The 61,645-nt window shown below is 37.3% G+C and overlaps 2 protein-coding genes across 2 annotated transcripts; both read right to left on the reverse strand.

The window, feature by feature from the left end:
- Positions 1 to 12,618: 12,618 nt before the first annotated feature.
- On the reverse strand, positions 12,619 to 41,281 carry LOC105447449 (transient receptor potential cation channel subfamily A member 1-like). Its single transcript, XM_011685516.2, has 17 exons — positions 41,090 to 41,281; positions 39,840 to 39,940; positions 37,158 to 37,307; positions 35,818 to 35,932; positions 30,926 to 31,080; positions 30,044 to 30,171; positions 29,495 to 29,620; positions 26,160 to 26,260; positions 25,200 to 25,301; positions 24,253 to 24,573; positions 21,894 to 22,049; positions 20,173 to 20,281; positions 18,618 to 18,709; positions 17,226 to 17,438; positions 16,580 to 16,648; positions 15,168 to 15,353; positions 12,619 to 13,054 (listed from the first exon to the last, which is right to left on the reverse strand). The coding sequence occupies exons 1-17, from the start codon at positions 41,258 to 41,260 to the stop codon at positions 12,836 to 12,838; spliced, it is 2,514 nt and encodes an 837-aa protein (XP_011683818.2). The 5' UTR covers positions 41,261 to 41,281; the 3' UTR covers positions 12,619 to 12,835.
- A 1,569-nt stretch (positions 41,282 to 42,850) lies between these two features.
- LOC578582 (poly [ADP-ribose] polymerase tankyrase-2) lies at positions 42,851 to 57,770 on the reverse strand. The gene is made up of 8 exons (XM_030993904.1): positions 57,517 to 57,770; positions 49,797 to 50,083; positions 47,949 to 48,126; positions 47,065 to 47,141; positions 46,223 to 46,378; positions 44,990 to 45,214; positions 44,499 to 44,592; positions 42,851 to 43,086 (listed from the first exon to the last, which is right to left on the reverse strand). The coding sequence occupies exons 2-8, from the start codon at positions 50,064 to 50,066 to the stop codon at positions 42,851 to 42,853; spliced, it is 1,236 nt and encodes a 411-aa protein (XP_030849764.1). The 5' UTR covers positions 50,067 to 50,083; positions 57,517 to 57,770.
- Between the last annotated feature and the right edge of the window lie 3,875 nt (positions 57,771 to 61,645).

Below are 61,645 nucleotides of genomic sequence, written 5' to 3' on the forward strand. Positions count from 1 at the left end.
TTTGTACTGCCCAGACTACAGCAAGACACTCTCGCTCGATGGTAGAGTATCTCGTTTCTCGATCCAACAACTTTCTACTTGCAAACGCCACCGGAAACTTTTCATCGTCGAACTCCTGTAATAAGACTGCACCTATACCAGTCTCGGAGGCGTCAGTTCGAAGTATGAATGGGCGGTCGACATCAGGCAGATGCAAGATTGGAGCATTCGAGATCTTGCTCTTGAGACATCGAAAAGCTCTCTCTTCATTCTCTCCCCACTCTACGGTGTTTGATTTGCCTTTCTTTGTCAGATTCGTCAGGGGTACGGCTATTTCTGCGAAACAAGGTACAAACTTCCGATAGTAACTCGCTAGGCCGAGAAATGACCTCAGCTGTCGTTTCGTTTTGGGCCTTGGTGCTTCTTGTACCGCCTGAATCTTATTCGTCATCGGTTGGAGCTTTCCACCACCAACCCTATGTCCCAAGAAATCTAGAGACTCCTGAGCAAGACTACACTTGCTCGGCTTTGCCTTCATATTGGCTGTGCGTAAGCGACTTAGGAGTTCTTTCAGAACCTCAAGATGTTTCTCCCAAGAAACTGTGTGTACCAAGATATCATCAATGAAGTTATGAACTCCATCCAGATCACGAAGTAAAGTTCGCATAACTCTACTAAAGGTGGCCGGGGCATTAATCAAACCAAATGGCATTGTCTTGAATTGGAAAAGGCCATTAGGGGTGATAAAGGCTGTACGGGGTTTGGCATTCTCAGTAAGGGGAATTTGCCAGTATCCTTTAGTGAGATCCAGTTTGCTGAAGTAGTGATCCTTCGCTAACGCAGTGAAGATTTCCTCTTGGTCAGGTATGGGCTCTGCGTCTGATACTGTGTTCATATTCAGCTTACGGTAATCACAGCAAAATCGGTTAGACCCGTCCGGCTTCTTGACTAAAACCACCGGAGAGGCATATGGGGATGATGATGGCTCAATCACCCCAAGCTCGAGCATCTCTTTGACTTCGTCACCAACCACCTGTCGGAGAGCGTGAGGAAGAGGATAGGGCTTGGACTTTACCGGTCGAGGATCTGTCAACTTGATGTCGTGGTGACCCAAACTGGTCACGCTAGGAACATCTGTAAAAACGTCCGAATAATTACCGATAAGTCGCCTCAGCTGATTATTCTGCTCCTCAGAAAGTGTGTCTCCAATGCAGACATCAGCAACTGTCTGAGTCTGTCTCAGGCTGGGAACTTCGATGAGTTGCTCGTTTACCCTCATCTTGGTTGTCGTCTGTGCATCTTCGTCATCATTGACCTCGTCAATTTCTTCAATGACAGATACACCTGCTACTGCTGGATATTGTATTCCAGCATCTGAATTATTATCGTCTCGACGATAATAAGCCTTGAGAAGATTCGCATGGAAAGTAGTTATCCTTGACCCAAGGTCAACTCTGTAGTCGAGTTTACCAACTCTACCTACTACCTTGAAAGGGCCTTTCCAGTGCATCAGTAACTTATTCCTGTCTGTAGGAAGTAGTAGTAACACCTCATCTCCAACCTTGAAAGACCTAGCCTTGGCTTTCTTGTTGTACTGCGCTCGATATGCAGACTGCGATTTCGTCAGTTGCTCTTTCACCAGCTGGACTGTATTTTCCAACTTCTCACGCAGATCCATCACATACTGGTATGTGGTTTTTGTCTCAGCATCCGTGCTTTCATCATTTGCCCAAAGTTCCCGCAGGATCATCAAGGGGCCCCTCACCTCTCGTCCATAGAGAAGTTCGAATGGAGAGAATCCTGTGCTGTCGTGAGGTGCTTCGCGATATGCGAAGAGGAGTGCATCTATATATCGATCCCAGTCAGTGGGTCTCTCCTCCGCCATCTTCTTAAGCATCTGTTTAAGCGTCCCGTTAAACTTCTCAACGAGACCATTACAGGCCGGATGATAGGGAGTTGTAGTAAGGTGGCGTACTGACATTAGCCTATTCACTTCTTGCATCACATCTGACACGAACTGTGTCCCACGGTCGGTTAACATCTCACGGGGAAATCCAACTCTAGTGAAGAAGCTGAAAAGAGCTTCCGCTACGGACACTGTATCTATGTTCTTAAGTGGAACAGCTTCAGGATACCTTGTCGCGTAGTCCATGAGCGTCAGTATATACCGACAACCTCGTGACGTCATAGGAGCGATAGGGCCAACAATGTCAACAGCCACACGGTGAAATGGCTCATCAATTAAGGGAGTAACCCCCAATGGTACTTTCCTTACCGTACCCTTGTACACTGAGCGCTGGCAGACATCACACGACCTACAAAATCGAGATGTGTCCGCTCTTACACCACCCAGAAGAAATTCTGTAAGATTCTTTCTGCGGTTTTATGTGATCCTAGGTGCCCACCCAATAGACACTCATGCGCAAGCCGCAGAATCTGTCCCCTGAATTTACAAGGAACAACTAGCTGATGGGTGACATCACCTGACGCGGATTGGAACTCGCGATATAACAATCCTTGTTTTCTTCGAAAGAGTGACCGGTTCCCATTTCTAGTCGTCTTGACTACTCCCGATTCGGCTTGCTCTCGTATACGCCCCAACGTTGCGTCATTAGCTTGCTCTTTTCGGAATTCTTCAGCGGTAGCAACGTCAGTCTGCTTTGGTACCTTCAACTTTTGGATAGGTTTGCTTTCTTTCTTCCGCTGATTTCTTGTCTCTACAGCTAGACATGTATCACCATTCCAGTCTTCGTCCGGATCCTTCGGTTCTCGAACACCTGGAATATTCCCAAGAACTACATCATAGATAGGATTATCCACACACAATGCTTCCACCTCACCAATGAAGAAGGGTGAGTCAAGCGTTACCTTAGCAACGGGGAACGTCCTCATAGTTCGATCTATCATGAGGCACCTCCTTTCTTCCCCAGCAAATTGGTCTGGCTTGATAAGTCCCATCTTCACAAATGTTGTGGAACATCCGCTATCCCTCAAGACTTTGACACGCGTGCCGTTGATGATCCCTTCTTTGACGGGCATAAGCTGGAGGGGTTTAGCTCCAGCAGCAACACTAACTATCGGCAATGCCAACTCCGATTGTATCTCAGTGACTTCTCCTTCTACATCTGTACATGAGAAACAAGACATTATTACCAAACATGCATTAACATCGTACATTTCCGACTCATGACGATTCACCCTTCTTTTATCCCGACCAGTCGACTCCGGGAGTGAATCTGTATCTCTGTCATGGACCTCTCTCTGAGGTTGCTTTGGCATGCTCGATGTCCTGTCCGATTCACTCTGCATCTCAGCTCCCGCAGCTGCAACCTCTTTCCTCTTCCGTTGCGTGCAATGCCTTGCCTGATGCCCTAGTTTCCCACAGATATAACAACCACCAGGACGGCTTTGCGACCTGTCTGATGGTTTCGAGCCTGCTGGTTTCGAGCCTGCTTGCAGAGGTGGAGAAGTGGGTTTAATGGTGTGTGACCTACCAGTCCCACCCTGCCATCCCGATCTTGCTTCTACAAAGCAGTCGGCACTCTCTATGACCTCCTTGAGTCCCTTCGGCTTTCGTTCCTTTATGAAAGTCTCCATATCTTTCGAGCAGGTAGTGTAAAACTGCTCTATAAGGAACAGCTCCACTACATCGGTGAACGTCTTCTGGCGTCCCGACATCTCAATCCATTTATCAACATAACTCCTGAGCCTAATGATAAATTGCTCGGCTGTCTCACCCGAATCAGGTTTCGAACTCCGAAATTTCTTTCTGAAACCGTCACTAGTAAGCGAGTACCGCTGCAATATCGCTGTCTTCACTACATTATAATCTTGAGCATCGTCTTCACTCAACCGGGAGTAAGTGTCCAAGGCTTTTCCCGTTAACAGAGCACTTAAATTTACAGCCCAAACATTTGACGGCCACTTTTGTGCAACCGCATAACGTTCAAATCTAAGTAAATAAACATCTAATTTGTCTTTACCACAAACAAATGAGGGAAGTTTAGGGGGACGAATATTATGAGTACTGTTACTACTTTCCTGGTTACCTCGTTGCTCAAGCTTTACACTTTCTATTTTCAACCTAATTTCTGCCAATTCTTTTTCCTCCTTCAATCGCTCACGCTCTTCTGCTCTCTTATCCCTCTCTCTGTCCTGTTCTACCTTTAAGAAATCCCTTAATTCTACACCTGTGAGACCCAAAGATTCCCCAATCGTTACTAACTTTTCGACATCCATGTCAAACACTCACAGTCATTCAAATGAGAACTTACCACCAGAGCCAGAAACAATTTAGCAGCGCGTGGAGAGCGACGATGTGGAAGGCGAACGTGCACCAGTCACCAGGTATCCTGCATGTACCTCCAGTTGATTAACTCTAACCTGTTATACAGTAGGTAACATACAAAGACAATATTATACATAAGCATATGCACACTATAAATATTAAATGCAAGTTCCAGAAATATTCTATAGTCGTTCAAATATTAAAAATCCCAGCTATAATATCACATCCTATTGTAATCCTAACAATTTTAATTTTTTTTCGCCAGTTTTGGCAAGGTCGCCAATTATTGTCAAGATATACAAAATAGCCACAACGACTCTCATAAATGAGTTTTACAGACTTTTATTTGACAACTACACCAACATCTAAATTCATAGACATCTGCTGTTACAGAAATATTACATATACGTACGGTCATTTAATTACTCCAATACCCAAAAGTGTAATTCCGTCTAAAGTTAATTCCCCAATTCATATAAATCTGCTGTTACACAATATTACAAATACGTACAGTCATTTAATTATTCCAATACCCACGAGTGTAATTCGTACAAGTTAACTTCCCAGTTTTAAAGTGTCCGAAATTAAGACAAGTGTCCGAAATTAAGACAAGTGTCCGAAATAAGGCGAAAGCCTTTTGCTTGGTATTTGCTATATCAAAAGATCAAATACCGACATAGTTCCTACGACGATTCGATGCTTGAAGACTCGTGAAGGTTGATATCCCGTAATCGCTTGTTACGGCAATCGGTCACGTGCTTCAAGATCCCGGATATACTGACTCGGCGGTTCTCGGATGCTAATTCGACGATTCGATGCTTGGATGCTAATTCGACGATTCAATGCTTGGATGCTAATTCGACGATTCGATGCTTGGATGCTAATTCGACGATTCTCAGCGTGCTACTAGTTAGTAGTGAAGAACGTTCTTGTCCGCTCTTACGGCTATAAATGAAATTATCAATATATCCTTCAAAATACATGATATTTAATTTCTACGGTTTCAACACTTATTTCTAATACTCATTTTCGAATAAAGCAAACGATGAAATAATAAAGGTTATTTCACCAGACTTTCTTTATCCGGTTATAACAAAACCAACATGGTTTCCTTCCACTACACTTTCATTTCATTATTAACTAGGGTCACCAATCTAACTGACCCGGGCAAAAATAGATTTAATTGCTATATCAGAAGATCCAAAACCGACATGGTTTCTACGAGGAATAGATCCCTGGAGACTTGTGTCGGAAGGATGATGACCCACAAACTTAATCAAGCATTATAAGAATTTCGTTATGTCAATAAAAATTCGTTAGAGAAATTAAGTCATTTCTAGCACAATAATTTCAATAATAACTTGTTTCTCATCATTCCTACTAGGTTGTACTGCGTTAATTCATTAACACAAAATAAAATGTTCTTTTACATATAATTTCAAAATGTATGCATGAAGCGTTAAAGCATTTATATCAATAAACGTATATAATTATCCCTATCGAACGACGCTCAGGAGAACGATAGTTCATGAACGGCTCTTTCGTCACGTGTTCGTGAATAATTACTTTTGATACACATACGAGCTAATTTGCTCTAACGTGGTGCTTCTTGCACACTGTAAATATGTAAATTATCTGAATCTCATTATCACACATAGGTTATGTATAGAAAGCTACTTACAGTTATGTTGACAAAATTGTGCCAATGGCAGGAAAATCGAGGTTCTGGGCTACATGGAGGATACCTCTCGTACCGGTGTCGCCTAAGGAAAAGGACTGCTTGCGCCGAATACAAAATCAAGGCTCTGGTAGCAACTTCCACAACACACATAAGGGTACATGTTCAAGACCTCTCACACGTCCAGCTCCAACCTCGTCTTCTAGTCAACTGCCCTGATTTAAGTCCACACGTACACACCTTTAAGCATTCTCGGCACCACACCCTAATTTGCATATATTCAGACAAGCGAAATATTTTCTATCACTAACGCCCTCTAATGTCTAGATGACCTTGAAAATAGGAAAACAAATAAAATAAGAACAAATTTCCCATTTTACTCTGACAATAATGATAAATAACAAATAAATAAAAATACGAATACAAATATTGATATATTGATCAACACTCCGAGTACTCAACTCCAAAACTAATAAATGTCCCTTCAGTAACAATTTAAAATCATTAAAATTATTAATTTCATTGATATTTAGAGGTAGTTCTTCCAGACCGTTGCATCATCTTTACATATTGAACTATTTTTAATATGTTAATGCCTTAGACAATTATAAGATTACAATAAGTACATTGATGGGCGTAATGTACCGTTGAGAAACATTATATTTAATAGTTGATGTTCATTCGAGATGCAGATCTTTCGTAATAACATGCTATCGGAACCGGTTCAAACTGCTCCGCATATCTATACAAAGACAATGAAAATGTACAACCCGGTTTAAACTGGTATTCACACATATCATGAATAAATAAATTGATTACGATTGCTGCAACATATGCTGTAAGTAATAACAATGAATCCCTGCTTTTTAGTGAAGGGATATGGATAAAGTCTCTTGGCGACATCTTAAAGAGTGCAGCGCTTTTGATATTACAAGGAAAAGGCGCCATTTTAACTATAACATAATCTACCTTGGGGGAGGGAGGGGTGGATACAGTCTATCTAGAAAAGGATTAAAGGAGAATATGGTTTTCTATTCGATGGCTAAAATATTACCTAATGTCAGGAAAAGTTTCCCCAACAAACAAGCGTGTCCCCTTTTTACTCACTAACTGGTTCAATTTTGCGCAATTTTTTTGGCGTATATATACTATTAGTTTTTGTCAGAATAGGAGGACCAATAAACGCACTCATTTCTTTTTACATAATCGAAAATCTCTTGTTAGTCTATATGCAGTGAGTAATTCATCAAATAAAAACACACACAAGTATCTGTCAACTTATAATAGACATAGTGCAAAATGGCCACTATTTGGGGGCTAAAAATACAACAGCGATATCCTACGTTAACAAATTGAATGACCTTGGACGCCGTCGATGCACTCCCCGATGCGTCTCAACACAGGATGATTAAGAATCACAGGACGACAAAGATATCGATTGGATGGAAAAAACACCTAACTCGGGGTCAACACACTCTTGGCATTCACATTGCACGAATATGATGTCTCTAGGATACCTGGAGAAGGGTCAAAGGTCAGAAGCTCCAATGTCATTGCCTTTAAGACTGCCAAAGACAAATGATTATATTTATTTACTTAACAACAGTATGTGTCAATGATGGGATGTGTGTGTGTGTGTGACCTTTTACAGACGTGTGTCAATCAGATATGACTACATCTGAGACCAACTTCAACAAATCACCTTGACCACTATATGGAAAACAGGAGAAAAAAAAGGGGGGAGGCACAGCTATGGAGGAGAGAGAGGGAGAAAGAAGAAAAAAGAGAAAGAGTAAGATAGGCAGGTAAAACGAGAAGAGAGAAACGAAGCAGAGGAAAAGGGAGGAAAAAAAACAGAAAAATCGGGTGAAGTATGGAATACATTAATTATACAAATTACACAAAATAATCTACAAAAAGCCAATTGATAATATTGTAACTTGCTTCAAAGTAAAATTATACATGGCATAAGACAAATTACTTATTTACATTCAAGACTGCAGTTCATTTTACAAAAGATTTTTAATTCTTGAATTTTCGACTCTGTTTTATTATTAAGTCGTGTTCGGATACCGTGATGGTGACGTAATAAATGGATAGTTGAGTTCTATTTTCAGACCGCAAATGCCTTCAAACTGCAAGGTTACTGCTCTTATTCTTATCTATGACATTTCAAGTGCCCTTTTAGAACCTAAAATTGCTATGAAGGTAATTTTAGACCCCAGAATGTGTGAAATTTTAGCCAATACGAGCAGACCAATTCAGCTCCACTTTAAAAAAAAACATCGTGACCGTTAATTAATTATTTAATTAAAAATAACAATACATGGGCCGGCTGGTTGTGCGTAATATAAGGAACACGAAAATGCCAACAAAAAACAACATCGGCATTAGCTGAAATACGACATAAAAGGCGTTATTTCGTTTTTTTTTTTTTCTTCAAATTTGACACTCAGTTTTTCATTATCTCACAACGAAATTATTTTTTGTAGCGCCCTCTGCAACAGAACTCAACTATCCCTTTAACAAAAAGGACACAAGCTTCGCATTTCTCTATGTTACAACACAGAGCTCTGTGAATACGCGTAGGCCTGACATTTCTTGCGCGCAGTTGCTACAAGTTTTTGTTTTGTTACGCTTTGGATTTTATAATTTTGAAGAGGTACCTTTAATTAAAAAAAGAAAAAAAGCCAATTAGTAATAACATGACCTTCTCTTTGAATTATATTTGGAGAGGTACCGTTATTTTCAAAGACAGAACAGGCTTTCAACATTCGCATTACCAGCTAAAACTTGTTCAAAGGAAAATACGTCATCACATCATGTCCCCAAAGATTTTTATTTCATTTTCATGAACCCTTCTAAAAACCAGATCCCCTTGTGATAAACCAAAAAGTACATATAACTTCCTAGACAGAAATAATCGTCTGGTATGGAGAATTCTTTCATCTAAATGATATTTGTATACCTTCCCCAGGTTGGTGGAGCCAAACGTAGTCTCAGCTGAACAACCGTCGATATCAGAGACTGAAGCCTTCGGTCAACACGTTACGTTTATAAAGAAACAATATACACAATAAAATTAAGACAATATACAATAACACTTTTTTGTACTTATTATTTATTAATTTATCATCAACAACAATAACGTGTATATCTTGATTTGTCCATGTTGACAATAATGCAGGGGTAAATTAGTAGTTCGGTTTTAATAAACACAGTCTATATAGAAACATTACGTTTAAACAAAAGTAACGTGCATTCACATGTAAAGTCTGAATGTTTACCACCCGTCTTCTTTCCCTTGAATACAATTCAGTGTATACAATATCAATGTCTTAGCGATTACTTACATTATGTACTCATTTTTTTTTAAACAGTTGAAGGTCATATACAGTTTTTTGGCAAATAGAACATTTAAAAAAACATGTTTAACATAGTCTCATGCTGTTTGCCTTGTATTAAAACTTATATGTACGAGATCTCTTTTGTCAACTTGAGTCTACAAACGTTAAATTAATTACAAAAGGCATGAAGTAAAATCCTGTAAAATCAAAAAAATATTTACATCTCTTTGTCCTTCATTTCGTTTTTCATGTCATGTTTTTTGTTTGTTTAAATTTCAAAGCACATAAAAAACAAGGTTAACAAAGTTAACATGATATATACAAAAATACAAAAATTCAAACGAATATACAAAGTTTAGGGAGAGAAGCAAAACTAATAATGAGAGTTTTGCAAGTAAATGATTCTTTTAAATGCATTCTTGTTTGAACAATAACCCCTCCCCCTGCCCCCTTCCATTACCCCATGTCCCAATCAGGAGGCAAGCGTCACCGTCTACGCCACACAGCATAACCAAGAAAACAAACACACACATATATATATATATATATATATATACAAACACACCCGTACATACACGCACACACACACACCCGTAAACATACCGTGTGAGTCAAAAAAAAGTTTACACCTAGAAAATCGCTAATTATTTTTAAAATCATCTATAAACAGTAAATCATTATGCATCTTATGAAAGAGTGTTTTATCCCAAATCATTTGGTACCATTTTTGTGTGGTATGTGTTCACGCTTGGATAAACAGGTGGCATTTTTTGCGAGAGTGCACAAATCAACATGCGCCAAAGTGATGCCTACAGTATTATATTGGGATTAGCGGAGTGAGAGAATGAATTGAATGTATCATATGAAATGCATTGCATATGCTTTTTGCAAAGGGCACAGTCACACACACCCACACGCTCGCACAAATGTTCATTGATATTTGATATTCGATATTTGATATGTCTGGCATGATGATTTTTTTAGGGATGTTATTTGGATCTGCAAAGACCGAATTAATACCCAAATCCCAATTGTTTTATTCAAACATCACATAAGCAACTTTGGCGCAGGTCGATTTTTGCACTTTCGCAGACAATGTCTCCTGTTCATTCAAGCGTGAACACATACCACACAACAATATTACCAAATGATTTGGGATAAAACACTTTTTCATAAGACATTTAACACTATAATGTTCATCGATGATTTTTTAAATAATTAGCAAACTGTGTAAACTGTTTTTTTTTTACTCACACTGTAAAAGCACCCACGCGATTAATAAAACTAATTAATCGGGATAATAATAATAATAATAACAACAATAATAATAAACAAAGATGACAATAGCAATATTTCTTATGCGCTCATATTCATCCCATGCTATGCTCAATACGCCGAACAAAATATGTACAGTTTACAGAATTACAAAAAGCAAACGTAATTCATCACTTATAACATCTTAAAGTTAATCTTGAGCTCTGGTGTGCTATTCGTATTTTGAGAGAAAATTGCTATGATTTATTTTGGATTGTTTGTCCTGCAGTAGGTTGGTTGTTTGCACCAATGACAGAAAAATAAACGCACAACACTTACTGGGAAGCATCATCTTCGGTAAAAAAAACCACAGCTCCCATTTGTACATAGTGATCTGTGTTTAGGACATGATTTCCTTATCTTTCTATGCTCATTACTCAGCCACTAGACATTTTTTACCAAAATTGTTTGGCACATGTCATTTATTTGTAATCTTAAACATTCAGTGTGAGTTGGATTCTGAGTTAGATTCTGAGTTGGATTCTGAAAGAATTTATTTTCTATATTTACCACAACTCAAATTAATCTTTAAATTCAATGTACATAAAATAATAATAATACAATATTTGATGTACTTGCAGTTTCGAATCATTACATTCCTTTAAATTTAAAGTTAAACAGTTCTAACAAATATTCAAATTTCTTTCTCTATCCATAGAAACTATATTTCTTTATGTATAAAATACTCAACATAATTTGATAATATTACAGTCTAAAAACATAAATCCATTTCAAAAGCAATAGTATAAATTTTGTAATTATTTACAGTTTCTACATACTCTTTACACTACAATTCGATGTTCATAAAATGACATTCTGATGATAATTTCACGTACGCGCAGTATGATTTATCAAATTCTGTAAAATGAAAAGTGTAATATTCTTAACAAATATTTACAATTTCCCCTCTTTTCCTTTAAACTATATTTCAATCTATATAAAATGCAGTCTTAACAGAATTTGATGTACTTGAAGTGTAGAATCTTAACTCGATTTAAGTAAACAAAGTATATGTACATTCTTAAACAATTATTTACAGTTTACACATACTCTTTGAACTATAATTCAATATACATGAAATTACAGTGTGGCAATCATTTGATTTACTTCCACTGTTGAATCATTACAGTTTGTAATAAGTATACAAGTCTTAACAAATATTTACAATACTTCCTCTATTCCTTTAAGCTATATTTTAATCTATATAAAAATGCAGTCTTAACATAATTGTATGTACTTGCAGTGTAGAACCTTGAATCTATCTAAGAAAGCAAAGTATATGTATATTCTTATACAATTATTTACAGTTTTCCGCCTTCACACGACCCCCTTGTTTAAACCACAACATTACCCTCAAATCTCGGAAATATATTAGTTCAGACTGTAGCTTTGACTGCCCTTTTAAATAACACAAATACGTATATTCTTATCTAACAAGACAGTCAAATCATGTTTTTACCTACTAAGTATGAAATCCCAGATTCCACATGCTCGAGATAGTCTCAACAAACATTCAAAAATATTATTCTACCTCTTTAAACTCTATATCAATATAAGGAAAAACAATAGTTTTGGCATAATTTGATGTACAATAAAGTAATATTGTTTTCAAAAACATGGTATTTTATTAGTATTATGGACTAGCAGTACAAAATATAATTGTTGCCAATTTCAAGAAGAAAAAAAAAATTGAGCCCTTATCCAAAGAAATTCCTGATATGAGTAAATGGGTAATTAAGACCAATTACATTTTTGATCTGTTGATCTATAGTATTATTTGGATCTATTGTTACAACAAAGTGTTTTTTCCAATTTATCTGATTTTGTATACACAAGTAGATGGGCGTGTTGCCAGATTCTAAGTAATATTTTGTCCTTGAGTAATTCAAAATATAAAGAACCCACGCAAAATGTTTTTTTTTTAATTAAGGCAACTCTGCTAGAGACGCTATAATACTAATGAAGATGGTGATAATAATACCATTATTACTACTACTACTGATGATAATGGTAATAATAATACAAATAATAATGATGACGATGATTATGATAATGATAACAATGTTGGTTGTTATAGTGAAAACAAGAAGAAGCAGGAGAAGATGGAAAGTGAAAATAAGATGATAATGATGAAAATGAAGAAAGTTTTGTGGTTTTTAAGGACATAAATTACAAGTGGGATGAGGTCAAATCCACGACATTTTCGTCTAATTCACTCAAGTCAAGTGTTTAAACTACTCTACTACGACACATCTTATCCAGTTTATCCTGTATAACCTGCATTTGCTGTTTAAGTTGCTCGACACCGCTGATTGCTTCCACATGTAGTGTACAAGCATCAAGGGTACTGTCAGACAGATTATTGAGTTCATTGCTGACGTCATCGATTCTATCCATCATGTCATCAATCTTCATATCGGTTGTCTTCGTGTACGCAACACGGTCCGTCTGAAATGTATTGATGAATATTATATTTGACATGGGATGAAAACTACTTTTTACACAATCGACATAAAAATGTTCGTCCCTTTAGTGAGTACTTTTAAACGCTAACAGCGCTTTCTTCGTTTGCCTGAGGCCGTCGTAGATGGCGTTTAGACAGCTTCGAGAGAATTGGGTTGAATGCGTTCGGGAGAATGTGTTGGTCCCCAACCCTGTTCATAGAGTCGTCACTGCTGATTCCTACGTTGATAGTATCCCGTATCCATCTCGTTGGCTTGGGGTCCTCTTTAGAAAATATGTTGTACTTGTCTAACCACCATCAACGACGGCATCAATCTGTCAGCGTTTAAGTACTTACTAATTAATTGTGTAAAGAGAATTTTTTAAACAAATAAACTACCAATCAGATGACTTTTTTTCACGATATGCTTATTAATATTTCTGAATATCAACATCAATAGAATTGGCTTTCTCCGTTCCACCGGATTTTTTCGTTGGGTTGTGGGTTACACGATCTTTCGTAAAAACATACCCCCATATTCACAGGAAAAAAATATGATAGTAATGTGTTTTCTTTATCTCCTAAAAATATTACCTACCAGTTATAACTTTCCTTGTATCTAACGAGATAAATTAACCCCGTTTTACATTAGTTATCCACCATGATGGGATATATCTATATCATTCTATAACCCCGAGTAATTTTAATCTTTACTTTTAAGCAGTGGGGGATACATACAAAGAATACATAATATTACATTTACCTGGTTCCTCTAGAAATATAACCAACTAGTCATAACTTTCCTTTTACCCAGTGAAATAAATCCCGTTTTGCATTGATTATCCCCTAATTATCCACCGTAACGGGAAATAGCGCCATTATCCTTGCGAGGTGGTAGTGAATTTTCTTTTACGCAGTGAGGGTACAGAAAAACAGATATTATACCGTTTTCCCCAGATCATCTAGAGATATTATCAACTATTCTCAACTTGTCTCTTATGTAGCGAGTTAAATTAAGCCTGTTTTACAATAATTATACACCGTAATGGAACAAGCGTTGTTATTCTATAACTGCGAGATCTTTTTTTTTTCTTTTTAAGAAAGTTAGGGTACAGGAAATAAACCAGGATATTGACACTTCCTTTGGATCCTTTAGAAATATGAACATCCAGTCACAGGTTTACTTGAATCCAGCGAGTTAAATTAACCACACTTTAAATTAATGATCCATCTTTATAGCTTCATTGCTTTTTAATCATAACATTATATTCATTCATCAGGGGTACAGAACACAAATAATTTTACAATCATTTACTATATCGCATTGAGGGTTAAGGAACAAAAAGTAATTATCATTTTCTCTAGATCCTCTAGGATTGGTACTACCTTGTCATAATTTTCTGTGTATATAGCGAGTTGATTAATCACGCTTTTCATTACTAATCCACGTGGAACATTCGTTACGTTTCTATAATGAGAAGATCATATTAATCTCTTTTTAACTCTTATCCTGCCACCGGGTTAATCTCCATTGTGCCAAGCCCTAAATCCCCTCAGTGCCAAGTTTATAAAGAGATAATCGGATTAACGCGATGGTACTATCAAAAGTGCGTGCAAATCGCTAGGCACAGTCCAATGGGCATAAACAATAACTGCTATTACATCTGCGTGCAATCATGAAAGAAGCAGACGAGCAGTAGCTTGCTGAGGTGTACTAAGCACTATAACATTAGCGTGCATGCATCCATATGGCAGGCTATGAGTTAAACGATGAGAGGTGCTATAGAAAAATAGAATATTACCGTATATTTCTAGATCGTAATGATAATATTGGCAATTTTTATAGCGCACATGTCCATAACGAATGGTGTTTAAGGTACTCAAATATTACCCAGGTTTTGCTAGGCTACCGTACGTGCTCACAGCATTCAATGAAATGTTTCCTATCGGTACTCATTTAACACCTGGGCGGAGAGTGCACGTGTAGATTCTTGTCTTGCCAAAGGATATTACTGTCGCGGTGGGACTCAAACCTCGAACCATGTGATCCACAGTCCGAAGACGAATCCTCTTTAGACCAAGACACTTATGAGGGAGTAGATAACACCAAATAATCACCGTTTTTTCTAGCTTATCCAGAAATGCCACCAAGTACTCATGTGTGTCTTTATAGCCAGTGAGCTTGTAGCAGACGGCTTTGAGCGAGGAGAGATTCTTGACGACTGTTATCGTTTGGTGTTGGAATACACTGTCCTTCCACGCTTTCGGAAAACTGCTACTCTGCACGGCCATGATCCTTTTCGCCTACAGAACACATCAAATACACCAGTTTACGGCTGTATCAGTGCGCATGCGCAGACAGTTGACCTCGGGTCATTGGCCCTGAAACAAAGCCAATGACCCGAGGTCAGTGGCAGCGCGTAGGCAGTGATATCATCATAATTTGCATGGGAGCAATTTTAATTTACGCATAAATACATGACCTCTAGGTCATTGGCTTTGTTTAAAATGACGCACACAACCGTAAACTGGTGTATTTCAAGTCTCACGTTTAATTCCTCTCATAAAAAGAAAGCAACAATAAAAACATATATCTGAAATATAAGTTATAAACACATACACATAAAAACATACTTTTAAGAATGAAAAAATAACCGATAAAGGGTGTTGAATTAATGAAACTAGGAGTGAAAGGGTCCGCAAAGGCCATTGTCTCGTCAAAGGCTAGCTCCAGGTTCTCAAAAAAATACAGTTTGTATAAGAACGAGGCTAGCCTTGCTGTAAGAAAGGATATTATTTTCGATGATATTATTAATTTCTTAACCCTTGCTTTCCAAATCGTAATATGAGTGGCCTTATTCTCTCGTATTCCACCCATCAAATGTTTGCGCTCCCTTCTTTTAAGGCCACAATATTATTGAATTAAAGGTACTATGTCCCATTTGCAGGCCCAACAAATGAAAAAGGTTAAATTCCAACGGCATTTGAAAGACAATACTTATTTAGAACTTCCCTAAACAAAGGGGGGGCTTGAAAATGTCTTTAAGTGGGAAAATAACGACTGTTTGTTGTCAAATCGACCTAGGAGCTATAGAGCCAATAAGTAATAGTCTGATTTTTCAGACCATTGTACCGACTGGTCGTACGTTTTATGCTGTGCAAAGATTCAATCAGCTTAATTTTGGCCATTACAAGAAGTGGGTTATTGATGCAGACACAAGATCATGTAGCCTTTGCAGCTCATGTTATGTGTGTTATTACCAAAGATGAAAAAGCCGGTCAGTCACTCAATAGTGTCTGACAATGAATTCTAGCAAGTAAAAGGGTTCCTTGCATAATTTGAAAATTTGGACACTGCTAACGTTTAAATTTCACAGATAGGACATACATAACATATTCATAATTCCTGCAAAGTTCTACATATTATGTCGATGTTGGCTGCAAAAGGGACATAGTATTGTTGCCAATTTGAAGAACAGCATGTGATCAATTTTGCCCAAGAAAAAGGAAGGACAGCAGGGTAAACTTACCTCAATTGTCTGTTTCAAAATCTCGGCCTTTTTCTGTATGACGTCAATGTCATAGACTGCCAAACCAGTCTAAAATGTAAAGTCAAAGAAGGGTAAAATTATCAGACTACAATCAGTTACTAGGCAAAAAATGAACCTTTTTACCTCAAAATTCTTGCTCTTTTTTACGCAAAAAAAACAACCACCCCTTTTGTCTCGAAATGTCTATCATGCGCAGGCATAGTGGCAGATACAGGGGGCCAAGGGGTCCGGGCCCCCTCCCCTGGCCAATAAAGGGTAATAACACCCTTTTAGGTTAAAAAAAAAAAAGACGGCCCCCTCCCCTCGTGCTCAAGGGGAGGGTGGAGTGGATGTTGAGTAAAAACAAAATAAAAATGTCCCCCCCCCCCTTTGAGAAAAAAAGGGCTCACTACCCCTCCCCCCCCCCTCCCCTCTCATTCGCCGGCTGGCTGAATCGCTGCTAAATACTGTTCCCTTGCCGCCAGATGGTTCCGACCCTGCGTAGGCCTATACAAAGTCAAGGTCGATGAGGACACAGGGCAGGCCCAACATCTCATCCCAACGCAACATACACACACACACACACACACACATACACACTATATATGCAGATAAGCAACAATGTGCTGCGAATATTATTTCTTACCAGGAGGTTCATGACGACTATCGGCATGGAAAAGAGAAAAATGATAAAGATAATGTGGGTAGTGTGTGGATAGAAGACCATGTTTGTGAAGTCCTCGGTAGCAGATTGCTGGTACAAGTAGTCCATGGGATGAAATACGGTATCAAAGTCTATTCCATCGGTCAGCATCGTCAGAGACTTAGCTAAGGAGTCCCCAAATGTGTGATACTGCGTCTGAGAATAGAAATAGAAAAAAAAGTTGATATCAAGAACAATTCAACAATACAGAAACATGTAGTACACATGTAATGCAACTCTTTCCAAATAATATGTAAAGTGGTGTGACCATAGTTCGCTGTCTCTAAAAATCGGTAAGATTTCGAAAATCTTATTGCACGTATGTAAAGAATAACCTGAAATTACACAGAGACAACATTTTGTATGTAGTTGGAGATGAATTTATATGAAAATATTGACAAAAGATCGGCAAGTTTTTGCAGTATGTTGCGTCTGCTCCGGCAAAGAAAAAAAAAGGGTTTGGAAATCTTTATTTTGAGAGCAGATGTCATCAAAATTTAAATAAAAAGTGGTGCCAGAGGATTGTATGATATTTTTTCTTGAAAAATATGCATTTTTTATTTTTTTTTTATATTAGATGGCTTTGACTATGACTTTTTCTTGAGTTGCAGCGCGCACGCCGATCTGACATCGAATTTAAGATCGTGATATCTCCGGAATCCTTTAACGCTAAAATTACTACTTTGCCCAAATTTGTAGTTAACATTTGTTTGTTTTGTGTGTAGAATATGAGAAATCATGGATCGAATATCACATCTTCTAATATTTAAAAAAAATTCTCCACGAACTTTGGTCACCCCTTCATACTTTTATACTATTTTGATGCTAACATTCAACGCCTTTTTTAAAATGAAATCCGCTATTGCTGTTATTTCCATCTATTTTGCCTATTCACACCATTCGCCGTAGTTATGCTAGTAATATTTTGTTTTGAAAACTATATAAATATCAATAACATTTGCGGCCAATAACTTACAATATATAAAAGGACAAAGTTTGAAGAAAAAAAACACTTAAAAGCTCGCAATTCATTTGATTACTACTGCTGCCCATGTATTTGTATGGGTTTTATTTGCTTAATAGTAGAGAAAACAATGTGTACGCGCAGTGAAAATAGGTGCGCAATACTATGCACTTTTGTACGCGATATTCCTGTGAAAAATTGGCTGTTTTAATTCATGTTCGTGCACATATAACAAAATGTCAATTGTGTGATAGCTTCAGCCAATAGGAAACTCGCTGACAAATACACTTTATTATAAAAGTTGTAGAGTGTTGTGTGGCAGCTTCTTAGCCAATAGGATGATCTTTAAACAAAGACAATATTTTACATACCTGATTGATGATAAGGATGCAGAAAACCACAGCAAAGGTGCAAAGAAAGATTCCAGCAACAGGCAAAAAGTTTACCATAGTCGATAAAACTTCTGTAAATCAACCAATATAATAAAACAAAATTACACTGACTTTCAAAAAATAAACACAGGGTCAATTTTAACACACTATTAAATACCCTGTAGAAATCAAGGTCAGATATTCGATAGCGATATGATTTTTAAAAATAATGAAGAGAAAATTTTAATGACAGCGGATTGACCTTTTAAATTTTGCCATGAATAAAAGTAAAGGCTTATTCAAATATACAGCTGTAAAAAGGAAATTTCACTCCGAGAAATAATTTAAGTTATTCTGAGATATTTATTTTATTATTCCCATTCAATCAAGATGATTGCCCACCTTTAAAATGCATGACAGAGGTATGAAGCAAGATTCCCTTACCGTTATTTTAAGTTACAATAATAATAATAATAATAATAATAATAATAATAATAATAATAATAATAATAATAATAATAATAATAATAATAATAATAATAATAATAATAATAATACATAAGGCGCCAAATCCACTTGGCAGTCAAATGCTCAAGGCGCAGCTTGTGCAAAGGATGAAATACATACATGATACATTTATACAAAGTGCAATAGGAAAGGTACAGACATGAAAGGTTATGGTAATCAATTATAAGCTAAATTTAACAGATATTTCTTAAGATTGTTTTTTAACACTTTAGCGGAACTGCTATTCTTAATCCATTGAGGGAGAGTATTCCATAATGAAGGCCCAGCATGAGCGAAGGTTCGCTCCCCCCACTTTGTTTTAACCCACGTCACGGTATGGGCATCTCCATCTGATTGATCACGTGACGTACGATGCGAAGTTTTATTATCAAGTAATCAAATTCAAATTGATGGCAATTTCATTTATAGTCCATACATCACATTTAAAAAATATGCAAACATTACAAAGACGTATAACTTAATTTATATTGACGTACAATGGGCTATTAAAAGTACATTTGAACAGACTTTCGAAAAATACAGTGGAAACCTGCTTAGGCAACCATCTGCAGAGACAGACAACAAGTGTAAAAAGACCCCTTTTTATGTGTAACTTGAATAGTTTATCATTAAAAAGGTTTTAAAGTGGTTGAATTGGAAGTGGTCTTAATAGGCAGGTGATCTTTATGTACAAATAAACGTTTCAATGAGTAATACAATCAGAGGAGTACAGAAACGAGGTCTTTAAAGACTATTAGTCTTTTTTACAAGTTGTTGCTTAAGCAGGTTTCACGAGGAGGCGCGATGGCACGATAGTATACCAGTAGTAGAGCAGTGGTCCTGTAACCGAGCGGTTCCGGGTTCGAACCAAATCAATGCGCTCAGTTCTTTTTGTTGGGCATTGATCCTCATTACCAAGTCCCTTGGAGAGCACTTAAACCCATCGGTCCCTTAGTTGCTTACTTCAACAAGCATATACATGCTTTCTTAGCAGTCAGGTAAAGCAATCATCAAGCATCAATAATCGACTGTATAATGTCATTGGTACCTAAGAACATAAGAATATAGATGCCGAAGAATGAAGCAGTTTGCAGGAAATAGATGAAATTAATCCAGGCCAAGAGAACTGCATATGCACCTAGTTCCCATTGCCATTCCTGCAATAAAAGAAAGAACAACAACATAGTTGTTTGGTTGAGCTCTTAGATTCTTATATTTTGAAGCACTGCTGCCAAATCCCCTCTAGCGCCATCTCAGGTCAGCTGTAACAGTATGGTCCAGTAACTAGCTACTTCTCTAGCTTTGCTGTTGGTTCTGGCATCGAGTCCCATTTATGCGGGTTGGAAACAGTCTAGGGTATTAGATTACGCACTTTTGGAGCCTTGACCGTGAGATGGCGCTATGGAATGAACAGTACGCAAGGGTAGGAAGTTCATCAGTTCAGTAATGCGTTAAAGGTTAGTGCCGAGTCAAGTGTTACGGAATGACATGCATATCTAGAGAATTGTCTACATTGAATAAGAGACGTTATAAACATTTTACTATCAACATACTAATGATTTAATATATTAATCAATTCGAGTATATTTTTTCATATTTCTTTCCTTACAACCATTGATTAATTTTGTCAAAATAAAATATAATTTATCTAGTTTTGTCAAGGAACTGCAAGGTCAATTTAAGGTCATTTCGTATAAAAGTATAATCTTAATCTCAATATTTCTTAAATTTGATGGATGGGTGATAGGATTCAATTGTAAACTTTCCTCAATTTAAGTATTATACCACTAATTTGGATGGTGGCTCAGTGGTTAGAGCATCCGCCTCATGAACGGGAGGTCGTGGGTTCGTACCCCGACCGAGTCATACCAAAGACTTATAACAATGGGACCTTCTGCCTTCTAGCTAGGCGCTCAGCATATTAGATTGGAGAAGGGTAGTAATATCGTATTATGTTATACAGGGCCCGCTGGAAGAGCAGTTTCAAAACTGAAGTGCAAACTGCAAAATTAGAAGTAGTAAGAGGAGGAGGAGGAGTAATAGTAGCATGAGAAGGAGGAGAAGTAGTATAAGTAGTATTACAGGTAATACAAAGTTATGGTATGGGGTCATGAATTTCGTTCAAATGGACATATTAGAAGCATATGCGATCCTACAATATTCAGTGATCGTTGTCGTGGTTGAAATCGAGTCTAAAGTTATGAAATTGTAAATAATAAACTGTTTATGTTGTATAGCTCCCTATCAAGGTCAAGATATCAATTAAGCTATGAAACAATGCTTCTTGACTAAAATCGACCGAGAAGCTACTCCCGTTTGGAAATTATATATCACAACTACAGATTCTGAGATTTCCATGGTCGCAGCTACCATTTTACGGCCGTTGGCGCTATTAGAAATTAATCAAAATTTTCCGGGAGTACCGATACATTTTTATATGTAATTTTTCTCAAAAACAGAAGTGTTTCAGGGGCCAACTTTTCTAATGCTTATAATACATCCACAGGGGCATCAAAATATACCAAAATTGTAAAGAATAACTATCCACCCAATTTTCAAAACTTCCCAAAACTTTGTATTACCTCTAATAGTAGTAGAAGCATAAGAAGTAGCACCAGTAATAGTGATAATAATAGTAGTAGAAGTAAGAGGAGTAGTAGTAATCTTTGTTGTTGTTGTTGTTGTCTTTATTATTGTTGTAAAATGTGCTCATTTTCTTTTATCGTTTTTGATAATGTTTAAATAATAAGATGATAATGTAATACTCACGGCTTTGAAGGTAACACCGTGGCTAAAGTAGAGATCCCCAAACCCCGGAACGACGAACAGAATGATCAAGATTTGGAGAGTGAGCTCTCGGATGACACTTATCCATACATTCATCGAGTTAGACTGTGTTGTCCTGTACAACCACTTTCTGCGAAGCTGAATTAAAAAACAGAAAGAAAAATAAATTATGAGTGTGATTGTGTATTTAATTGTTTTTATTATTACAACAGTCATAAGAGCTTTCTGTAATAGCACTTGTTCTGCGTAATGAATAATTATTGGTAGTATGTTATCAATTAAAACAAATTAATGTCAAGTTTTCTATTATCATGATAATGTGTACACGCTCCTAAAATTTGTTGTATTTTATATATGTTGTATCGCTAAAATGTAATATGATTTTTGAGTTGCAGAAGAAATAAATTAAATTTAAATTCTATTCAATTGAATATTGTTGTTAGCATTTGGTTGTAATCAAAGGTCATTTTGTTAAGGTCAACGTTCGTTTATCATATACAGTCATTCCCGGTTCCCTAAAACAATATTTGTATAATTTCCTGGTCATGCTGATCTGCAGAATACAAGTTTGTGATTGTTTTGAGTGTGTTTTTATGTTTGTATACATTTATATATATATTGAATTGAATTGAATGTATTGAACCATAAACATAGAAAAGTGAAACATAGAAAAGTAAAGTAGAATGCATAAAACAAAAGAAATACAAAGCTAGTAATTATATGTTTAGGGCCATAGAAAAAGCAAATTGCTTACATATTATACACTTTGAAGAAAGAACAAAGTAATTTTGATTCATACACTGTCGCTCATAAAGGTGGAATATTTTTTTTAATCCCAATTAATGGAATTATTTTAAAAATAATTTAAAAATAATAGATCTAGATAATAGTATACATTCTCAGATTTGATTGAATTATAATTTTCCAATGTGTGTTTTGCGTGACTGCTAAAGTATCCAAGGTCCGTCTGTGTGCCCATTCCTTGAACCATAATGCATGGCCGTCCAGAGGATTTTGTTATGTTGGGGACCGGGGTAAAATGCAATAAATTATTGAAAAATTATTGCATTTTTTTTTTTTTTTTAAATTTATGGAAACTGCCCCCCTACCCTAGCCCCTGCTGCGTACAGTCATGGTTCGGAGACAAAACAATGGCCTCGTAACTGTGAGGCCCCAGGATCAAAACCGTGTCGATGTGCTATATTAGTGCCCTTCTGTTGGGCATTAATCCTCATTACTGTCATTTATGACTTGAGGGCGTAGGTCCCTTCGTTAATAAGCATAATAGCATACACATGCTTTAGCAGTCCCGCAAAACACACATTGGTTAATTATTATTCAATAAAATCTGAGAATGTATACTATTATCTAGATCTATTATTTTTAAATAATTTTTAAAATAATTCCATAAATTGGGGTAAAACTAAAATATTCCACCTTTATGAGCGACAGTGTATTTCATTTGATATAATAATTATATCAAATGAAATACACTTTCGCTATAGAAACTGTGTATAAAAACATAACCTGGTTTGGAATTTAACTATAAGAATTATTAGCACATAAGACGTGTTAACAATTATTTCATTCTTCGATGTTTGACTTTGTATTTATTTATCTTGCTGCACTCAAATTTTCCTTTTTGAAATGCTATTTATTTAAGGGGGTCAACCAACTAAACTGAAAACCCATGAAAAAAGCATTTACATAAGCTTCTCAAGCCTCATAACAAACTAAACTGACAAAGACAAAATCAATTTCATAAGCAAAATAGGACAAATAATTCTAACAGAACTCGCTGAAAAAAACAGAAGGAACGCGAGACTTATATGAATTGTCTCGTGGACTGTCTGTCTAAAGGACGGTCGGTGTAACGGGCTGTCGGTCCCGTTGGATGTCGGTCTTATGGGCTGTTGGTCGTGTGTGATGTTGGTATTATGTGATTATATTAACCAAACAAACTGAAAACCAACGACACAAACCTTTACAAAATCTTGTCAAGCCCCACAACAAACTAGACTTACAAAGGCAAAATAAATGCATAAGAAAAACAGAACTCGTTGAAAAAATGTCAGAAGGCCCGTGATACTTATATGATCGGTCTCGTGGACTGTCTATCTAAAGAACGGTCGGTATAATGGGCTGTCGGTCTCGTGGTATGTCGTGTTCGTTGGATGTCAGTCTAAAGGGCTGTCGGTCTTATGGGCTGTCGGTCTTGTGTGCTGTTGGTATTATGGACTGTCAGTATCGTGGGATCTCGGTCGTGTGGGCTTTCGGTCTCACGGCTGTAGGAGATATAAGCCTACACATCCAAGCATAGAGGAGAAACATGAATTCTTACCATTTCAAAGAAATAGATAACAGTTAACAAGAGAATGAGCCAGGTCCCGATCGAACCAAACAAGACCAAAGCGATCGGGTCCAGGTCTTCCTTCCACTTGGCCTCCCCATCAGCCAACCACGTGTAGTTGCCCTCTGGTAGGTGCTTTTTAACATAGTACGGTGGAGGAATGATAAGGCTATGGAGTGTCAGGAAGAAGAGCAGTGTAAGTTGGAGGAAGAACCGGAGCCAGTATTCGATACGAAACGCGTTTGTCTTGTTCTTGAACATTAGACGAACTACAGGGTGGTTCAGTAATTCCTTACCGTCATCACTTTTAAGCTGAAACAAATGCAGAATGATAATTCTAGAAGAGAAACTTGATAGTACATGTGTGTCGGTCATTATCATTGATATGATTTTTCTGTAAATATATCATGATTTTCACACAATTCAAAATGCTGGTAGCTTTTTTTGTCTACTGGAATCGCTCTGATATTCTATTAATAGGTATTGATGGCGTATTACATTTGTTGTTGTTGTTGTCCTTTTTTGGGAAGGGGGCTCGTTTTGCTTCTGTCACTCACTTAAACCTACGAACAACACAGAAATAGGGCCCGTATCCTACTTCTTCAGGTTTGACAAAAGGAAAAATTAGTCGAAAGTCGTTGCGATCGACTTTCTTTCAAATACCTGAAATTTTGGACAAAAGCCTAAAGACAGCGTCATATTTAAATGTTGGTAGAATACAGTTTATCTCTCTGAAAAAAATGATCATCTAGCATGTTTAGTGTTCGTTTCGTTATCATGTTGACGTTTCTTATTTCACATATATTTAATAATTTGTAAAGATCTCCCAGCCGCCCTAGGGTGCTCACAGCATTCAAGGAATACATTTCTAACAGGAACCCATTAACTACAACTGGGTGGAGGGTTGCAAATGTACATTAATGTTTTACTCATCATACCATGTGTTGCACAGGATGATTTTTGGAGCGGGATAAGCGACCTTTGACACTGATCTTGGCATTGGGTTTCAATTTCCCATCGCTATCGAAGTTGGAAGAGATCTGAATTAATAAAACAATATTTAATATAGTGTTATGAATATGCAAATTTGCTTTTAATATTCATTTTTTCATGATCGTTACAATAACGTTTGAATCCTCCATAGGCATTGCAGACACCTAAAATAAAAACAAGATGCACATAATTGTTTTGCATATGCATATTTTCTTTGAATATTCATGTCTTCGTTTTTTATTAGAGATTGTTAATATAGTGAAATATGTACAACGAGTTTCAGGTTAATAATCGCCTTGTATTGATTCATGTCTTTCATGAGTTGATGTAGGGTGAGAGAATGGATGTTTTTACTCTTCATAATTAGCCACAACAATAATCTCCCTGTGCTACATTAGAATATTCATCATGAGATAAATAAGCCTATACCAAAGGCTTTAAGACGATTCTACTATTTCCAGTACAATATTCATCGATACCAGTATCAAAAAGGTTAATGTGAAACAAACAAGACTGGAAACAAGTAATTCTCAAAATCAATCGTGTCGCAAAAAAGCAATCACTTCGTCAATTGGTAACTATTGATTTATGCAAAATTGCAGGCTGGACAAACAAACGACAGTGCAGATTCGAACAAAGTAACCGAAGTATTACATAAATGTTTGACTCGCCTTAACTTAACAATAGTTTTTTAAATTCTATGTCTAAGCAGAACCTTTTGGCAAAATTTTAGGACCCTCCAATGATATACCAATCATAATAATTCTCGTGTCAAACTCTCTGAAATGAAGTTTAGAATAATAAACAAATTAAAGCACATCAAGCGTAAAAAAAAATCCACAAATTCTAATAAAGTTATCTTATGAAATTAAATATTCTAGAGAACATCATTTTGTGTTTATTACCTGTTCATCTTTCTTTTTGTCGTTATCACGTGATCCAGGGCTGAGTTCAGTCATTACAATCTTATCATTACCTTCTCTCTGCTTTTTCTCCCGATCGTCTCCTGTGTCAGAATTTGAAAAGATAAATAACAAATTGTTTAACTTTTCATGTGCCGCACAAATATTCTCCATGTGCCACATTGTGTCTAGCACTGAACAGCCTATATCAACCATTTGAAGGCTTCAGATAATTTATCAATTCCGAGTGCACAAAATAATATACATAAGTAATTAAATTTGTTTTACAAAGTAATCCTTTCATTAATTGGTGACTATTGTTTTTGTGCAAAATTACAAGTGTGGCTAACGAGCGATTGCATACCATCTGGGAAACCAAACAAAAAGGAATCTTTAATCAAAAGCACTTCATTGTTTAGAATAGAGCTTTGGAAATCGTGAATGAATTGATGCGTAACAGGGCATTCCCAAAACAAGTGTGAAATACTTCCAACAGAGGATAAACAAAATGTAAATTAATTCGAATTAGCTATGCCCATAATGTGAAGATATTTGTTCACCCCTAGTAATCGATGTAAAATTCTGAACTGGAAATTTGATGAAGCTTCGTGGAAAGGCAACATTTTAAAGGAATAGTGTAAAGTTTGTTCCAGTCTTGAACAGGTTCAGTTAAAATTGTAGCCCATGTCATTTCCGAAATCGGAACTTTACGGATCTTTTCAACAGAAATTTGATGAACATATTTGCATACTTTGAAAACCTTCTTTAAGTTATGCAATAACTCTTCTTGGGGTGTCTTGCTTTGAGCTTGGTGCTGTCGAATACCATCTTTCCATTCTTTTGGAAGTTCAGAGATTAATAAGTAGTAGTCAAGAAAATGACATTGAACTTTATATTTTTGAATAAATGTTAACTGTGAATAAAATTTACCATGCTCATCCAACAAATGTCTTATACGAGTGATTCCAATATCTTTCCAATTGTGTTTAAATAATAATAATAATAATAATTGTAAATTTATAATGCGCAGTTTCTATATGTATATACTCAACTGCGCATGACATATTGGATATTATTATTACCCCGGCTTTAGCTGTGCTGCCATTATAGCGCTCTAGCATTTCAAGGAATAAATTCCTACCGGGTACCCATTTACTTCACCTGGGTGGAGTGTGGCAAATGTAGATCAATATCTTGCCAAAGGACATTAGTGCGGCGGCGGGACTCGAACCGCGGACCTTGTGATCGACAGTCCGGCGACGTATCCAATATTACCACCTATTTTGATTAGAGAGTTATTCCACAATACGCACCTATTCAACGAACTTAAAATTTCATGTATAAAGTGGTTCCTTACATTGAATATTTTGTGGTCATTAAACTTTTAATTGCACAACTAAAACAAATCTTTCCCGAGATGTTTCATATAGTATTCAAAAAGGCATTTCCATTTACCTGTATTTTCTACATCAATCAATCGTTTTACCCATGCAGTTTTCAATCCTTTAATAATTGAAGGAAGATGTAACATTTTTAATCCACCTTGATTATTATCTCCAATAATTGTACGAAGGTTGATCTTATCTGGTTTTACACTCCGTATAAAGGAGTAAATTTAAGACCGTCATTACTACTGAGCCAGAAGGGATTAGACCACACAGCGAGGTCACTGACATGTGGCTATCTCATTAACTCAGCTCTCAACTAACATAAGAAAAAGAGGATCATGGGGGACCAACAGGCACCGATTGAGGAAGTTTTCTATATAGAGGGAGCAAGCAGCTACGAGTAGGACAGTGGGGCTTTAAATAATCAATTTCGTGCAAAAATTCTTCTGGCGGCTTTGGGAGAACGGATACAAGATATACCAATTGAGCAATGCCTAGCGACTTTAATACAGTGATTTTCCCTATAGTTAAATTTCTCATATTCCATATTCTCAAAATATTTTTCAATTTTGGTAATTTTGGAGAAAAATTTAATTCAAAGATATCATCAAGATTAATAGAAAAATACACTAATAGCAGTTTATAGGGTCCATTGGAATATCCAGAAAAGGATATGTCGGGAGGGTGGGCTTTGTAGCACCCAAGAGCTACTATTTCCGATTTGTTCCGGTTAATGCATAGTCATGAAGAAAAAAAATTGGTTTAAGATATACATGACAATTTTAAGCGAAGCGACGTCTTTTAAATAAAACGTTGTGTCATCAGCATATGGATTAAGCTTAATTTATGTACCACTCACTCTGATGCCTTTAACATCATTATCTCTCCTTATTCATATACTCCTTATTTCATTACAAATTATATACAGAAGGGGGCTTAACGGGCAGCCTTATCTAACACCACGTGTATTTGGAAACAAATTAGAAGCATGCCCGTTGTTCAACACACATGAATAAATATCAGTATACATAATTTTCACCCAGGATATCTAATCTTCCCCAAAATTGAAGTATTTCAAAGCTTGAAACATAAAGGAGACCATTCTAATTTATCGAAAGCCTTTTCTATATTAACCATTAACATAAAACTGGGAATATCATGTTCATTTGTTAATTTAATCATGTCTAAAGCCAAACGAATGTTCTCTCCAATGTACGGACCATGTAGACTAAGTAGAAATTATGGACAGCCATTGGAGCCTTAAAATGAAATATATTCAAAAGCAGAAATTCAAGTATTTTAGACTTTTTTTATAAATTCTACATCAAGAAAATGAAATCTCCTTCATGATTAAAAAAATATGAATGATTTGAATCAACATTTTATGCCTTTCAAAATAACTTTTACAAAATATTTTCAAAGATGCCAATGGCTTTCCATAATTTTTAAGTCCAACTTAGATATAAGTTCGACTTAGGATCTTTGTGAAACACCCCACAGGTGTCTTTATTTTTTTTAAGGGCGTGTTTTCACGGATGGTCGGATAAACACGATCGCAAAGACGTTCTAAAAATCAGCTTAGGGAAATATAATAACCATTTGCATCAGCTACTGAAATATACAAACTGGGGGGGGGGGGGGGTGTTTCATAAAGATGTTCGTAAGTTACGCATGACTTTACGCACGACTGGAACATGTTCTTGGGTGCTAATCAGATTCTCAATCATTTACATGTAGCACAAGAACATATCACCAGTCGTGCGTAAAGTCGTGCGTAACTTACGAACAGCTTTATGAAACACCCCCCTGGACAATGGGGTAATACACATATTACAAGACGTACCCCAAAAATAATTCATCTGTGTTGTAAAATAGAGCTTGGTATTTTCCATGTCGTTGATTTTTCGAAAGTCTTAAGCTAAGGTGATTCAATAATTGTGTTATAACTACCGTCCTTCATCCAATCTGAGTACCAGTCCTCTAGTAATTCAAAGTCAACTTTGATCTGATCATCTTTAGCATCGCTTGGATTTTTTACCTTGGTGATACACTTATCCAGTACAAACTTGCCGACACCTGTAAAAATCACACAAATGATGATAGTGTAAAGATTGGTTTAACTGACTGCTAAGACATGTGTATTTATACGCTTGTAAGTTAGCAACCAGGGAACCGACTGTTTTAAGTTCTCTCCGAGGGACTCGGTGATAGAGAGTAATGCATGCGTGACGCATTAACGCGGCTTTGTACCCGGGACCTCCCGGTTACCAGACCACTGCTCGTGGTATCTAATGATATGCAAAGTGCTGATGTAGTCTACATACATTAAGAACCTTAACACAGATCCATATCATTTCTTTCCTTATGTTACTGTGCCTGTGATATTCTTTAGAATAGGCTCGAACTGTCCGTAAAGGAAAAATACAACGTTCTAAAGATGCTAACAAGTTTTTAGAACGATTACGTCCAAAGAAAAAGGTTAAATACTTAAATCACTACCTGGCATAGAGCTAATGAGTTTCCTCATAGGCGTCATCTTGGGTCCTCCGCTGGTTCCTCCGTTTCTTGTTGCATTCGTCATAAGGTTGCGCCAATTATCTTGATCGAGCAACGTTACGGCAATCATCCTTAAAAAAATTCATGTTCCAAGAAAATGCATTCATTTTTTAATGATACCATCATTTGAAACATGAATACTTATTTCCAGTTATATTGTATACTCTTTCGAAGTTAAAGTACCCATTATAAATATAAATGTATAATAAAAAGAACATATCGAAGGTTCTGAATTACCCAAGTTCTGAATGAGAAATATGACACAAATCTCATTCCTGTTGTACATGAGACTGACGTTGAACTACGTCAGCGACTAGCCTGATCTTTGACGCTTGACGTCGGAGTGTAATGAAAGTGAAACCTTGCAAGATTACGGTTTTATTTGCGCAGGTAATAGCGGAGGTGACATAAGGGCATTATCACAATTCTTATATTTCAATTACTTTTAAACAAACAATTTAATCAGAAAAGGAAAGAGCACTTGTAAGCTTAAATGTTACCTTAAAAGCGATACCGAACTGGTGAACTTTCTGCCCTTGCTTACTGATTACTCCACAGCGCCATCTCATCGCCATCCCAGTGCACAATATTGTCTTCTCTATCATTAGCGGATATTTGGGTCATTTGTACCATGTACTAACTACGAACTGAGGATCGTTTCACGAAACTGTCATAGGTTTGCCGACATCACATTGAAAAGTAAAGTTTGATACACGCGTTTCAATAGAATGTCGTCGAACTTGTACTTTTAACGGTTTCGTGAAACAATGCCTAGGTCTATTGGAACATGAAAAACTCAACCAAATCAAATCTGTATTGACCTACTCGTGCCCATTGTCGATGGCATGGTCTAAGCAATTCAGACCATTCACGTCACAATCAAGAAACCCTATATTCACTTGAGCCTCTTTTTGCATCTCCAAGAGCAGTTTAACGACGTAGATATTCCCTGTTTGGCAGGCATACATGAGCGGTGTCATCTAATGTTAAGAAAACAATCATACAATATTTTAATATAAGGATATGTAGGAAACGTGGTCAAGTGTATACGTTACCGGACTGTGTGTGCTTCACACGGTTCGCGGTTCGAGTCCCGCAGTGGCACTAATGTCCTTTGATAAGACATTAATCTACATTTGCCACACTCCACCCGGGTGATGTAACTGGGTACCTGGAGGAGAACCAATGAATTGGAATGCTAGAGCGCCATGATGGCAGCTATGCTAAAGACGGAGTAATTTTTGTGGAGCGCCAGGATTGTCAAATCCGACATACATGAGTGCTTTACAAGAACCCACTGTTATTATTATTATCATTTGAGGATATTATCTCAATATCTCAAAGTAACAAATGCCCCCCAAAAGCGTCTTCAACTTGCTAAAATTGCTAAGATCTCTAAGCTTCGTTAAGACTTCTTTTTTTTTCTTTCTCTTTCTCTCTGTCTGTCTTTCTCTCTCTCTCTCTGTATCCATTCCTCTTCTTCCTCATTTTTCCCTCTTTCTTCATCATGAAGCACTACTGCTAAGAGTAATAATAAAAATAATAATAACTAGACTTGTATTTGTCACTTGACAAATTAGGTGATACGTGATCAAATTTACATAATGAAGAACGCATTTTCACGATTTCATCTCATTGTATGCAACGCTCCTCCAGTATTGTGCTATCTATATGTCAAGTTTTAACTTCGGAGCATTAATCACTATGGATAACTTGGAATAAAGATTGAGCCAATATGACCTTTGACCCTCATTTACATGAGGTAGGGAGCGTTTTCGTTCATAACTGTCAATTTATGCAATGATCTGTGTATGTTTTTCTACAAGTTTATCAAATTTCAAGTGCATATCCTGTATGGTGAGTGAGATAGTATTAAAAAATTAAATGTTTGACCTTTGACCCTCATTACAATATTCAAAACAATATTTTGGTGATTTAACGTGTTTGCAATCCAATGAAATGAACCCTAATTCTGGTCTACAGGTCTGCACAATTTCCAGTACGTATCAAAGGGTATTGAGATACTATGCCAGGCGCGTACGCAGGGGAGGGGGGGGGGGCGTTAACCCCCCCCCCTTCATTTTTTATGTGTGTGTTTTGGAGGGGAAGAAAAAAAAATTTCCTCTTTTCTTTTTCTTTCCTTTTAAATTAAAAAATACAAAAACATTATGCTAATAGATGACCTCAAAAAGGTGACCTTACCCCCCCCCCCCCAAAAAAAAAAACGGAACGAAATGTCGATCGGTCAAATTTTAAAATTTCGGGACCCCTCCCAGAAAAAAAATATATGACCTCTTACTCACCCCACCCCCCCCCCCCTGCCTTTTCAGCGGCTAGCTGAGTCGTTGCGAAATTTTCGGCCGGATTTAAAATTAATATAACCCCCCCCCCCTGAAAAATCCTGCGTACGCCACTGTACTATGCACAATATACACTGTTGGTCATAATGGTGGAATAATTGTATTGAATGACTTTGACAATGTTTTATTCCATAATGCATGGCCCTACAGAGGAACTTTTCCTGTTGGGGATAGGGGGAAAATGCAATGAATCATTGATAATTGTATTTTCTTTGTTTATTTTTTGTGTGGGGGCGTCGACGTACCCTAACGCCGTGTCGATATGCTATATTAGTGCCCTTTTATGAGGCATTAATCCCCATTACTGTCAGTTATGACTTCAGGAAGTAGGTCCCCTAGTTGATTAGCATAATAGCACACACGTGCTTTGGCAGTCACGCAAAACAAACACTCCAAAATTGTCATTCAATAAAATCTGAGAGTGTATACTAATATCTAGATCTGTAAGGAGTTAATCATTGTCAAAATCATTTAATAAATTGGGGTAAAAAAAATTATTCCACCATTATGACCAACAGTGTATTTGGCCTTCGACCGTAAGTCACGTAATGAAGTAAGCATGGTGGCAGTTTCGTTTCACCTTATAAAATGTTTGTTTGTCAATATCTACGATCTACATGCAAAATGTGAAGTCCGTAGCATCAACCATTATGGAATTAAAGACCACAAACATATTATGTTACTGTTCATCCACTATTTTAAACAGATTTGGATTCCTAACTTTTATCAAATCAAACAGCCACAACTAAACGGAACATTAAGATGGGCTGGTAATTGTAAACTACTGCAGTATGTGTTGCAAAGTAACCAAAGACATGGACAGAGAAGGGAATGAATGTCATTTCATTCACGGGTGCGTAAGGCCCTCTCCCTTGAGTTTACGTAAACAAATAACTATGTTGGAATTTAGAGGCTGGATGAATGACCACAAGTGGAGTTTCCCTTAAATTGTTTAATTTATATCAATTCCATATTGTGTATCTTTATTTCAGAATTTACAGAAATGAATACATAGAACAAATTTTGAGAAGCTTATAATTACTGGTAATTACTAAAATGCAGCATTAATGGTTACCTAGACAGTACAGAGCAGGTGAGAGAAGGGGGAATCCTCTTTTTTTTGGCGTGAATACTGGATATAATTCCTGCTTTTTAGATATTATTTATTATGGGGGAAGTATAAATGTTATCAATGTTATTCTGTTTTTGATGGAATTTTGCATCCATATAGCTCCGATTAGTCTCATTGGACAACCCCCTTATCGTCAGAGTCCAGCAGCCTAACATGTTAGCCTATAGACTTTTACCCCCAAAATCGTTAAAAATTCATTTTTTGTTGAAACAAAAATCACATCCACCCAGACGTACGTTGACACTAGCTCTTTTGTTGGAACCCTCATGTCCCATTGACTTTTGAAAGTTCACCCACCATAATTTGATGAAAAGAGGTCGCCAGCTCGCCATTGCCTATACAACACATGCGCAACAAGTCGAACTTCGGACGCAATTTGCCAGGCGAGTGTAAGGTTATAGGTCAATCACACAAAGAATAAGAAGCATGAACTATCATAGATCAGTTCTGATTGGTTCATTATATCAATTTCAGCCAACCCCCCCCCTCCCACCGTAATTTTGTCATTTACCATAGGCAAACATTTTGCTGAGGTAAGCAAACACATTCATGACACGCCATGGACTATTTGATTATTTACAGAGGGGTACAATTATGCACCACATCAAACTCCCCTATTTTCAGTCAAGTATTTCATTGTATTATGTAGTTTGGTAGGTTTATTTTACTAACTGTTTATCAGAAATCAATGATAGTTTAAAGATATGGAAAAGGTTCTTGTATTTTATATTTAGCAAAGCGATCTCACATACAAAATCACTACCAAGTGTCGTTTGCTCCGCCGATTGTCGTCCGGTTTATACGTTCAAGGCACATATTAATCTGTGGATTGTGATGTAGACAGTTTACTCGTCATTGTATATTTATGGTTAGCCATCTATCATTTATTAGTCTTTAATTATTGACACAAGTACAATTACCACACACACGAACACTCTCACTTCCCTCCCCAACAAATCATTTCCGCACACCCGGTTCACACATCATACCCAATGGCATACACCCTGCAACATAGTGGAACATTCTACGAAATTGACATTTTTCCTGCAAAATAGAGCTCTTGAATTGTGTTAGACGTAATTTACCCTATTCTGATGACTTGAATGCATGCCAAGATAACAATGGCTGCGTTTCCATACAGAAATCAAACTAGTTTACGATTAGAAATTGTCAATTTCTCGATATTTTCGACGTCAATGACAGCTGATTGGCTAGTTTGGTAGAGACGTCGATCGAGCTACGTTTGTGCTGGCAGTGGTCCAGCGGGCGAAAAATGAGACAACCGGAGCAATATGCTATTTTCATGAGACCATTCCAAGATTTTAGAAATTATGGGGGATGTGTAAGGTGAACTTCTCTTTATTTGGCTTGATCACTGGATTAAATGTTCTCCCTTTTTTCAATTGTATTCCTGTTAGTGAATGTATAAAGAAAATATATATGAATGTGATATTTGTTCTTTGATGCATCATTTCATACATCATTTCATAGAACCGTTCCAAAATGTTAGTACTTCGTATTCATTACACGGTTAGCAGATGTATTTATGTTCTTTCTTTACATAGCAATTAGTTTTTTTGTCGTTGTAATGCTTTCATCATCGGGCCAAGAAGGCAAATATTATGTCAAAAAGAAAGAAAGGGAAGGAAAGAAGGGAAATGAAGCATCTGCGAGCTCTCAGAATCGGATGGAAAAGTTCAACGCTATACTTATAGAATAGAATTCACATTAAACATCGCTCGACAAGATGCATAAATTCACACCAATTAAATTCTCGTAAAATATTATATTCAAGGACTCAAATTCCACATAAAAAGACACTTAAAGTGTTCCAATAAGGCTCAAATGACAGGGACCAAGGGGAAGTGTAGAGAAAGCAGGGCACCCAAAATTGCAAAATCACCGCAGTGCAGTCACAGCCCATTGACAACATACACAGAGAATAGCGTTGCAATAACCTAGCTCATGTCGGAAAAAAAAGTTACCATCATTTACCGGAAACAAATATTACACGCAATATATGTTCACCAGGATGAATCAAAATCACAAAGTTACCGAAATAAAGTGAAAGGATTAGAGACAGCAAGCGAACAGAAATACACCCCCAAAATATATATAGGAGAGAAAAGGACGTTAATAATACGTACTAGCTACCGTACGTATCACCTAATTATGAAAATAATAATGATGATGAAAATAGCAATGATGATAATAATAACTACTACCTTATTGTTGTCCTTGATTCTTGCTAGTTCGTTGTCAGTTTTCAGGATAAGAGCATTAGTCATTCTGTGACCTCCTTGAATCGCCACATGTAGTGCCGTTTGTCCCATCGCATTCCTGTTCGTAACATAAAGCAAATCATCGGTGATGTCATGGTGAGATATTATGTAATGAAGAGAGCGCCAGCTACCTTCTGGAATAGGCTTGATATATGAAATGGACGCCTTCTTTATTAAAACTAGTTATTTTGATGTGGCGAATTCCACATGTCGACCGGGATCCCAAAACGATAACTTAGGAGTTACACAAAATAACTAGTTTAAAAAAGCGTCCATTTTTATATACACTGTCGCTCATATAGGCGGACTATTTTTGTTTTACCCCAATTCATAGAATTATTTTAAAAATAATTTAAAAATAATAGATCTAGATAAAAGTATACATTCTCAGAATTTATTGAATAATAATTTGCAAATGTGTGTTTTGAGTGACTGCTTAAGCATGTGTATGCTTCTATGCTTATCAAATAGGAGACCTACGCCCTTAATTCATAAATGACAGTAATGAGGATTAATGCCCCACAAACGGGCACTAACATAGCACATCGACAAGGTTTGGATCCTGGGGCCTCACAGTTACGAGGCCATTGCTTTGTCACTGAACCATGACTGTACGCAGCGGGGGCTAGCGTAGGGGGCAGTTTCCATAAATAAATAAAAATAACAAAATGCAATCATTTTTCAATATTTTATAGCATTTTACCCAACATAAAACAATCCTCTGTGTGCCCATGCATTATGGCTCAAGGCATGGGCTAGGGTAAAGTTGCTTAATATCGTTGTAAAGTGATGTTTTGTTTTTTAATGTTGTGTTTTGTGTTGTTTTAGACTCGTGGGTCCTTGATTTGGTGGTCCGGAGGAGATGTCTCGATGAGATATTATTTAATAAAGAGAGCGTCAGCTACGTTCTGGAATAGGCTTGATATATAAAATGGTCGACTTATTTAAACTAGTTATTTGTTGTTACTCCTAAGTTATCGTTTTGGGATCCCGATCGACATGTCAAAGTCGCCACAGCAACAAGAAAACAAATACGTTTTAAAGTGATACAGAACGTTCTGCCCTAGCACATTGTTTATCGCACAGCACCACTCCATGGTCAACATGCCAACAGTGCGTAAAGAAATAAAGTAATAATTATGTAATTTCTGCTTCGCAGACAGAGGACTGGATGCGACATCCAACAGCGCAGCGAGCTACAAGACCATACTGCTACAGCGGACCTGAGATAGTATTTTGCGATAGGGGTTCAGTACAATTTTTACTGTATTTGGGAATCTTACTTTTTCTTCGTTTTAACATCCGGGTTCTTGAGAATAGCCTTTGTTGTTTGATGATGACCTTTTCGTGCTATTAGGTGGAACAATGAGTTACCATCATCATCAGCCTTGCGGATAAAGGACCCGTCCCAGGCAACAAGCTCAAGGACACTCCTGAAAAGATATAAAAGACAAAAAAGTAGAGACCATATATTTCTTTTTCAATAGAGGTGCCGTGATATTGTAAATACGTCTTCTTTCCATTTTCTCCCAGGTGTTAAATAGGTAGCCGGTGGGATGCGAACGTTTTGTGGTTGGATTGGCATGTGTGCGCTTGTACAGTGATGCCTGGCTGGAATACTCCTTAGGGAGCGGAGCGCGTGCACGATCTTGTGCGGATTTTCAGTTGAATTAAATGACCGGGGTAATAATGATAATAATGATAATAATAATAATGATAATAATAATGACTTCTTATACAGCGGAACGTATCCACCTTGCAAGGTGCTCAAGGCGCTTTAAAGACCGTCAATACTACTGGGCCAGAAGGGATTAAACCACACAGCGAGGTCACCGACAGGTGGCTATCTTATTAACTCAGCTCTCATCTAACATAAAAAAAGAGGATCATGGGGATCAACAGGCACCCATTGGGGAAGTTTACTATATAGAGGGAGCAAGTAGCTACAAGTAGGACAGTGGGGCTTTAAAATTTCCAGGCTATGCTAGGCTACCGATTAGGGCGCTAACAGAATTCAAGGAATTCCTTCCTACCGGCACCCATTAAACACCTTGATATCAAGAATTACCATTGCTTTACAACATACAATTATATCTTGAGAACAAGAATTGATTTATTGATATCAATTAATAATAAAACGGCTTGCCATAAGATCGCGCCAGCTCGCCACAACTCGAGGTTCCAACTCGGCTAAGTAGGAGCCCTGCTTTAGGAAGGAGGACATAGACGATTGATTGATAACATATATATAAAAAAGAACATAATCTGGACTACGAGCGATTATGGTGTTAGCACTTTGGTACTTTATACCTTTAAAACCAAACTTGAGGTAGATAGCGTTCTTATGAGAGAGCATCTTCCAATTACACTTATCTCTCACAGATCCTGCGACCCCCGAAAATATAGCTCGGTGTAAAAATATCAGTGGTAAAAATGTCAGAGGTAAAAATGTCAGAGGTAAAAATGACAGTGGTAAAAATGTCAGAGGTAAAAATGTCAGAGGTAAAAATGTCAGTGGTAAAAATGTCAGAGGTAAAAATGTCAGAGGTAAAAATGTCAGAGGTAAAAATGTCAGAGGTAAAAATGTCAGAGGTAAAAATATCAGTGGTAAAAATGTCAGAGGTAAAAATGTCAGAGGTAAAAATGTCAGAGGTAAAAATGTCAGAGGTAAAAATTTCAGAGGTAAAAATGTCACATGTAAAAATTTCAGAGGTAAAAATTTCAGAGGTAATAGTGTAAGAGGTAAAAATTTCAGAGGTACGAACATAAATTCGGGGTGAAAATCAGTGCCGTCGTAATACCTTAACATTTTATCACACAAAATGTCGAGACGTAAGCTACTGGGCTAGTCTATTATATTCCCTCCTTCCATATCATAATGTATATTTTATAAATGACTAATGTATTGTACTTTGTACTTGTCCTGAGGATACTACAATGTGGAAAATAATTTTGAAACTTATAATTTGTGATCAGGTTTGCAAACAGGGAAGCAGTTATAGATATCGTACAGAAATTCCTAAAATTCAGTCATCAGACCCATCTTCATGTTCAAGAACACATGAAGAAAAAGACACGGATGCTTTTTTCCCCTCATCAATACTTCATTTCAAAGTTTAATTAGTAATCACTGAAGCTTCGATCGAAAAATGCCATAGTAGGCCTTCATGTAGTCAACGTTGAGGTATATCTAGCCAGGAGGAGCAACAGAAGTGAACATTTGTTATATATTTTTGTTTGGCTTGGAAGATGCACTTTGTGATTCATGGTTTTGGTGTACAAGCCGGTAAGAGGGAAAAGCTACACTGTCGCTCATGCCGTTGGAATATTTTTTGTTTACCCCAATTTATGGAATTATTTTGACAATGATTTATTCCAAATAGATCTAGATAATAGTATACATTCTCAGATTTTATTGATAATTGCTAGTGTTTGTTTTGCGCGACTGCTAAAGCATGTGTATGCTACTATGCTTATCAACTGGGGGACCTACGCCCTTAAACCATAAATGACAGGAATAAGGATTAATGCCCCACAAAAGGGCACTCATATAGCAAATCGAGACGGTTTTGATCCTGGGGCCTCACGGTTACGAGGCCATTGCTTTGCCACTGTTAATTTGTGCTTTACGAAATTCGTTGTTGTAGTTAAAAGTAGTTCAAAGATAGACGTATTCATCAACAACTTCTACAATATCATCATCAAGTTTAGATATAGGAATTTTTCGAACTTTACCACGAGAAAATACAACACGGTTTAAGCGGACCAACCTCTACGCGCCCTGCTGCGCATCGCGTACTAGTACTAGTACTAGTAATGAAAGTTATTGCACGCTTTTTCATGAAACAAACGTGGGATAATCTCAATAAAGGATTCACATGTCAACGCGTTTGACCGTTCATTTAAAAGTGCCTTGTATTAATATAATTCATATTTCGTTTATTGTAAAAATGTAAAAATCTTACTCTGTTTGGCCTTTTTCTGCACAAAGTCGGGTCAATTCCATTAACATGTTGCCGTCTCGCCTCTTGTTTATCTTGATTTCTTTAGATCCGTTAAGCAATGCCTGAAAATGAGAACAAAAGAAACAGGAAATAAAATATGCCTATTAAAGAACAAAAACATAGGTATAAACATTCTTGCATAGAGAGAAAAGAGGTAGGTGAGAACAAGTCAAAATTAACGAAGGAGCGAAAAAAAAATGAATAAAGTGTTAATAAATATATATATGCATATACGCCACCTGTCATTTCCTTTCACATTATGAATACAAATATATATATATATATATACATATATATATATATATATATATATATACGAAGTAGGTGTGTTGGTGCATACGGGTGAGTATGTAGGCGTTTTGTGTGTGTGTGTGTGTGTGTGTGTGTGTGTGTGTGTGTGTATTTTAATACATTTGTGATGAAGAGTATGCAATTAAGACTTGGACAAAATGTAATCTATTTTTCTTTTTGAAAAATTAAGGGAGCCGATTAATTGATATCAATTTTTATGAAACGGGGCCGAATTGACAAGCAGAAGATTGTACTATGGAATTAAAAGAATTTGTTGTTGCTAATCTATTTTGTAAGGGTGTTGACAAATTTGTAATGTGGCATCGGGACCTGCCAAGAGCACATCAATCCAAATGACTCGCAGCAAACGAGGCCTATGCGTCGCCTCGGCCTATGTATCGCCTCGTCCTATGAGACCATTAATAGGGACTTTTAGATTTGCACAACGACAACGTGGATTGCGACGATCGACGTCCTTTTAATGCACTGCCTTGAATGGACGTCACACGTATCAGTCCACACAAATCTAAAAGTCCCTATTGTTGGGCCAGTGAACCCCCAGAAAGTAGGTGAGAAGGCTCAAAAGAAGTAATAGATCTGTTTTGCTGTCTTTGTCTCGTGGGCTAGCAGTCAGTCTTGTATAATTATGGTAGGTTTCTTTATTTTACCCGACTGCTAAGAAAGTATGCGTGTGCTGTAAGTAAACAACCAGGGGACCGACGGCTTTAAGTGCTCTTCGAGGGATTCGGTAATGGGGATTAATGCATTATCAGTGGGCTCTAGCGCATCGACTCGGTTTCGAACCCGGGGCCTCCCGGTTACGATACCACTGAACTAACACTGAGCAATCAAGCCTCCGTCTAAGGTCGGTTCGTATATCGTAAGTCTGATACGGCACCGGCCTCGTGGGTTGGACATACCTGAAGTACTTCGAAGAGGTTTTTCTCCACCGAGATCCACTTCAGTAACTCAAACAATGTTGACTGATCTTGACGTTCGAGTAGAACTACCAAACAGTCGATAGCCGCTGCGCCTTTCTTGGCTGTGTACTTCAATATAGGTTGTGGATGTTCAGAATCGTTCTCCTCCATACCAGTATGAATGTTTCCATCCCGTCTTTTGAGCAATACAGGGAAAAATACCAAGATATAGATGTAAATTAAACAAAAAAAGTTGTTATCGTAATTAGTGGCGTAGCCACACGTTGAACACAAGAACCCTTAACAAATAATACAATAAATAAAATTGATAAATAAATAAATACAAAAAGACCAAGAAAAGATGAATGTGGAAGAAGAGAAAGGATGATAGAAAAAAAGAAAGGGGAAAAGGAAAAAGGATCAGAGAAGAACCTATTTGGTAACAAGATTTCCTATTTCAGCCTTCCTCCAATCGCTGATATTTGTTAATTATTCTGTTTTTTCTCTCCAAAAGACAAGTGCTTCTTATTTACATGTGTTTTGCTATGAGGGCCAATTAGACTTACGACTTGAGTGTATCCTAATAGCAATTATTTCCAGCGGACAATCTTACAGTGTGAATCAGAAAAAATGGCACTGTAGTAATAGACCGGTTTATTAGCATATTCAAACTTGTGGATGTTTCCTCCCTAAGGAACTAGCGACAATATCATTAACCTAGTATTATCAATTAATTAATTTATTTATTTATATATTTCTGATATTCATACAGGGTGGCACATATCATCAATTTGGCGGTCTTCCATGAGACCCTGTTTGGTTAGAATATATCAAATATCAGCAGCAAAAAAAAAAAAAAAAAATACACAAGCATATAAACTGGTATATTACAAATTATTTAGTATCCTCATGAAATAACTGATCACTCAAGAATTATTTTTGATCATGTAAAAGAAATATTTAAATGGGATTTTCAATTTAAAAAGAAAATACATTAAGAAACGAAAAAATAATAAAGAACAGATGATAACCACGTATCTAAAATAAAGAAGAAAAAATGATTGAAAAGGTACATGTTTAAATAATCTCATATAACTTAACACGGGATACGGTCCATCGCCTATTGATGTAAGAGAGAGTTTTCAAGTTGCAAACACATTTATATAGAACAGATGCTTATTTCGTTTAGCTGAGTATTCACGGGATGATAATTCACGATTGGCTGCGCAGAGGTCGATATAGGTACATGGGTCAAAACACACTTGCAGTTGAAAGTTTTTCCCGATTAGCAATCCGTTGAAAAACCAACCAAAAGGTTGGAAGGAATTCCATGAATGCTGTGAGCACGAAAATCGATATAGCCTAGCAAAGCTGGGGTAATATTGGAGCGCATTGAGCATCTTGAGTGCTGACTATGTGCGCGATATAAATATTTTTTGTTTGTTGTTGTTGACCAAGACACTTAGGTTGACCTTGGTGCAGCCGAACATGAACTATTATCCCATGAATGTGGAAGCGTCAATAAATACTTGACAAGTACATATCATACACGGTCATAAATATATATCACTCTTAAATACGCATAGGATTTGGCTCTCCTAGAGAATTCGACACCGTTCGGGTGTTTACCCAAGAACAAGTGATGTAAATCAATGTCAAAAAGGTTGAGAAAACCACAAAGTTATCTTTGTTTACCTTTACAAGAACTTACAGTTCCCTTTCATAGTGTTTATGCATGGACCTACTACAAATGGTTTATGCCTACCTCTGGTGTAACAGATCACAGACGAGTGTAGTCACCTGGGCTTTGTTTCGACTGCAGGCAACGTGTAGCGGCGTTAATCGTCTCTCGTTTTGAGAGTCCAGGAGCTTAGGACAAATTTCATCAAGCATTCGGACAATATCGTGATGTCCGTGTCTGCAGGCAGTGTGCATCAATGTCGATTCGTCTTTTGACCTGATATTCAAGAGGTCATCGCAATCACCCGGTTGAGCAACTGAAAGTGATATAAGAAAAAACGTATAGGTGTCGTAGTCCAGTGCTTTAAACACTTGATTGGGGATACAAAGGTCGTGGAGATAGCCATTTGGTCTAATTCCCATTTTTATATAATCTCCAAGAAGTCTATTAACCATTTGGTCTATTGCTAATCTAGTCTAGTTTCCAGTTTGCTAGTTTGACTAATGTCTGGTAATGTTAGACCTGAGTGTCGCATTAGACACGATTGATCATACGATATTACTCGACAGATTGCATTTTGAATTCGGCATATGTGACAAAGCCTTAGAGTGGTTTAAGACTTATCTTTCTGACAGATCTTTCCGTGTTTCAATAACCGGGCCATGTTCAGACATACATCCTCTGAAATGTTTTTCCGCAAGGTTCTGTCCTGGGACCTGTGCTGTTCACGTTGTACGTTAAACTACTAGGAGAAATAATTAGGCGATATGGTATTCAGTACCATGTTTATGCTGATGATACCCAGTTGTATTGTAGTTTCGATCATAAAATATCTAGTAGTCTTCTGGAAGCAATGGGTGTTCTTCATGATTGTATTGCTGAACTAAGTGGATGGATGTCACACACAGGCGCGTACGCAGAGGGGGAGGGGGCGGTTGGGGTTAAACCCCCGTTCATTCTATTTTATGTTTGTGTTTTGTAGGACCCCCCCCCTTCATTTTTATTTATATATTTTTTTTTATGCTAATCGGTGACCTAAAAAAGGTGACCCCCCCCCACACACACACACTTATCCGTTTAGTGCAGTGGGCTCTTAGCGTTTAGAGGTGGAGCCATCCCTCTACACAGGGCCTCCGTGCAATCCCCTATCCGAGGGACTGTGTTTTTTCCACTGTAACATAGCCTAAGTCTTCGAAGCGGGGTAGGGGCACATTAACACACAACGCAAGCTTCAGTTATCCGCCTTGGTTAGATTGGACATGCAGATGCTTTACTGACTGAGCCAAATCGCCACATTCACCTTTTCTTAATTCCACCGAACACTATAGGATCTTCATGCGATCCGATTGTCAAAGAAATTGAAATTAAACTATATCCTGAAATCTAAACGGAAATCTTCTTCCCGGTTATGGTTCTAAATAATGGTATTAATACTAATAACCGGAATTTGAGTGCATTTAAGCCTTCTAGTCAGACAGAAAAAAACAATCGACTTCAGATTCTAAACAGTCGTACTATTGGTCTGACAATATAACGATTCTCAGCAGATTTGGATTTTCCTCATCCAAGGAAGCTTGAAATCCCTTTAATCATATGATTATATTTAGATCAACAATCATTAATAATCTAGAAGTTTGAATGCTTGTTGCAAATGGCATTGCGAATACCTCCAAAATCGAATTTTTACTCAGGTTGCAGTCAGGTCGTAGCTAGGTCGTATATACTCACCGTGTTTCAAGCAGTATGAGACGAGTTCCTTGTCACCGCACCTGACCGCCTCATCGATCACGCTTTGCTGGTTCGCGTTTCGGGCTAACAAAATCTGTTTTTGCAACAAAAGCACAACATTTTCAAATGTGAATGAGATTAATAATGGTGATATCTAAAACGAAACATTGCACAAGAGGCTTGCAAGCAGTGGTGATTCTAATCGGGGTTGGGTTGGATTCTCAAGACTCCCAACGACGCCTCCCCCACGAAAAACGCGAGGCACATGTAGAAAATGAGAGCAAGAGTTATCTATTATCAATTATCAATTAATTAATTATCAATTATACTTGGTAATGCATGGGACATGCCCTGTATTTCCCCTCAATCATACATTGTCAGGTGTACCTTATTTGCTTGGAAGATTGCCCCCTAAAATGGCAAAAACAAAATAAATCTATTAACATGAATAATCAAATCAAATCAAATTAAATCGATATAAAAGCTCTAACCTCTCGCATGTCGTGTAGTTTCTGATTGCAAGTTTCAAGGAATCGAAGGGCATACTTCGCTTGCCCTTTCCTAAGAATGATGTGAAGGGCTGTATCCCTCCGTTTCCCACCACTTGTCAGAGGTTTGGCACCGTGCTTCAGTAGCAGCACGGCATTTTCAAACTGGTCGTTCTGGCATGTGATGTGGAGAAGTTGTGAGATTACTGTTTCGGACTTTACATCTTGCTAGAAAGGAAGATGAATAAAGCACAATGTCCATTGAAATATAACTTAATGTTGCTTAACTTCCACGGAATGCATAATTTATGATAATAATAAATAATGACTTTGTCCGCTTTTTGCGAAATCTGATTATGCCCCATAGCTTGTAGGCCATTGGGGGCGACAATCAGATGGACCTTGAGAGACAGGTTCTTCATTAATTTCTGTCTTAAGCTCGTCCAGTTAGCTGCTCAAATGAAATTCCCGTCCAATGCAATGCATGTCCTATGTTTGATTGGTTTCTGCCACTATGTCTTCTCCCGTTAGTTCCTCCTTGCAAGCTGAAAGACACATCAGTATTCATCAAAGGCTACTACCTGACTCTTCCTCGCTGCGGGCCCTGCTATTATTAGTACCCATTTCGATTGGTGTCGAGAGGCACTATTGTGGGCAGCACGCGTCCAGGGATGTAAACACTGGCCAAGGATCGAACACTGGAATCTTTGTGTTAGAGTGAGGAGCTTTTACCAATAAACCACAGTGCTTCCTCACGATGTATCAGGAAGGTAAATTTGTTTGAAACACCCTTCTGTCAACTTGGGAAAAATATCCTCACACAATGAAGAGGATATAATTTTATTTCAATCCGACAAGAATTGTTGGCATTTTGCTTTTATTACCCTTGATCAACTTTTAACAAACGCACTCAAGAAAGACAGAAAAAAGAAGGAAAACCTTGTCAAATAGACAAAACTATATTTCAATACGTTCATAACATAGGATTTTAAAAGAAACGGAATTCAAGGGAGCAGAAATGTATTTATTAAACTCTAAGGACCTTATTGTTTGTTTGTTCAATTCTTTTTTGTTTTGCCTTTTTCAATTCAATCATCAAATCATTTAATGTTATTTAGTTCAAATATTTTTGTTTGCTAATTCGTTTAATTCATTTAATTGGCTTAAGATAATTAAACAACACAAAACATTATCATTTTGTTATGAAGTACGGCTCTGAACTATAATTATATTTACATCAATCTCTCTGTGTGATAGTAGGGCACGGGTGACCTCGCGTTGACCTTTGACGTCACAAGCTAACTGTAATGGTGTACGGCCATGGTCGTCCTTCTCGTCTGCAAGTACCCGTTCCTTTATCAATAGTTCCACCACTTTTACTTTGTCTTTAACCTGGCAATAAGTACAATTAGAACAATTTACAGTTTCAGGAAGGGATTTATTGAAAGGGCTAAATTGATCGCATGTTGTTTTTCACATTGGCAACAATAACATTTTTGTTTAATTGCTACATTCATATAATGTTGCTACATTCACAAAATTAAATGTGATGTCTATAAAAGCAACATGTATAGGAACTTGGTCAAAACGTAATGTATGAAATTTTAAGTCTGAATGAAATACAATTTGGTAACAGGCGAATGAAATAATTTGTAACCAGGCGTTTAATAAAGATTTATGCATTGAATTTGATTACATTACGAAAATAGTTTAGTCATGGAGTTTGAAATAGTTCCTCCCCATAGAGAATTTTTTTGAGGAAGGGAACTCTTTGTAACTCCATGAATTGACATATTTTAATCGGGTACGCGTGCGCGTGTCACAACTATCTCTCTCAACACGCTATGGGGCTAACTCTCCCTACTTCGGCATAGAGATCGGTGAATCAAATACAACTCCGGTCTCTCTTGCATACCAACAAAAAAGAAAAATGGTGCGTTTAAAGGCAAATCAAAAACATTGAACCAAGTCCCAAATACACGGTTCTGATTTCGGTTGAAAATCAAGTTGCGTTTGATTGAAACTTTGTTTATAGCAAGAGATCCGGCTTAGCTCTGTATATTAACAAAAAAACTTACTTGACCGACGTTCTTGGCTTCTCCTTTGACTGTGAAATGCATAGGTGTTTGTCCATCTTTGCCTGCCACATTAAGATCTAGCAATGAAAAGTGATATCAAACTCTTATAAATAGCATCTCCAGACTTTCTCCACATTGTAGTGCACATTCTCACCTCCATGGTGAGTATTCCACCTTGTCACCTTTTTACAGGCACGCATGGTAACCCAACCCAAATGACGTTCACATCCTACCAGGTACCCGCTTAACATCAGGGAGGAGAAATGTAGATAAAACGCCTTTCTCATGGACATAGTGCCGTGCCGGGGCTCGAACCCGAGACCTTTGCATTTCAAGTCAAGTGATTGAACCACTCAACTACAAAGGCCTCCACAACAATATAAACCAATCCTGGATCCACCACTTGCCAGTACTTAACTTTATGTTTATTGAGATAGGCTTTGGTAGTTTCACGAATGTATGAACTTGAACGATTTACCGGTTGCATGTCGCTTTTCCGATACTCCGAAGCTTCACAGAGGAACGCAGAGTAAGGTTCATAATTCTCAAGGTTTGCATTTACGAAAACTAAAAAGCGTTCGTTAATCGAAAAAAATGAAATGAGGTTTAATATTCAGAATGTTAATATTTTCCAAAATGACATGGAAATTTCTTTTTTGGTATACAAACCTTCGAATTATTTACTTACTTATTCATTTACTTTTCCATACTAATGAACCCTGTTTCATTTTCGAATTTATGAACCCCCTGGTATGGGAAAGTCGTCTTTCATAATGCCGAGCATTCGGGAAAATGAATCTTCGGGAACAAAACGAACCAGTCCTTCGGAATAACGAACCTTCGGAAAACCGAGCCTACGGAAAAGCTCGTGTTTCCCTATTTACCTGCTCCGTTCTCTATGAGAAGTTCTACCCAGGGTACGAGAGCCTTGGCACAGGCATAGTGGATCACGCTGTTTCCCGCTGCGTCTGTATGCTTTATCGCTTGACTAATTTCATCAGGGGTGCCTTCTGAGAGGAGGTCCTTGGCCTTATCGATGCTGGGGTTTTCGGCTTTCACGAGCTAGGATCAACAGAATGATAATAATAACAATAATAATAATAATAATTGTATCTTCTCCTTTGTTGTGCAAGTTCGAACAATAAAGTGATGTTTAAAATATATATATATATATATATATATATATATATATATATTAAAACAATTAATAATAATAATATTGGATATTATAAAAATAATAAAATAACAAGAATAATAATTAAAATGGTTATGATAATGAACATAACAATTGATAGAAGTGATGATGATAATAATAACAGTATCAATTACGATTAAAGTGAAAATAATACAAAATAATGATAACAATAATTATTTCTATTTATTTAATCGACACGTTTAAAGAAAATGCGCTTTACAATATTGTTATTAGCAGAAAAGGGTGAGTTTTGAGATGCTTTTAAAGGTATTAAGTTTTAGCTAGTTATGGGGATATATCGGTAGTTTATTCCACAGTTTTGGAGCTGCAGTTGTGAATGCTCTGTGTGAGCGTGTGCGTTTGGATGCTCTCACCTCAGCATTCTTGTGGGGTTTTATGTGCGCTTCACATACCCCTTGTGAGGCATTTTTACTTTGTGGGGTATTTTTTCAGGACCCCACAGAGTAAAGTCTTTCAAATGACTGTATATTCGGTGTCCTATGCCCTGCGGGGCATTAGAAGTGGTACCCCATAAATGACATTTTGTGAGCGTGTGCTAAAACTTGCACACTTTTTTATGGTAACATCGTAAGCACACCGCCGGGTTGTTATCGCCAGGTTGTACATACCCCACTAGTAGGGGACCACAAGGTATATCTGGAACGCACAGAAATACCCCACAATCAGGTGCCCCACAAAGGCCCTGATGTGAGAACGTGTGTATTTTGGTGTGTGTGTGTGTGTGTGTGTGTGTGTGAAAGAATCCGAGGACTGCGATATCTAATGCGTTAAAAGTGATTTTCCTGTTCTTGCGTTGTTTTTTGTTTTAATGTTGTTGCTGTTATTGTGATGTTGCTGCTGTCTTTATTCCACTGTCTTGTAGGTCCCGTCCGGTAATGGTAAGGACCCACTAATTGCAGTCGCACGTGAGATGCCATTTTGCCTTACGCAAGACTCCGTCAGCGACTGACACGGTGTGATGCTCGTATTAGTATTAACGCAATCGCAGTGACGCCTCGGGTGAGATATTATTGTAGATGATCATGCTAATTGGGTAAATAGTCGTTCGTGAAGTAGGTAACTTTGCGATCACTACATAAAACTGAGCTAACGGGTATTAAGCTCCCGTGGGTACGTCCGTGAGCTGCCCTCTATATACCCACGCATGAGCAACTTTAATACCGAGAAATTCAAATCGTCGGTCAGTTTGGAGTAGGTTAGGAATCGGTTTGGATTCGGTTCAGCGATGTAACTAACCACGCGTTGTGTATTTAGACAGGTTTAGTATCCGGGCAATTGCTTTCATGAAATATTTCAGAACCTTCATTCTGGTCAATATCTTCAATAACAAATATTATGGGTGATTAGTCATTTTGATATGCTAAACGTGACAACTAAATATCGGGACACGGTCTCCCACCTCCTACCCTTCCCCCCCTTCCCTCCGTCCCTTAATGAGATCTTCCTTCACTTTTGCAAATCTATCACGCCGATTTTTCTTCATTTGTTTGTTTGTCTTTCAAATACAATGACTTACCTTTAAAAGCGACTTTCCGCGAATTCTTTTCACCAAGGGGGGTACTGTCCTCGGCGATCCGGACTCCGAACAAGTTGTGATGCGGCTTGGCGACCCAAGCACCGGTTCCGGTTCGGATTCGGAAAATGAACTGCCCTCATCGATAAACAATTCGTCGTAGAAGGGGCTAATTATCGACTCATTATCACTGGAATCGGACAAGGTGCCTTGTTCATCCAGTGGATAACCGGATCGGAGTCCACGGATGACGGTTTTTTGCCATCTACTCATCTTAACGGCTTTGGTCACTAAGATATAAGTTAAAATAAAAGTAAAATAAATAACGTTAAATATAATAGACCAGACAACGGGACTCACCGTGTTTTAGCGTGCGACGTTTCACGTCAACTCGGGGATTCTTTTCATGCCGACCGGTCGTTGGCGGCAAATGGTTGTTGATCCGACTATCTATTTAGTTACTTACGACTTGTAAGATGAAACACTCTTATCAACACGAGCGTTGTTTTTTTTTTTTTTTTTTTTTTTTGGGGGGGGGGGGGGGGGTGAACATAAATAACCCTACACAGAGCAGTAGGGGCATTTACACTTTCTTCCAAACACGCCACAAAATGCCAAACCGGAGCTTGACCGCTCCACCAAGGGCAACTACGCTTTACCGGCAGAAATGCCAAGCCCGAAACATTCCAAAACGAAGTGTGATCTTTTGGCGTGTTTTGGCGTGTTTGGCAAGGATGAACGCTCGCAGTTGTAACATGGTGATGTTGGGTCACGCGACTTTAGGATCGGAGCTAGCTGTCGTCATTGAAGAAAATGGTAGAACGATATAAACAAAGAATAACATACGAGAAGGTGATAGAAGGAAGAAACAAAGAATAACATAAGAAGATATAGAAAGAGGAAGTGATAGAATGATAAAAAACTAAAATAACATAAGAGAAGGTGATAGAAAAAAGAAACAAAGAATAACATAAGGAACACAGAAAGAGAAAGTGATAGAATGATCAAAAACAAAGAATAGCATAAAAGAAGGTAATAGAAGGAAGAAACAAAGAATAACATAAGTAAACACAGAAAGAGGAAGTGATGGAATGATAAAAAAAACATAGAAGAACATAAGAGAATGTGATAGAAGGAAGGAACAAAGAATAACATAAGGAAACACAGAAAAAGAAAGTGATAGAATGATAAACGAAAAAACACGAAGAATAACATGAGAGAAGGTGAGAGAAGGAAGAAACAAAGAATAACATAAGAAAACATAGAAAAAGGAAGTGATAGAATGATAAAAAAACAAAGAAAAGCATAAAAGAAGGTGATAAAAGGAAGAAACGTAGAATAACATAAGGACACACAGAAAAAGGAAGTGATAAAATGATTTTAAAAAAAATCAAAGAATAACATAAAAGAAGGTGATGCAATGAAGAAACAAAGAATAACATAAAGAAACACAGAAAGAGGAAGTGATAGAATGATAAAAAACAAAGAATATCATAAGAGAAGGTGATACAGAAGGAAGAAACAGAGAATAACATAAGGACACGCAAAAATAGAAAGTGATAGAAGAAAGAAACACAGAATAACATAAGGAAAGACAGAAAGAGAAAGTGATAGAATGATTTTAAAAAAAAGAATAACATAAGAGGAAAGTTTTTGCATCGGAGTGCCGCGCATGCGCATTACCAACTAAAACACGCTAAAACATCACTGAGCTTTTCAGTCGGTGTTTTTTTACCATAAACGCGACTTTTCAAATGATGGATTTGCAGGCGCGTACGCAGGATATTTTTCAAGGGGACGGGGGAGGGATAAAAGGACACTTTTTTGGGGGAGGGGGTAAGGTCAACTTCTTTAGGTCAGCCATTGGTATAATTTTTTTTTTTAATGAAAAAAAAATATATAACAAAAAAAATACCTCTAAAATAAACACATAAAAAATACCAAAGGGGGGGGGGTTCAACCCCTAACCCCCCCCCTTGCGTACGCGCCTGGGTAATTGACAGTATAAGTGCGCCTAGTGGCGAGAAGAGAATCGGAGTCAAGGAACTCTGGGAAATTGTAATGGATCTCCCAAACCTCCGAAATAAAAGCTCCGGCTAAATTGTGCCGCAGGCCCCCTCTTTTGATTGCAGATGGCTTCTCCCTTTTCACATAAAGATGATTATTAATAAATGAGATTTGTTAAGCTTTCTTTTATTGAGTTTGCTGGTTTGTTCTCTCTCTCTTTCTAGATACTGAGAAAATGTTCTTTGCGGATTATATGGGGAAGTTATTTCACGGATACGATGAGGGTAAACATTGATGGTGATATATAAACAAATTATTATAGGCCTATTTAGAGGCCCAGATGAATCATCGCTTTACCTAACTATGGATCCAAAGATATCATCGCTTTACCTAACTATGGATCCAAATATATCATCGCTTTACCTAACTATGGTTCCAAAGACATCATTGCTTTGCCTAACTATGGATCCAAATATATCATCGCTTTGCCGAACTAAGGATCCACAGATATCATCGCTTTGCCTAACTATGTATCCAAAGATGTCATCGCTTTACCTAACTATAGATCAACAGATATCATCGCTTTGCCTAATTATGGTTCTAAAGACATCATTGCTTTGCCTAACTATGGATCCAAAGATGTCATCGCTTTGCCGAACTAAGGATCCACATATATCATTGCTTTGCCTAACTATGTATCCAAAGATGTCATCGCTTTACCTAACTATAGATCAACAGATATCATCGCTTTGCCTAACTATGGTTCCAAAGACATCATTGCTTTGCCTAACTTTGGATCCAAAGATGTCATCGCTTTGCCGAACTAAGGATCCAAAGATGTCATCGCTTTGCCGAACTAAGGATCCACAGATATTATCGCTTTGCCTAACAATGGTTCCAAAGACATCATCGCTTTGCCGAACTAAGGATCCACAGATATTATTGCTTTGCCTAACTATGTATCCAAAGATGTCATCGCTTTACCTAACTATAGATCAACATATATCATCGCTTTGCCTAACTATGGTTCCAAAGACATCATTGCTTTGCCTAACTATGGATCCAAAGATGTCATCGCTTTGCCGAACTATGGATCCAAAGATGTCATCGCTTTAAACTGTGGAACCAAATATATTATCGCTTTACCTAACTATGGATCCAAAGATCATCGCTTTACCTAACTGTAGATCAACAGATATCATCGCTTTACCTAACTATGGTTCCAAAGACATCATTGCTTTGCCTCACTATGGATCCAAAGATGTCATCGCTTTGCCGAACTAAGGACCCAAAGATATCATTGCTTTGCCTAACTATGTATCCAAATATGTCATCGTTTTACCTAACTATAGATCAACAGATATCATCGCTTTGCCTAACTATAGTTCCAAAGACATCATCCCTTTACCTAACTATGGTTCCAAAGACATCATTGCTTTGCCTAACTATGGATCTAAAGATGTCATCGCTTTAAACTGTGGAACCAAATATATCATCGCTTTACCTAACTATGGATCCAAAGATCACCGCTTTACCTAACTATAGATCAACAGATATCATCGCTTTGCCTAACTATGGTTCCAAAGACCTTATTGCTTTGCCTAACTATGGATCCAAAGATGTCATCGCTTTGCCTAACTATTGTTCCAAAGACATCATTGCTTTGCCAAACATTCCAGAGGGCTCACCTTCCATGGGCAGTGGCGTAATAATCAAAAACGTTTGGAAGGGGGGCTGAAGAAAAATCTGCGTCACCACCACTCGTACACGTTACATGCATGCCCCACGGAACGTTTTTGCAAAGTGGAGTATTAACGATCAGGTAAAGCGTAAATTGGCATGGGGTCCAGGCCCTGACATGAAGGCTTCTAAATAAGTATATATTTCGCCCGAGTGTAAATTTGGGAATTTCTAATTTTCCAACAAACGCATTAAAAAAGTATGACTTACACAAAAAAATGAGAAAAAATACCGGGAAATCATGTCATTTCAGCAACATTTGTAAATCACTGGTATCGAATAAGAAATGACCCCTCCTCCCATCAGTACGCCAGCGTTCAGGGGCTCATGTCTTCTCACCCCTATAACAACAAAAAAATACACACGCTTACCCATCCTCTCACAATATTTCCTCGATATGCGCGTATCGCTAATATAAAAACATCCATCGATAGATAAAGCTTGCATGCGGAATGTTTAGGAAATTTAATTCCTGTTACCTTTTCTTTTCTTTGAATGGAATTTTATATGTGATTTATTATCATTGTTATGTCCTTTTGGGTTAAAAATACAAACCATCTTTACTCCTTTACTGATTTTTTTATTAAGGGGGGGGGGGCGTTTTGGGGGGCAAAAATGCGTTTCTCCCCCCCCCCCCCCCCCCCCTGCCACCCCACTTCCGGCGCCTACGAGAAGCCTATTGAAATTTATAAAGGGAGAAACCTGTTAAGGTTTCGATTCCCTTGGGACCAATTAATTCCAACACAACATTTAGATAAACCACAGACAGTGTATTTGTAATTCAATACGTACTACTTCAATACGAAATCTAAATGAGTGGAAGGTAAGTTCAATCTAGTTTCATTTTCGATTAAACCCAGACGGTGTGTATCCGGACAGGTTGTGGATCCGGATGGTTGATTGAAAACAGCGATTTAAATAATCTTTTAAAGAATTGTGTCGGAAATTTATAGAGGGCACACAGTCAGAATTAATAGTGCTATTTCATGTATATTTTTCGTTAAATGCGAAGACAAAAATGCATTTTTGTTTGTAAAGTGTCCCCACACCCGTCCCATCATAAGTTCCAGACAATGCTACAAGCCTGTTGTGTTCAGCATGCCATCATACACGGTCCATTGACCATGCATTGAGTTAATTCTTTGTAACAAGGACCAAGATTTTATTTATATTTTACACTTTAGTTTCTTTTGTCTATTTTCGGAAATCTTTTTTTCTCCATCATTTGAATAATTTTGTCCAATTAATCAATTGTTATAGCACTGTAAAGTCATATTTAACTCATGTGAGTTATTGCAGGGTTTCATTTTCTTTCTAAAGTGCAGGAAATGTTTGGTTTCCTTTTAAAGGGACTCTGTTACATTGCCTCAGATTCTGAAACAAAATCCTGAATTTAGCTCATGCTGCAATCATAATAACACATCTTTACGTCAATCAGGAATCCCATGACTTTTACAAGCCGATTACAAGAGATTTTTTAAAAACTTTTTTAAGGCACTTCATGATCATTTTGAAGCGCATTTTTGTTAGGGCTTCAATATTCCACCATACCACAGAAAGTGATAACACGTAGGGCCATGCATCTCAGGATTAACATTGTTAAACGATGCTTCTAACAGGGATTTTTTTTTTTTTTAAACTCATTCAGCTGGTTTCATTCTAGACGAAATAATTCATTGTGAATGTGTTACCATTATTATAAAAGCATCATAATTGTTCAACAATGTTATGTAGCACAGCATCACCATGAGGAAATAATCCATATTGCTTAAGGTAGCAAAGAAGCAAAGTCCTTATTCCTGATGACCAGGGCAGGAAGCATTTGGTTTCCTTTCAACGGGAATGAATTGCATTTATTTATACCAATCTCCTGACAGTTTTATTATCTGCAAATATTCGCTGGTACAATAGCTGAGTATCTCTGGAAAAATAATGAAAATTTTGTATTTCTGGTTTCATTTTCAAGATTGATGTTGTGCATTTTTGTTGTTGAGTGTGTGTTAGCTGCCTCCACCTCCCTCTCTATTCCCATACTCAAGGTGTTGTGGTCCAGCGGATAAGTTACCGTACTAAGAATCAAAAGATAGGGATTCGAATTCCCGATACGAGACTAATGTCCTTTGCTAAGACATTAATCTATATTTGAGACACTAGACCCAGGTGAAGAAAACGGGTACCTTGTAGAAATAATAGAAAAATTTCACCTTGATTGCAAACAACTCTAGAGGAAAGCAGACAAATCAGAGAAGTAGACTGGTGAAAAATTGAATGAAATCGTTCTAAAGACGATAAAGTTATCAATGTTTTGAAAGTTGTAAACAATAAAGGTATAGCTTCTTTTCAAATTAGCCAAATCCCTGTGATGTCGAGGCAGACAACTTTTCCATAAGCTCCAGCACCCAAAGGGGCACTTACCATAGGTGAAAATTGGCATTTAAAGGGATCGTTTAACAATGTTAACCCGTTGACTACTGAATTATCTAATTCCCATAGGCTTAACAAAGGGACCACCAGGTTCCAGTGAGCAATGGGTTAAATCTGAGACACACGGTCCTACGTGTTACCAGTGTCTGTGATATGGTGTAATATTGAAGCCCTAAAAAAAAAATCGCGCTTCAAAATGATCAAGAAGTGCCTCAAAAAAGTAAAAATCTTCGAGTGACCGGTTTTACCACACTCGTTTTTCCCAGTAGACTGTAGTGCTATGAAAACCGTTTGGCGAACGGTTTTCAAAAATTGTAATTTCAATCATTAATATCTTGATAATCAGACAGGCGATCGGCTTGTAAAAGTAATGGAGATCCTGACTGACCTAAAGGTTTATAATTATCATTGCAGCATGGGCTAAATCAAGGATATTATTTCTAAAGGATCTAAGACAAAGTTAGCGGATCCCTTTAAAAGAAAAGGAAGGGGTTTTTATTACAAAGGGGGAAAAGGCGCTTACCAGGAGGGAAAAGTGCACTTATTAAAAAGGAAAAGGGGCACGAGTCAAACAAAAATTGGCAAAAATATCAGAGGTGAAAAGGGGAATTTCTTGCAACTGAAAAGAGGCATTTATCAGAGGTAAAAAAGGGCACTTATGAGAAAGGGAAAGTGGCACTTATTATAAAGAAAAAGGGGTACCTGTCAGATTTTAATAGTGGCAATTATCAAAGGTGGTAAAGAATACTTCTCGAACTTGAAAAGGGGCTCTTACCAGAGATGAAAAAGGGCACTTATGAGAATGGAAAAAGGACACTTATTGCAAAGGAAAATGACACTTTTCAGATTGTAATAGGGGCATTTATCAGGGGTGACAAGGGACATTTATGAGAAAGTGAAGGAGATCTTATGACAAAGTGGGGCACTTATCACAAGGACAAAGTGCACTTATTATAATGGGAAGGGGCAGTTCTTACAAAGGAAAATGGGCACTTGTCTTATGTAAAAAGGGGAACTTTGGGAGTACTTTTCACCCCTCCCCCCATCCAGAGGGCCGACTCTGAGTAGTAATAGTAGTATTAGTAGAAGTAGTGGTAGAAACAGTAGTAGGAGTATAAGTAGTAGTAGTAGTAGTAGTAGTAGTAGTAGTAGTAGAAAGAGTAGTAGGAGTAGTAGTAGTAGTAGTAGTAGTAGTAGTCTCTAACATGTAGCGTTTTTTCTGACGCAATCCTACGTCAGACAAAATAACGAATCGAGTGCAGATAACATCCTCCTCGCATGGCGCTTCAACGGCCGCTCGAGTCACTGGCGCAGTCGTATGTCAACAAATGACGACTTTACGCAAATAACGCCGCATGTGCAGATAAGATCACTACCAAATGGCGCACAAATGGTGCGCTAGTCGACGACGCAATCCTACGTCAGTAAATGGCGACATGTTTGTAACTTGCATTACAGTTAGTTGGCGCGCTAAGGCTGCACTAAGTTGCTGACGCTGTACTATGTCAGGCAAATGATGCCTCGTTCTCAAAGGGGCATTTGTGAACATTACCTGTGATTACGTCTCCGAGCCTCAGCAAAACTTCTAAATTTCTTCGACAATCTTCTGGCGTAGTGTCTAATCGAACGACGCCTAGCTTGAAATTTGTTAGTTTCGGCCACCTTTCTCCTACTTTCACTTCCACCTGACCTTTATTTGATGTAAAATTACTGATGACGAAAACAAAAAGGCTTGCGATTCTTCCCTCATGGTTCACAAAATGCAACTTATAATCCTCAGCACTCGCGTTTTTATAGACAATTTTGGAATCACAACAATCCAACTAGTATCTGTCATTGTATTTTCATTTTCGATTTTGATGTTGTGGGCGGATAACTCGTCCAGGCAAGCATAAACCGTGTGCAAATATCACATTATGAAATTGATCACATGTTTCACCGGATATTTCTTGTATCACATGACTTTGTTTTGAAATATCAATTTTGTCATTTTGTCATGTTTGTTCCCCAAACTACTGTGTCCTGGTGACCTTTGTTTATCGTTCCTTTAGGAATATAGTTTGTTGGTTAATATTTGCATATCACTTGCGGATATTTATCCACGTATTAGCCGTGATCGACACTACAGAGATCACACTTTAAAGAAATGCATTTTATACCAACTTGCGAAGTTTCTAATTCCTTGTCATACACGGAACGCCTGTCTCGCCTAAACATGCCTCCTCTGTGTAACAGACTTGTGTACTTCATTTTGTAATTAAATGCTTACACAGACTTTATGACATGCCTGAACATATGCTACCAGTCCCAAGTCACAGAAGAATCCATACATACACTTGTTTTCAATCATGAATTAGCAAGATGCAATAGCTTGAGATTTTCTTGTTTTTATGTTTTCCCCAGATTTTGGGAGCACCTCTCAGAGGAAGACAGAGACTTGTTTTTTGGCACCAATGTCTTTTCTTTTATGAATGTGCTCCGGAATTTCCTCTTTGAATTGCCTCCCCTTGTAGAAGCATACTAATTTGTGTTTACACTCTTTTCTCCATCATAGAATAACTCACAATTTGATATGTATTATTGATTTTTTAGTGCGTATGTTGTTATTATTGAGTTCGTATTGAATGTACGTTCTCGTTCTCTATCAATGTGTTCTATCACGTCCTTTTTAATTTGATTCCTATGTTTTTCAAATTTTTCTATGAATCAATAATAATGTTCCTCAATTTTGATAACTTCCAATCATACCAATAATGATTTTCCATAATTTGGATAACTTTCAATCATATTAATAATAATGTTACACAATTTGTTACTAACTTCCGATATTACCGTATCCATATGACTGTATAAACATACAATTTTCTGCATTTAGCATGCATTTATCATACTTGCATAGTTTGAACAGCTCTTTTTTTCAATCCTTTTTTATAATAATCCCAACAGTAATTGATCTACATGTATATTACCGTTTACAAGAACACACATTTTGCTGTATTGATGTATCAATTTTAGTATGAATAGATTATTTTAAATTAGTATATAAAATAAAAGTATTTGTTTCTGATCTACCTTATATGTGCCGAATATGAGGGTTAATTTTAGTTACACATCCATGTATATGTTTACCTTATCTTTATATTTTGCTTTATGTATGCACCAACCAATGTGGAGAGTCTCTCGACAGAATTTTAAAATTCTTTTGGGTGATCCCCAGGCATTGGCTGGTGATAAATATCATACTGTCCGTTCGTTCGTTCGTGTCTCCTTAGATCAAGATTACTACGTCCCTTCATACAGTCCAATACGGTTCATACTGTCAATGTCCAATCATTTTGTCAACCCTCTGGTGTTTTCTATGTATTGTTATCATCTTGCCTGGAAATAAAATAAATAAATAATATAAATAAATTACAATTTTGAGAATATCTGCTCTCCAAATGATGATTTCCAGACCTTTATCGGTTAATAATTAAGTGAGGCTTAAGTTAATAGTTCTTCGAAACGGATGCAATAAAATTGACTGCAAAATTTGCCGATCTGTTGTCAATATTTTCAAATTTCGCACCCAATTCCAAAGAAAATATTGTCTCTTGGTAATTTCATGTTCTATGCAGATTTTTGGAGATAGCGAAATTAGGTCAAGCGAAATATGGTCACACCACCATATCTGTCATTATTTTTTCATTTACGATTTTGATGTGGTGGGCGGATAACTTGGCCAGGCAAGCACAAAAAAACGTGTGCAAATATCATATTATGAAAAATAATCACATGCTTCACCGGATATTTCTTATATCACAAGATTTTGTTTTGAAATATCAATGTTGTCATTTTGTCATGTTTTGTCCCAAAGTACTGTTTCCTGATGACCTTTGTTCAGCCTTTCTGTGGGATATGGTTCGTTGGTTAATATTAAATATTACTTGAGGATATTCATCCACGTATTAGCAGTGTTGGGCACTTCATAGATCCCCTAGAAAATAATTGTATTTGAACCCCACCCCCTCCTTCATCCTTTAAGACCTTCGCACAATAGTTTATGTCTCGAAATTTGTGTCGCTCCTCTGTTTCTAAAATTCCTTGATCCGCCGCTTCTTGAAGTGAAATCCATATGGTGTAATATATATATTGTACCTCAGCCAATCACATCGTCTGACTTGCTCCATGCACATCGACTCCAAACTGGCTGATTCTTATCAAGTCGAGGTAATGCAATTGACATCCAGTTTGCTATCGATCTCTTGGCGTTCTGTATTGCATACATTAGTTGTCGCTAAGTATATAGGACAAATGTTATGGCTCGTCCTACCGAACAGCATTGAATGTGTGCACTTCGTAGTCTGACTATTACGATACAATTTTTCGTAACAGGTGAATGAAATAATTAGTAACGAGGCACTTCAAAAATGGTTTGTGCATTATATTTTATTACATTACGAAAAGGACACATTCGACGAGCCTCATCGTGAGGGCGCTCTGTCATGTCAACGGACCTTTCAAAACCAGTACTCTTCCCAATGTTTCTTTGTGTTATGATTTTACCTGTATAAGCCCTTTGTGCTATACGACGTTTCTGTATAAGAACTTTCCTGTAGTCTGAAAAGGCCATTCAATCCGGCCGTGCGTGTTAGAGAAGTCTGAAGTTTCAAAAATGATTATTGACCTATGAAAGTAAGATTATTTGATGTTAATCGCAGATCCACTCCTCGTAGCTTTCTTCCCCGTACTTGTCGTATTCAACTGGCATTATTTAGAAAAATGGATAATATTCAAAACGACCATTTTCACTATTATTTGTATTTTGTAAGTTTATTTTGCACACGTCAGTTAAATGCAACATTATCAGGCAATCTAGGTTATGCTAGGAACTGATGGTCCTTACTTGTTGTTGTTGTTTCTTGTTTACGTTTGATTTTGTATTAAAACTAAAATACAACTTTCATTTACTTTCATATTTAGGAGAATTTCATCTTTTGAATTTTCTAAACTTTGCTTCTAAAGGCGCTTAGTATTCCACATAATTCGAAATCCAAACTCCAATCCTGGACACGAAACCAGCAGCGAGAGGAATGGGATGAACATGACAATGATATATTACGTAATCCGAAAGAAAGATTCACTAGGAAGCACCATAAGGTACTTCAGTTCATTTTTTGAAAATCTTTACCATCAGGTTCCAGTCAAAGCAGACCAGAAATATTCGATGAAAGTAATTCTCTTCGATTTCATTATTATTTTATTATGTTTCTCACTCCAAAGCCACAGATATGTGGTATTTTGATAATCAAATAAAACGTTTCGAATGTGGGTGACAGAGATAAATTGGTTAACGCACTGTTGATGGTTTTAGGAAATAAACGTTTATCCAAATAATAACCTCGTGTACCTACGTATTGATTGAAGTGAAAACCATATGGTGTGGTATATATTGTATCTCAGCCAATCAAATCGCCTGACTGGCTCCATGCACATCGACTCCGAACCGACCGATCCATGTCCATTCGAGGTAATGCATTTTATAACCAGTTTGTTATCGATCTCTTGGCGTTCTTGTCGATGTGACTAGTTTTAACACTCAACGAAAATCACGTAATAAAGTCCGATAACTGCTGCATACCGATTCAAAAGCAACTGAAGATATGTGGTATTTTGATAATCAAATAAAACGTTTCGAATGT

Source organism: Strongylocentrotus purpuratus, unplaced genomic scaffold (genome assembly GCF_000002235.5).
Source record: "Strongylocentrotus purpuratus isolate Spur 01 unplaced genomic scaffold, Spur_5.0 spur5_scaffold_20, whole genome shotgun sequence".
NCBI classification, from domain to species: domain Eukaryota; kingdom Metazoa; phylum Echinodermata; class Echinoidea; order Camarodonta; family Strongylocentrotidae; genus Strongylocentrotus; species Strongylocentrotus purpuratus.

Bases quoted from the DNA above. Each gene is read 5' to 3' on its own strand.
- LOC578582 (XM_030993904.1), bottom strand. From the start codon at position 50,066: ATGAGTAGATGGCAAAAAACCGTCATCCGTGGACTCCGATCCGGTTAT. The intron at 45,215-46,222 runs GTAAATATAATT...CTTCCTTTCTAG, and splicing joins TATCACACAGAGAGATTGAT to CAAGATGTAAAGTCCGAAAC. The intron at 43,087-44,498 runs GTGAGTATATAC...TATCACTTTCAG, and splicing joins CTCATACTGCTTGAAACACG to TTGCTCAACCGGGTGATTGC.
- LOC105447449 (XM_011685516.2), bottom strand. From the start codon at position 41,260: ATGGAGGAGAACGATTCTGAACATCCACAACCTATATTGAAGTACACA. The intron at 31,081-35,817 runs GTAGTAGTTATT...TCTTAACATTAG, and splicing joins GAATCAAGGACAACAATAAG to ATGACACCGCTCATGTATGC. The intron at 24,574-25,199 runs GTATGATGAGTA...CATTTGTTTCAG, and splicing joins ATCATCCTGTGCAACACATG to CTTAAAAGTGATGACGGTAA.